The sequence below is a fragment of the Tasmannia lanceolata genome, unplaced genomic scaffold, assembly GCF_043159265.1.
Source record: "Tasmannia lanceolata isolate RefF3 unplaced genomic scaffold, GAP_Taslan_0.1 ptg000019l, whole genome shotgun sequence".
NCBI lineage: Eukaryota > Viridiplantae > Streptophyta > Magnoliopsida > Canellales > Winteraceae > Tasmannia > Tasmannia lanceolata.
The window spans coordinates 26,730,783-26,802,871 of NW_027518696.1; the positions used below are offsets into that span (position 1 = coordinate 26,730,783).

At 37.7% G+C, this 72,089-nt stretch overlaps 1 protein-coding gene across 1 annotated transcript; it reads right to left on the bottom strand.

The window, feature by feature from the left end:
* Positions 1-10,273: 10,273 nt before the first annotated feature.
* On the bottom strand, positions 10,274-56,207 carry LOC143852615 (uncharacterized). Its single transcript, XM_077362090.1, has 8 exons — positions 56,035-56,207; positions 51,710-51,949; positions 49,116-49,221; positions 36,447-36,629; positions 26,414-26,881; positions 26,246-26,332; positions 26,039-26,104; positions 10,274-10,734 (listed from the first exon to the last, which is right to left on the bottom strand). Exons 1-7 carry the CDS (start codon positions 56,062-56,064, stop codon positions 26,043-26,045), a joined length of 1,176 nt encoding a protein of 391 aa, XP_077218205.1. The 5' UTR covers positions 56,065-56,207; the 3' UTR covers positions 10,274-10,734; positions 26,039-26,042.
* Between the last annotated feature and the right edge of the window lie 15,882 nt (positions 56,208-72,089).

The following is a 72,089-nucleotide window of genomic DNA, read 5'->3' on the forward strand; positions in this document are numbered from 1 at the left end:
ATTTATGCAGTATAACATCCGATGAGTTTAAACCATGTACTCCCCCACCATATAATTTTTAAATTTACTCTCATTCTAGAAATTAAGATGTAATGACACTGAATCCAAACCAAAGATTATCACGTAAAAAAAATCATTAGCAAAGCCATGAAAATGAATTTAAATATTCAAAAGAGAAGCCAAATTAAAAACGACATATAGTGACTCTATCTTGACCACAGTAATCAGTAAGATTACCCATTTTTTTTTATGAAAAGCAAAGCAATAAAGTACTATGGCTGTCATTACCAATTTTCTACAAATTATACATGCTTTAACCATCATTTTGACCATGATTGAACTATAAGAACTTTAAGCATGCAGGAAAGACCTTTATCACAAAGTTCTTAAAGATAAGCAGTATCACCAATATCATCTCACTTTGTAATCCCATCACTAATTCCAATCATAAACTCCTGACTCCAAGCTGTAACATGTTTTTAGATAAAGTTCTAAAAATCACTCTTCCATGACTAGCAAAACACAGTCATGCTAATATCACTTCTAATTTGAAAACACTACTGCATATTATCAAATGAACGTCAACAAAATAACGGCTATAGATAAGCACTCCATATCATGAATAGCATTTCATAGATCTTCCAAAATTCTAAACAACTCTGTAATCACACATCATCAAACAACTATCTAGTGAAGATTGCCATGAATTACAAAGGATTTACTACTTATTCGAAACAAGATATATCTATTCATCCTCAAACGAAAACAAAAAAGAAATCAACAGATCATGAAGAATTACCAAAGTCCTACACAATACCATAACTATAAATCCTCAAATGAATGTCCGGTAAGAGTATTTCTATAGATCACGAAAGCTGTTGCACTGATTCTAGACTGGCCATAGCTAAATTTCATCAAATGCTTCATCAAGTGCCAAAATAACCATAGAGCATGGAAGAATTAACATAAACTCAAAGGAAAATTTCAATCACACAGTATTGAGTAAATCCATAAAAGAAAATAACTACATACCATGAAAATTGTAAAGTCCAGTAGGATTTAAATGCCATTACCTTCTTCTTTTAGAGGATTAAACCAAGATCCACTTGCAATTTTCAGAGGAGTGATTCTTGCTTTGATTTACCTTCTTCTTCCTTAAAATTTGCTCCCTGATAGATGATCAACAGTGATGAAAGATCACTCCATATTCGGTTTTATAACAAGGTTAAGGTTTGGATCTAGAGGTTAAGAGTCTAAAAAAAATGAGTTAGAGCTTCAGATAGATCAGATATGTAGGGGAGAGAATGTCAAGGATGAAATAGTAGCAAGGAATGGAGATTGCCGGCCGGAATTTGAAGTTGCCGAAGAAAATGAAGTTGCCAGAGAACGGCCGGAGAAATTGACCGGAGCTCAAGTAAGGTTTCAAAAACCTATGTAAAGCTTAAAAACAATGGCAGATAGAGGTAATCAATAGAGATTTTGAGCTTCAGATGTTATGGATAAGAAAATGGCAGAAAATAGCTGGCAGAAATGGCTGGAATCTGGCCGGAATCCGGTGAAAATCGACCAGAGACGATGAGAATTGAACTAGGGTTTGAAGAATTTGGGGATTTTCCTCTTCTCAGATCTCTCTCTCCCTCTGTTGGACGAAAAAAAAAATGAATCTCTCCCCATTTTTCTTCATTCGCTGGTTTTTATATACAAATAGGGTTACCAGTATTGGCACTCCCGCTTGATTGGCACACGGTTGCACTGAGAAAGTGATGGGCACACGAACAAATCGTGTCCCATCTGCCCCCTAATTTGTCTCTCACAGTATAAGTTCACTCCCCTTTCAGGATAAATCCATCCCCTTCTGCAATTGCACTACGGTCATTGTCTCGATTCGTTCGCTAGCAAATGCGCTCGAATTTTGACGAAATTTTATGGGGATCTTGGTGAGACCCTAACCTAGCTTAGGGTAGAATTTGGGACTCAAAAACCTTAATTCACTATGGTTTCAACCTAAACCAAATTATTAGGGCTTGGTCAAAATGGGGTGTCTACAGTATTTGATTACAATCAACCGGGTGCTACACCCCAAGACAGACCAAGATGTTTAGCCTCTAGCCACATTACTTTATCACCAATTAAGCCTCCTCCAAATCTACTTCCAAAAACATGGAGAGCACAGGATCACTGTGACTATCATCAAGGTCCAGGGCATGTAACTGATAGATGTTTAAGTCTAAAGTATGTAATCCAAAAGCTCCTTGATAATAAACTGCATGTCTTTCCACCAAAGCCAAATGTCGTAAACAATCCCCTGCCAAACCATGTTGTTCCACCTCCACCCAACGTCAATGCCATATTTTTGGACACCTCTGAGTTTGATCCTTCTACCTTAATTCATACTCTTGATTCCCATCATCAACCTCACATCCGTAACTGGGAAGGAGTAGAAGAGGAGGAGAAGCGTAGAAAGGCAGAGCCAGGAATATATTGTGTTGACAAAGCACAGGTTCATTCAGATATTGTTTCTATTGTTGATGACGCGCCAAAAGTTGAAGTTCCAGTTACTGTAGCTATCTAGGACAAAGGAAGCTCCGCCGAATCTCAAATCCAGGCAGTTGCAACCGAAGAAAGTCTCTCTGATTAAAGTTCTGTGTTTAGTCCAATCATTATTTTGAGTCCAGTTATTATATTCATTGGGAATAAGCGCCTAATCCGGGCCAGTCATTATTTCCTGCATTTATTTCGAGTCCAGAATTGTGAATCCTGAGCCTGTTTAGGAAGAGTCAGCAAATGTAATTTCTTCTCATTCAATAAAATTTCTTTCTCCGTATATTCCAGTGTATGCTTCTGACTTAAATAATGAAAAAATCCCTTGAGTTATGGAAATGCTTAAACAAGAGGAGGGACGTCAAATTCGGCCTTTCAAAGAAGAAATTGCAATTATAAACTGAAATTCCAAGGGTAGGCCCGAATACTATTCTAATGGCAACTAATGAGGAGGTAAAATTAGGTTACAAACAAGTTTTAAGCTTCTGAAAACTCCAACCCAATTTAGAAGAATTAAGAGATTAAAATGGCAATTTAGCACACAAGTTAAATCCTAAGTGCAATGCAAATATAAAGCAAGAGATAAGAGAGAGTACACCCGAGATTTAAAGTGGTTCGGTCCTCAAAACGCGAGGCCTACTCTACTCCAGCAACCAAACCCGTTGATGGCTTCACTATGTTGATCTTCTTAACTTCGGCGAAGATCGGTGCCGATTACAATTCCAATTGCCTTTAACCTTGGTGGCAATCCTCACCACGGAGAGTGGGCTCCGCTTCTCCGAACACTCGCCCGAATACAATCGTCTTGAGTAAGAAAGAACTAAAAATTCCCTCACAAGGTTTTACAAGGTTTGTAGAAGATGTACAAATTTGAGCCTAATGATCCAAATCCTAATTCTAGAGGATGAGAGGCATAAACAAGCTTGATTCACTCTTAGGATGTTCAAATAGAGTTTTTGAGTGTTAGGATTGATGGTTGGAAAGTTTAGAATACCCATATATATAGAAAACCCAAAATATGACCGTTTGGGGGCATAGTGGTAATTCTGGCCAAAACCCCAACGGCTATAATTTTTCCCGTTATAGTGTTCTCGGAGTTCCGAGAATTTCTCTCGGAGTTTCGGGAATTGAAACAGAAGATGAAAAAATGTTACTCCGAGAATTCTCTCGGAGTTCCGAGAAGCCTATTTCCAACAGATTTTCAATTCTTGTTTCTTATTCATCTGGGCTTCCAACTCTATACAAAGTTGGGATTGTATATGAATGTTCCAAAGTGTTGGAACACCACAAGGACAATCTCTTAAACATTTAGGGTGTGTGAGAATTACTTTATTTATGCCTCTAAACACCTAAATTAGGATTGAATCTTTACATTTTAAAACGACTTCGATCTTCAATTGCGATGATTCAAGTCTTCATGCGTCTTGGATCTCCGATGTCTTTGGCCTTCCTAATGTGGTCCAATGAGAGCTTTTGGCCTTAATCCAAGCAATCTTGTCTTAATACAATCATGATCTACAACTTAGACATTCAAACACATTAGTGATATAAAATCACTTGTGTATTGGAATCATCAAAAGAAGATGGGAATGCCAAGGTGGGAACCATTGGGCTTACAATCTCCCCCTTTTTTATGATGAAGCACAAGAGATTTTCCAATAAAAGCATACATATATTTTCTTACACTAGATTTTTCTCCCCCTTTGGCATCAATCAAAAAGATGGGGTAAAAGAAAATCAAAGGGATAAAATTTTCAATTTTAAGCTCCCCCTTTTTCAAGGAAAAAGACAAACATAGAACTCCCACTATTTAAAGTTTTTATTCAACACAAGAGAGGATATTTTAAACAACCATACAAAGATATTCAATTTTAAGTGCAAGCCCCTAATCTAAATGCATATGAAGAGAATCATATGGGGGCTTTGGGAACCCAAGCTTTCTTGGTTCCACCACAATCCCTAATCTTATATGCACATTAGAATTGGTAGTGACCATTGATTCCACAATAATGGCATCTAACATGAGGGTTAGATAGACTACTCCTATCATAAAATACATGATTAGGTCTATGACTAGCCTTCTTCAAGATTATGTCAATAATTTTATCACCATTTAAGAATCCATGGAGACATAATCTTAACCTTTCATTTTCATTTTGAAGATGGGTTATTTGATATAGAAAACTATTAGTGTCATCTTCATAAGATTTGGAAGAGCTTGCCATACCTTGGAGTTTAATAATTTGGCAAGTTTTCTCATCCAAACTACCCTTAAGAGTTTTAATCTCAAGTTTAAAATTTTCAATTTGTGCTTTAGCTTGAGATTTGGAAGAAGAAGATCTATTTTTCAAAACATCAAGTTCATTTTCTAATTTTGAAATAGATTTTTTAAGAACTTTATTTTTTAAAATTTGAGAATGCAAGGTAATGCACAATTCATCATAATATATGTTTCCACTATCACTACTTGATGAATTACACGAGGGGTTAGAATTTACCTCATCTTCATGGGTGAGTGCCATGAAGCAAAGATCATCTTTATTAGCTTCCCCTTCACTTGAGCTTTTTCCCGAGGTGCTAGAAGATCCCAAGCGGCTACAAGACCCTTGTTCTTCTTCCAATCCTTCTTCTTTCCCTTGTACTTTGAGGAAGATGAATTGAGAAGAGGGCACTCCGGTCTTTTGTGTCATGTCTTTTTACAATTATAGCATCTTATTCCTCCTTCTACTTCACTTTCTTCTTTCTTCTTCTTTTTGTCCTTTTTGTGCTTCTTTCTCCATAAGCTTTTGAATTTTCTCATAGCTTCTTCTTCATCACTATCCGCCTCATTTGAGGAAGATGAGTCCGCTTTCACCTTGAGTGCTAAGGATCTACTATCTTTTTCTTTCTCTTTTGGCTTCTTCTCCTCTTGTCGGCTAGTGAGGAGCATCTCATGAGTGATAAGAGAACCTACAAGCTCCTCTATAGTTAGCGTCTTGAGATCCTTTGATTCTTGTATGGCGGTGATCTTTGGATCCCAATGTGGAGGAAGTGACCTAAGCAACTTACCCACAAGCTCATCAGTAGGATAAGATTTACCAAGATTAGCTAATTCATTTGATATTTTAGAAAATCGGGTATACATTTCGGAAATACTTTCATTTTGACCCATTCTAAACATTTCATATTTGCTCTTTAACAAGTTTATATTGGAATCCTTGACTTGTGATGTTCCCTCATGGGTAACGGCAAGAGTATCCCAAATAACCTTGGCGGAATAAAAAAGAGCTACTCTATTAAACTCCTTCGTAGATAAGGCGCAAAACAAAGAGTTTATAGCTTTATAATTTAAATTTGCATCCCTTTTCTCTACAACATTCCATTCTTCAAATGGCTTGGAAGGCAAAGTGGATCAATTTTCAACAATATGCCAAAGCTTCACATCTATCGAAAGAAGATAGATGCGCATCCTTGTCTTCCAATGTCCATAGTTAGACACATCAAAGAAAGGAGGTCTAGTTGTGGAATGGCCCTCCGGAAGTCCGGTTCCATTTATGTTTGCCATTTCACAATTAGAAAGTTGTCAATGATCTTATGATCTTTCCCTTGTTAAAATTTAAAAAAAATTTACCAAAAATTTTAAGAAAAGAAAATCTTTTAAGAGCCAAGGCTCTGATACCAAGTGAAATTCCAAGGGTAGGCCCGAATACTATTCTAATGGCAACTAATGAGGAGGTAAAATTAGGTTACTAACAAGTTTTAAGCTTTTGAAAACTCTAACCCAATTTAGAAGATTTAAGAGATCAAAATGGCAATTTAGCACACAAGTTAAATCCTAAGTGCAATGCAAATATAAAACAAGAGATAAGAGAGAGTGCACCTGAGATTTAAAGTGGTTCGGTCCTCAAAATGCGAGGCCTACTCCACTCCACCAACCAAACCCGTTGATGGCTTCACTATGTTGATCTTCTTAACTTCGGCGAAGATCGGTGCCGATTACAATTCCAATTGCCTTTAACCTTGGTGGCAATCCTCACCACGGAGAGTGGGCTCCGCTTCTCCGAACACTCGCCCGAATACAATCGTCTTGAATAAGAAAGAAAAATCTAAAAAATCCCTCACAAGGGTTTACAAGGTTTGTAGAAGATGTACAAATTTGAGCCAATGATCCAAATCCTAATTCTAGAGGATGAGAGGCATAAACAAGCTTGATTCACTCTTAGGATGTTCAAATAGAGTTTTTGAGTGTTTGGATTGATGGTTGGGAAGTTTAGAATACCCATATATATAGAAAACTCAAAATATGACCGTTTGGGGGCATAGTGGTAATTCTGGCTAAAACCCCAACGGCTATAATTTTTCCTGTTATAGTGTTCTCAGAGTTCCGAGAGATTTTCTCTGAGTTCCGAGAATTTCTCTCGGAGTTCCGGGAATTGAAACAGAAGATGAAAAAATGTTACTGGACCAAATCTCGGAGTTCCGAGAAGCCTATTTCTAGCAGATTTTCAATTCTTGTTTCTTATTCATCTGGGCTTCCAACTCTACACAAAGTTGGGATTATATATGAGGGTTCCAAAGTGTTGGAACACCACAAGGACAATCTCTTAAACATTTAGGGTGTGTGAGATTTACTTTATTTATGCCTCTAAACACCTAAATTAGGATTGGATCTTTACATTCTAAAACGACTTCGATCTTTAATTGCGATGCTTCAAGTCTTCATGCGTCTTGGATCTCCGATGTCTTTGGGCTTCCTAATGCGGTCCAATGAGAGCTTTTTGGCCTTAATCCAAGCAATCTTGCCTTAATACAATCATGATCTACAACTTAGACATTCAAATACATTAGTAATATAAAATCACTTGTGTATTAGAATCATCAAAAGAAGATGGGAATGCCAAGGTGGGAATCATTGGGCTTACATAAACATTTGAACTTAAACTTTAATCCAGAAAATATGAATTGGGAACAAATTACCCTCTAATGAATTCAAGGAATCAATAAACCTACTACAAGAATACAGGGAAAGCTTCGCTTGGTCTTACAAGGATACGTTTCGGCTAAGTGAAGAAATGAAGAATGAAGACACGTAAACAAGGGGCATCGGTTAGGGCATCAAGTCTATCAGAACTAATGTGCAGACACAAAATTCATTACAAAAGAGTTCAAGAATCCAGTTATCAATACAAATAGTTGTTGGGCCACTTCCCATATAAAATCTAGACATCTTTGAAGATGAAGAATCAATGTTCGAATTCAAACAGAATGAGTCAAGAACCAGATAAAACCTTCAATAAGATAAGCCTTCAACAAGATCCTTACCTGGAAATGCCGTCAAACTCTAAAAATAATAATAATAATAGATAGAAATTATTATAATGCCAACGAACCTTAATCAATTTCTATCACTAAACACCGGAAGGTCTTCTTTGGCCGAATAAATCCCAGAAAGTTGAAACCCAAAAATAAAAAATTCAAATCCCCTTACAAACTCCTTTGAGCTTGAATAAAATTTTCTTTCAAAACCCATCATACATGTATGTCTTATTTATTTAATTCATATGAGGTGGGTGGTCTCTCTTGCAAAAGTTAGCCTGAGCTGGTGTTCTCTCTTGCACAAGTTAGCTGCGAAATAGCTTTCTGCGCCTAGCGAAAGCCATTTCGCAGCTGACTTTTGCATAAGAGACAAGACTCATAAGCTCACTTTTCAGCAGATATTGTGTTATTCATTTAATCAGAGGTAGCCATTCTCTTGTGCAAAAGTTAGCCTAACAAATCCCTTCCCTGTCATTTCCTTATTTTTTATGTTTATGCTTTTTTGTTAAGGTTGAGTTTCAATTCAGAGGAGAATAGGGAGGGAGAAAGTAATCGAAAATGTGCTAAAAACGAGTGGTTAAACTTACCATTTTACTAATTTTCGACTATGAGATTATCATTAGAATTTTTTCTGAAAATTTTGGAAGGAAAAGGATTATACATTAAGGGGCCGCTTGGATACGAGGATTTTAGAATTTGGGATTTCTTCAAAATTGTAGATAAGAGACGAGAAGAAGCTGACCAGCCGTCGTTTTTTACTTTTCGCCCTTCTTTCCGTCAGCAAAAGAGTAGCAGATCCTCCCATATTTCCAGGTTTTAGAAATCTCAGGATGTAGGAGAGATTTTTAAAATGTGAATTTTTCACTTAAAATCCAAGAAACGTTGTCAGGAGAGCATGCAACAACTTGATCATGAACCCTCTTTTACACTGCTTTCAAACTAAAAACCTGGATTCTAAAATCCGCGTATCCAAACGGCCTCTCAGTCTGTGTTAAAAACGAGTTAACAGTTGGGAGGGTAAATTGGCATTTTGAAAAAAAAATTCTGATTGTTAGGGACTATTTACCATTTATTTTGAAAAGTAGGTACTAATCGGCAAAAATCTGGCAGCCCTTTATTTTCCAATTATAGACATGCTATCAAGAACCACTTTCCACGTTCGGATTAGTTACCAGTTCCAACATGGTACAAATTCTTCTTTTTTTTCTGGGGGAATAGTAAGTTTAAAATAACGAGAGGCTACCAACAGTCAGCTATATATTTCTTATTTCCTCAATGAAATGGCAATAACTAAACAGTTTGGGGGGGAGAGTAAGTTTAAAATAACGAGAGGCTACCAACAGTGCTATATATTTCTTATTTCCTCAATGAAGTGAAGTGGTTTTGGAAGTTGAGATCAGTCACACTTGTTGTAATTAATCTCAGTTCTTCAAGTGAATGGCTGATTCTGGTGCAACCGAGCCGATGCACCTCTCTACTCCATTTCTGTCGACATAAAATGGGTGTTAAACAAATTTTATTGGGTGTTAAATTTGTTTTATGCCAATTTTACATCGAAAGAAACAGAGCCAAAATGAAACCTATAATCATGGTTTAAAATTTTGGTTTCGGTAACCGTTTCGGACCCCACCGAAAACCGAAATTTCGTAATTTGGTTCGAAATTCCGAAATTTCAGGCCAAAATTTTGTGACACTTTTTTAAAAAAATAAATAATGGCATTTTTACGAAATTTCGGACCGAAATTTAGTAAATGGCGAAAAAAGAAATTTCAGAAAATTTCGGTTTCGGTCCCCACCAAAATCTGAAATTTCGGTTTCGGTCCCCACCGAAATCCGAAATTTAAGACCATGCCTATAATTTGAAAATTGATAATAATTATACCTTAGAAAATTGGATTTTAGTGACATTCGAGATTATTCTATGAATACCTAACATTTTTAGATTATAGTTTGTCGAAAACTACTTGTAACACTTCAAATCCACGATAAGAAACTGATTATTAACAAGTAATAAAAATGAAAAGGTATTTGAATGCCATGATCTGTTTTGAAGTGGAGATCATCTTTGTTTTTCTAAGAGGGAGTTCACTGGTTCTCTGTGTGAATTCTATCTATGGCTGAAGGAACTCCGCAAGAAATGATTATGTATATTACCCACTATTTGATGCAGACAAACATCCTTGTTTCAAAAGGGTCTATGGAGGACATAGGCCCTTGTTTCCAAAGGGTCTATAGAGGGCATAGGCCCACTTCTGTAGCAGCAAAAAGGCAGTTGATTACTTGATTCTATGGAAGTTTTCCTTCTTCCTGGAAATTTCTCCAAGAGCCAAATTACAAAAAGATAGGTGTCCTAGTAGAGAGAACAAATTCAGAACATGCAATCTTGCATGCTGCAAATATTAACAATTTATCACAAACTTATCATGGAAGTACGGTATAAATTCAGAAATTACATAAGGATTATATTGACAAAACAATGTTAGCAAACAACCAAACTAAACAAGTAATAACATGCTTGGAGATATAAGCAAAGATTACTATTTTGCTGGATACAAGCTGATCGGTACAATGTATAAAACTTACAGAAGAAGCATTGGTCTTCACTCACACACAGATGACTTACCTCCTGCACGCAACCCTAGTGACAGTACATATTGTCCAATCTTAACATTATCTTTGCATCAAAATCAGGCTATTTAATACACATGTCCAGATAAGACACCTTCCCAATTCCATGGTTAACACAATAACAGTTTCTATTCAAATGTTAAGCCTTCTTTTGAAGGACTTCCAAAGTATCATCATGGCTCCCAATAACAGTTTCTTGCTTTAGGGATGCACTCTGCCCATTTCAGAATGCTATGTACAACAGCTTTTTTCCTATGTTTATCTATCACCCTGCAACAATGTAAACACAAAAAGTAAAGAAACTGCATCATTCTAAGAATGACTTGCATGAAGTTTTTAATTTCAGAATTATTTTTCATTAATCACTGAGATCAGTATATCTGAGAGCAAAATTAAGGTGGTTATTGCTGGCATTTACTAAAGCTATGGTATCATCTGGACATGGGTACGCAGAGGGTGTCTTATATGGACTCCATAAAATGGGGAATATCAATATAATCGAAGGTGTTAGTGGCATAGTGCCTCAACCATTTAAGGGGGGTGGGGTTCATGTTCTCCAATCACTAGATCAGGCTTCCCGAGAAGGATTTAAGAGTCTTTCTTTCATGAGGTTGACATCAAGGAAACCAAAGATGAAGGAACAATATTAATGCGGATGACTCTCATGATGGCATCAATGTACCAAAGACAATGGAATATGGAATGATGGTCATAAGGAGCATGAGTGAATTGTGTGGAACATAGAAGACTTATATACAACATTATTGGGTGTTCATAAATCACATTGAAATTTCCTTGTAAACAAAGTGTATACACACATCTCATGTCTATATAATTAAATATGATTCTATCTTTGTATACCCATACCTAATGTACCATACAAAGAAGGCATTATTGTAATTGAATTCAAGTGATTATTATAAATACAAGGAGGGATAGATTGTGGGGAGGGGCTTTATATGCTTTTTCTTCCATTTCTTGATATAATATGACTTCTTTTTAGGCCATGAAGAACGAGAGAGGAGGGTGGTCAAAGTGACGAGACACCGGGATTGCGTCGCCTAACGACACCACTAACAGTCATTTCTGATGAGGAGGAGGAAACTCAAATAAAAGGGATGGAAATTGACCAGCTCCGAAAACGTAAGTGCGCTCCTGCGTAGGCTTTCACGTTTGCTACTGGCGCACTACAGCTTTTCAGCCTACTCCTTTATAGTGGAGTGTAGTCAGGGCATAGGGCGCATGCGTGGAACAGAGCAGCAGACCCCATGCTCTTCCACAAACTCTGCTAGGAATGCTATCGCCTCAAGGACAAATGCCCTTCAAAATGCATTACTTTTGCTGCATGGCTTAACTTTTTCATGGGTCACAGGGACCCTGTGATAGAACATCGTAGATTCCTTGTCTACTGGCTTGCTCGTTACATTGTTCCGTCACAGTTCGAGGATCCATTTTTACCCAATAGCTCCGTCCCACGTTGGAGTGGCTGACTAACCGGGGCAAATGCGGCGGGTGCAATCCGCCAGTATAACTTCATCAGGAAACGAGGCACCTCGACTTATTTCATAAACTTTATCACGGGCATCTATCAGTGGTCCTAAAGCGAAAGATCGGGGTTAAGGGGGGGAAAGAGGAGATAATGGGGGATTTCACTTTTTGAGCCAGATCGATAGCTGCTTTTAGATCCATTGTTGATGGCCAGAGGAAGAGATTGGGGAGAGTAAGCTGGATTAGAGGATTATTAGCTGATGTTTAGACCCTAGAACCCATTCATAGTAGATACAGATGGGTCAGAGGGAGGGTTTAGCTGGATTCTTGGGATTCTTTGGTTAGGGGCCTGAAGCAAGAAGCATTTTGTTACGTGGGTTCACGAGCATGAGTAGAGGCACCACAGGTAGCATGGGCAGCAGCAGGGCACCAACAGCATCAGTAGCCATTGCTTTATATGAAGCATAAGCAGATCCAGAGGTATATGGAGCAGTGGAACCAACGACTTATCTAGTAGCGTGTTGGGGATCGAGGTCGAGAACCAGTCCCATTCAAGCCCAGCTAGCCCGCTGCTATAGTGCCACAACTACCCACGACCTCATCAGACAGAGCCATCCAAAGTGCTATCTGTTTCCAAAAAAACAAGCTGCTGAATAGGCTGTTTGTTCGTAAGTGACCCAGTGCATGTACGTGGACAAAGAAGAAGCGGCCCTTATTGCAATCCCTAAAGCGGATTGGCAGGATGGGAATAGTAGGCAAATGAAAGACTCCAAAAAAGGAGAAGAGAACTATTCGGTAATATTCGAGAGCAAGCCAAATAAAGCCCCAGGCCCGGACGGCTTTCAAGTGAACCTATTCCGGGACTACTTTCAACGAGATCTAGTGGAATTTAGGAGAAATGGGGCCCTTACGTAATAGGGTTAGTAAACTCAAAATTGATCTCCCTGATCCCAAAGGAAACCAGACCTGAGTTGTTAGAGAGATTCAGACCTTCCACAGCGACAAAGGTCATAGCAAACAGATTGGGGAGAAAGAACTTCATTCACAGCCAGGAAGGCGCAAGGGAGCTTTCATCAAGGATAGAAGCATCATGGAGAACATATGTTGTGTCCAAGAAGCCATCTATGAAGCCAAACGAGGGAAAAGAAGACACGGATGATAGTCAAACTGGACATGGACAGCTTTATGCCTTAAAAAGTTAGCTTTATAGTTAGACCGGATGTTTTCTTCAAAGGAAGCTTCTCCCATTATTTTTTTCTTTAGAAAATTGACAATTTCATTGATACTATGAAGATTACATTGGGGACCAGAGGTCCCTACTTGCATTACATAGAATCAATTAAGGGTGGCAAGGAGCATAATCCTAGGCCAGTAAAAACCAAAAGAAGTGATCTTGTGGGTCAACTGCTACAGTGAGGTCCACACTTCCATGCGTTCTCACCATGCCGAATAACTATTTCACTTCCCTTTCGAATTCTTCACCTATTACGACAGCCGAGAGTGCCTTCACCATTCCCCCCTTTCCTTTCCTTTACACTGCCCAATGCTTTCAATTGAATCGAATCCAACAAAAAATGCCATATTTGTGGGCCCCATCAAGTCATATGTGTGACCTGTCACGTCACACAGACTTCTCTACCACTTTCGCGCTGGCGAATTCGATTTTCAAAAATCCTGCTCAAAGGCCTGAAGCTATTGTGCGCCCCTAACCGTGCACGATAGCCAACCCCTCGAATCCGATCTTCGGCGGCCTCCAACTTGCGCCACCGCCTGTCCCGGGGGATCCCCATTAAACCACAAATCCAAAAAACCCTAGTCTAACCCTAGAGACCATCATTGTTCACCCTAACTTCTTCCTCTTCACCTCCACCAGAACTTAAGTCCCTAACCCTACCCTTCCTTCCACCTAACCCTAAAGACCACCATTGTTCACCCTAACATTCTTCCTCTTCACTTCCACCAAACCCTAAAACCCTAACCCTACCCTACCTTCCAACTAACCCTAATCTTACGCCCACCTAACCCTAATCTTACCTCCTTCCTCAACCACTACCACTCCAGCCATCCCCTTCCACCACTCCAGCTAACTACCTGCAACCCAAAACACATATCCTAACATAACACCCAGGTCCTTCTAGCCCCAACCTTGCTCCTCGATCAAACCCATCTTTTACCCTCCAATCTCCATACGGCAACCCCAACGCTATCTCCGGCTACCCATTGCCTCCGCCACACAACACGACCTCCAGATCCGGCGATCCACAGCTTCCCAAACCCCTTTGTCGGTCATCCACCGCACTATTTCTGACATCCCACGTGCCTTCCGCATTTCACGAGGAAGATGAGGGTTTGAAATAACCAGCCGTCTCAATACCGTCGTCCGCATCCTTCAACATACTTTTTCTCCACCACCACCACCATCACCTTCACATCCAACCTCCTTTTGCCCCCGAATCCGGCCACCCTTTTTCATACTCTTGCCACATCCACCACTTTCGACGACCCACCATCCCAATTTCTCCCTCCACCCTACCCAGTTACGATCCTTTCCCCATTAAATGCGGCCCAGTCGGACCTAGATCCAGTCATTCCGCACCTCCATCCACCATTGCTGCATCCATTGCGAGATCTGCCCAACTCCGGGCATCATCCGGCCCCCAACACCTCCCTTGCCCATCAAGGGAGAGGAGGAGAGATCAGAAAGTAGGAGAGATAGATCTAAGAGAAAGAGAGACCAAAGAACAGAAAAAGCAAAAGGAGAGAGACCAGGGAGAGATCTGAAAAATGAAAGAAAAAGAGATAGGGGGAGAAAGAGAGAAATCAGGAAAGGAGAGAGGGAGAGAGAGAGAGACCAGTGAGAGAGGGGGGAGAATAAATGCTAAACGGAGAGAGAGAGAGAGAGAGAGAGAGAGAGAGAGAGAGAGAGGATCAAGCGGAGAGAGAGACAAGCGAGAGAGGGGGGAGAAAAAACACTAAAAGGAGATGGAGAGAGAGAGAGAGGGGGGGGAGAAAAAAACTAAAAAGGAGAGAGAGAGTCCCTCCCTAGGGTTTCCATCGACCTAGGGAGGGGGGAGATGAAATCGCCTTCTGGACCTCAAAATTTTAGCGAGAGCCCTTCTCTCCGATTATAATTCGGCTTCTCCCATTCTTTTATTTTCGTCTGCATGCCCTAGGGCTTATCTTCTACTTTCTTCTTTAACAGAATTTGGCTAGATTTGTCATGGTATTATAGCCAGGGGAGATCCAACCAAGGTTACCTGGAACGCGATTCGTTCCGGTACGCGTTACGGGAACGGGTACGGGGTACGATGGTAATCCAGTACGCGGTACGTTGAAGGTATACATATATATATATATATATATATATATATATATATATATATATTATTTCATATATTTTTACAAGAATGTCATTCCATAGTACACACTACACACTACACACATTTAATACACAAAATATAAAAACCTCGTGTATGTCATACATATTTTTTCAAAAAGAAAGTTCCCATTGGAATATATGAATATCCTTCCATAATCCATACTACATCCATTTAATAAAAAAATAAAAAAACTTCATGTATGCCCTACATATTTTTTTTCAAAATAAAGCTCTAGTTCCAATTCAACCCAAAATATATAAAATTAGTAGCTCTCTCCATCTCTCTTCTAGTCTATATGCATCTCTCTCTCTCTTTCTCTCCCGTGGGTCGCCGCGGTTCGTCATTTTTGGCGATCCGGGTCGTTAGTGAACCACGTTTTGGATCGTGGGACCCTGGATTGCGGATCGGAGGGCAGATGATGAATCCGGTAACTATGGATCCAACACATGAAGCACTTTGGACATTATCAAATGATGCAAGCAAGATTTCTTACCGTCTCTTACCTCTTCTCAACTTCTTTCTCCTTTTTTTCTGTTCTTTTTCTCCCTTTGAAACTTCAAATCTGACCTCATCCCATTCGCAAACCCAGATCTACCCCACCTTTGAAAATCTAGATCTACAAACCTATGTTGATCGAAACCATATATCTACCACCCTAACCCATTCAAACCACTATTTATTCCTCTTCAAATCCCTAGATCTACCCCACCTAACCCACTTGAAACTCCAGATCTGCCAACCAACCTCCTTGGAACACTTCGGTCTACCCCTTTTCTTTTTTCTCGAAAACCTAAATGTAGCCCTCAAACACTTAGATTGAAATTCCTAAGTACTAGATCTAGCCATAGAACCTAGATAGCTGATGTATAACACCCCTAGGTCTAAACCCCAACCTTCTAGATCTACCCCAAAATACTCTAGATCTAACTAGTTGCACCTGCAATTTAACTCTTGCTTTCCTAAGTACTCCTAACCTCATTCGAAGCTTCAGATCCCTTTTTTATTTTTTCTTCTTGCTTTCACTTATTTTTGTAGCCACATGCAATACTTAAGCTTTCAGCCACTTGTGGTTGTCTGCAACACTTTTGCTTTTAGTCACTTTTTTGCCAAGCAATTTCTAGCTAGTAATAGTAGTTCTAACAACTCCAAGAAAGGATCGAAGGCTGAACTCTCAGGAAGGAAGGTACCACCTCGGGGAGACTTAGCAATGACTCTCCTGCTAGCTCACCATGGATGTAGTGATAGACTGCTTCAAGAGAAGGAAGACAGTCCTTTCTTAGCACTTGGAACTCTCTACAACAAGATTAGAATACAGCCCTGTAAGAAACTCAAAATTTGTTGTTGTTCGGTCTAATTTCTCATATCTTCAACACAAGGAGAGAGAGTGAGACTAATAGTGATCTACCTCTTCCCGCTTCCTCATAATAATACCATAGTATTCTTTCACCGACATCTCGCCCTGAGAAGATTTGTTGTGCCCTAATGCAACTAGTAAACCCTATCAATGCATCTTTTTTTCATTATTTTTTTCAAGGTAACCAGTAAAATTTTATTAACAAGAAGAATGACTACAAATATGGGAAAAGGTGTCCTCACAACTCAACTCAACAAAGCCTTTGACCCAAACTAGTTGGGGTCTGCTAAATGAATTCTTTAGCAAAATTTCATGAAGAAGGTGAAAGGAATCTACCCGGCTCTAATCCTGGCTCTAGTTGGGTTCTTCTATGTAACAACCGAAAATTTTAAGTAGGTTTTAGTAATTTAAAATGTTAATAATTACACCCTAATTTTTAATAAAATGAGCGAAACTAAATTACCCTCGTTAGTATATTTCTTTAAGTATTGACTTAAGGGTATTTTTGGCACTTGCAAAGTTAAGTGGAGAATTTACTTTTCGTATTCTCAACCCCTAAAGTTCGTGGTGCATTTCCATATCCCTAAAATATAGGTGCATTCCCATATTTCTCAAAATTTTAACTGACTCCCAATTTTCCTAAAAATATTGGTCGTATCCCCATCCTGCCCAAAAATATAGCCGCCCACTCCAAATTGGAGTGGGTACGACAATTGTTTCTTCCCCTTTTTTTGGGCGCCACTTGTGGACCCACAAATCCCCTATATGTCTGTGTGTGTGTGTGTGTGTGTGTATATATATATATATATATATATATATATATATATATATATATATATATATATATATATATATATATGAGATTAGAAAAAGATCTAATTCTACAAACAAAGAAAGAAAATAGGAGAAAATATAGGAAGATGCTAAATTTAAGGAGATTTACATATCTCCAAAAAATATGGGGCGTGCACGACTTCCCATAAAGGGACGTGCGAACGTTTTTGCTTCCCCACCTTTTATTAATTGTTGTGTGGGCAACTTTCAAACCTTACAATTAGAGTTTTATAAACTTTCTATTCTCTTTGGATTTACACAATTAGAAATAAAGTAGGAAAAATAGAGTCAGAAAAAAATAAGAAATTGTTTGGGAAAGAATCCCGCCAAAATTGTCTCACACACACACACACACACCATAAAATTGTGGGACGCCCCTCTCTTTCTCTCTAATAACATCCAAGAGAGAGAGAGGCATCGGCCATTGAGAAATAGAGAAATAAAAGAGAAAAAAAAAAAAAGAAAGAAAGAAAGAGAGGAAGAGAGAAGAAGAAGAAGAAGAAGAAGAAATGAAGAACCAAGGGCTCTTCGTAACTCGTCGGGTAACTGCCGAAATTCGTCTTTTGTGCGTTTTTCTTTTCAACAAGTATAGGGATTGATCAAGGATCAATATGGTCGTATTAATAATGATGAAAATTCGGATTTAGGATCTGTTTTGTACCCTTGTAGGTTAAAAAAGGAATTTGTTAACCGCACTTCTTAATCTTGTCTTATTCAAAATTTAAAGCAGTTAGGTGAAGAAATTACTACCAAGTAACGTGGAATAAGGTATAATTACTGGAAAAAAAAAGAAAACTATAAATTTAGAAAAAGAAAACCTGAAATTGATAATCGCACAAACTTTGTTCCTCCTACTAGAAAATTAAGGATGTTAACTTTAAAACCTTATTAGAAATACAAAGACCTCTTATATATGATGGAGTTTCAGATTTTAAAGAAGAAAAAAAAACAGATTCAATGAGTTTCATATTCTGATAACGACACCAATTTTCTTCATCTTATTTGGAATTTTAAAGAGTTACATGTTGATTTTCAGCAGTAAAATATCTTATTTATTATACATTTTAGTTTCAAATTTTCAGACTTATCGGGGTTTATTTATACTGATTTTCAGATTTCGTCCGTTCTTATTAAAGAGACGAAACTAATTCGTCTTATTAAAAATTGTAAAGATTTGGGACTGATTTTTATACAAATTGTTTATATAAATAGATTTTTTAATTCTGATATTTTTAATGATTTTCAACGATTTTCAGTGAAAAACAGTTTTAATAATTGCACAAAATCGATTCGTCTTATTTGAAAATTTTGACAAATTCGCTATCAAATTGAGTAGATATGTAATTATGGTAAAAAGGATTCTAAAGTATGTAGATAACAATAAGTTAGTTGTTTAAGGTAGTAAAGTAAAACAAAAGATAAAATATCTAGTTTAGGGTTAACTTAGGAAAATATTTAAAATAAGAGTGCCATATATAAAGTATGTTGAAACTTGGATCGTCTTTATGGCCTTATTGCAGGCAGTACTTGCTCTTAAATTTGAAGATCTTTGAATTCGTTCGGTAGTAGGTTAATAAGGCAAGCATCGGTTTACTCGCTTAATAATGATTATGCAGATAATGTGATTTTGTTACTCTAGTTCTCATAATGATGAAATGTTTAATTGATCATGAGTAGTTTGAAATATTTATTTTTGATATGCTATATAAGTTCAAGTAGAATAACGTATGAAATTTGGATAGTAATTTCTTGAAATAAATGCAAGGGTAGAATATTCAGAGTAGTAGTAAAAGAAAAGTCTCGTAAAAAGACAATATGCATACATACCTAGGATTTGGGAATAATGGGAGGGAGGACTAAGGAGAACCCTTGGATCCAACCTTGGGCTAAAAGCCAAAAGCCGACCAGTCCGAGAGTGTACGACAGCTGGTAGGCGATGCATTTGGGAGGAACCCTTGTGGTGAACCGTTAGAAATCCTAAAGTGGATCATGTCCATTAGGGAACGGAGGGTCCTTGATGGTCAATGATCACCTGCCAGGCTAAAAAGCCACCGCTGTATATGAGAAGAAAATCGATGGGGATTGCCGCATGATCTTTGGGGAAAAAGGAGAGAACATTCTACTTGTGAGCCATGCATTTGCATTTTTAATTTCATTGTTAATTATTTTGTTGTTGAATAATAAGAAAAATGCCAAAGTTCCATGTTCTATTATTATTCCATTATGGTAGGAATTATTGTGGTAAAATTCATGTTACTCATTTTTATTATTTTGGTAGTTGCCTTTACTTTGCTCTAACCCACCCACCTTACAGGAAATGTAGGTGAAGGAGCTTTCGCCAACGAGAACATTCGTTGAAACCAATGCGGGAACGGGAAGAGTCGGTGTTGAGTGTTCGGAATGACATAGTTTGTCATGACCGAGAGTCATTCTTAGAAGAATTTAGTTTCTTTTTATCCATTTGGTTCAACGATTTTATTATAGTTTAGTTGGTTTTTAATTCGTATGGTTTGAATTATTTTAGTCTCATTGTTTAGGGAACAAGGTTATTTTAGTCCCATTACCTTCATATCTCACCAAAATTTTATGAGACCACTTTCATTTTCCGCTTACAAATAAACAATGATATGCCCTTTGATTTGCTTCAAAAAAAAAAAAAAAAACTTTACAGAGCAATCAGATTTAAAAAAATCCAGATCTTAACCCTTTTGATTTTGGAGTTCTGAAAAACTCAAATCTTCATAACCCTCTCTCAAAATCAATCGAAAAAATAACTAAAATCAATACAAAACACCACTGTGATAGGACCTATTCAGATCTCCACATTTTCTTTGGATCTGATGGGAAATGAGCCATACAACTGATGACATCAGCGATAGGGTCTGATGGGGGAACGATCTAACACATCTTCACGATGAATTTTCTTGAAGTTCTCTTGCTGTTGAACTATCATAGGATTGAGAGATCTGGTTCCCTTGGATCAAGATCTCCTCTGATGCCATGTAGATTTGTAGAATATAAAAAAGGGAAGTAAGAAGAAGAGAAGTAGGAGGAGAGAAAAGATTTTGTGGGGATGAGACTTAATTCGAGTGGACTCCCACCTTTATTTATGTTGTCTTCTACATTGGAGATTGGAGAGAAGAGAGAGAACGAGAAGAGAAGAGACGGAGAAAGTGAGAGAATGAGTGCATGAGAGAGAGAGAGAGAGTCTAACAGTCTCTTTAGCACGCCGTAATGTCTTACGATGGTTGAAGCCATAGAATCTATGATACGCATCAAGGCTGTCGACCCAATACAAGCACTCGGTCTCCACATCACCATAGCCATAGATGTGAGGAATAAATGGTGGCTCCATAGATGCAAAAGGGTATGCAACTTAGCTCGCCGGTGTCGGTCATGTAGAAGACTTTCTGCTAATTTGAGGGAATGATACTCTTACTCCCTGTTCAAAGTCAGCTAACAAAATATAAACAATGGCAAGGGAAATAAAGTGATCTGTTTTAGCTAGCTTGTTGGAACAACGGCTATGAATGGATGCTCAAACTGAAGCAGAAGATAGCCTGGACTGAATATGGGCTTTAAATCAGAAGTAAATTCCTTCTTTCAGCAGCTCGCTCTAGAAGAGTCCACTAATTCAAGACCGAAATGGATCTAAAGGAATTTTTCCAGTAATATTAATAAAGAACAAGCAACCTGTATAGTGAACAAATCTTTTGCAATGGCAGCAACCAAAATGCGTTCACTAGCACGCATAAATCTGTTGTACCTGAGTTGAATAAAAAGCTGAAGTGGTGTTAACTGTGACAATGGGTGTCATCCAAGACCAACTTCTGTAGCACCTTTGGATTTGGACCCAAAGCTAAATTTGCAAGGACAGATTACAGTGAAATGGCTTTGATTTGTGAATAGAACTTCTCTTGTATCTCAAACAGAGAGTTGGAACTCATTCTTAGCTGATTACAAGGTGTTATCTCATATGACTCAACTACACATTCAGAATTGGCAGGAATTCAATAAAGGAATACTGTCATTTTATCACTAGTCCTCCAAGACATAATCTGCCCCAAGATAGAACGTGTGCCTTAGCAAACATATGAACTAACAGTCAACGAGAGAATTACTAACATGTTAAGAAGTTGCAGCAACTGTTCAACAGTCTTATGGAATGGAGAATAGCTTCAGAAGTGCCGCAGTAAGTTCTAGGTGATCCCAACTTAGTAGGATTCCGTGTGGGGACTGAGGCCCTCACTCAAATGTCAACTTAAGTATTGGATAAACCAGAGTGAGAGGGGTCCAATGGGAACCTGCCCGAGGCCTACAATTCAAACACCTTGAGAATGAACAAAACCTTGCTGAAACTAGTATTCCAAGGGAGTTTCAATCCTCATTGAGGTATGAATATTGGCAGCCAAGAAACCCTCATGGACATTCACTCAAACATGCACTGAGCAAGTGAGGAGGTCCCTTTTCCCTAGTTCAACCAAATTGGAAGACCTTGCTATTACAAGAGGATGTGAACTCCACTCAAATCAGCACCCGTTAATTCTTGCTGTGGTTCTAATACTAAAATACTGACTCCCTCTCAATTCTAAAAGAAATGGCTAATAGTTAGAATCATGACCCAGTGATGGCAGTTCTGCTATATGTTTGGATTCTCGAAGCACAGGAACTAGCTCTAATTGAAACCTGTGTATAGTTGGTGTCCAATTTTATTCAACACGCACCATACAATTGATGCCAAGATGGTTTGCACATTCAAATGACCACTGTTCACAGTAACTTCTTCAAATGACAAAGTTGTTATGTGAAGCACTAGCAGTCAAATGACATCATCGGTTTCATGAATAAAATGCTGAGCAACTTCACAATATTCAGGCCTCTATGCTGTCCATTAACCCCAAATCGAATGAATGAGCTCAACTAATTGTAAATGTTTCAACCGAGACACTTTAAATTTTCAAACCAAAAGCAACTAGGATGCCCACATTAACTTGCTGCCTTTTAGATCCATAAACCCATAGGTCTCTGTAGGGGAGTTTTGTCAAACATTTCAAATGCATAAGTGGCTCCCTGAATAGTTCCAAGAATCAGAACAGATAAAGAATGCGAACACCCTTGCTAACCAAGTAGTTTTCCACAACACTACAGTCCAAGTTCCAAATGAGTCAATGGCAACTAGTCACAAGGTAGAACATGCACTTGTGGATCTGGAGCTCAGGAAATCACAATATGCCAACAACAACCGACTTTGAAACAGTATTCCGTGGAAAACAAAAATGCAGCTCACAGAGGAATACAAGTTGCATGCAGATTCTCATGGATCTGAAACATTCAATTTCTCTCTTCATTGCAAGAGGTGCTTTAACTACAATTCGATTGATTTCGTAGCTGAAACCCACAATCTCTTGTTGGATCCAAACTCCGACCAGATGAATTCAACTCGATGTTAACATATCACAAGCTTGGGCAGCCAAATTCACACAAAATTTCAAGAAAAGATAAAATGCAACAGGAGATAAGGGAAATGGCACTTGCAGAACAACTTGGGAGAGAAATTCACTTACCTTTGTAATTTGAAGGAAAAGTATTCTGAAAATTCTGTGAAACCTTGAATTTCAGCAACCCTAGAATAGATTTGCAATTTCTATTCTTCACGATTCTACTCGAAATTCCCAGAGATCTAGCACTGAGTTGCAAGATACCGTGAATAATTGCAAAGGACCTTGCATTAACATTCCAGATCTAATGAAAACCAATGACTTTCTAGAGTCTTTGCAATGGTTTCAATTCAGATCTTTGAGGAAAACCAATAATTCCAGCAACATTTTGACACTGAAATCAAGCCTTTCAACAAGATCCTCTGCAGAATTTTCCAGGATCTGCAAAAGCTGAGGAGTTTTGCAAAATCAGCTTTGATACCAAATTGAAGCAGAGCGATTCGGAAGCGTTCTTCGACGATCTTCGGATCGGATCAGATCTGGAATATTTTGTATTTTTTGGTATAAGATAGGGATCTTATCTTTACTACAAGCGTGGGGACACAAGAGGTCAGATCAAGCACGGGATCATCCGAAACGGATCCTTGCATACAACAAGGAGTAAAAAGATGGGAGAAATGGAATAAAGACTAGAATCCCTAGCCTACAATTCACATTTCACAAGAAAAGGTGGAGATACAAGAGACTCTCTCAAAAGAGAAGAAATTCTCTACAAATTTCTATTCATCCAAAAAAACTAAGTAAAATGAGAGACCATGGGGCTTTATACACTAGCCCATTACAATATAAAAGGACTAAACTACCCATAGTAAGAACAATGATCATTAAGGACATATGAAACTGCAAACTAATCAAAAGGCTATCACTAAAGGGAAAAATGAGAAATAAGGACCCACGAAAGACAAAATGCACTACACTACCCCTAAGCTAATGCAGTCCAATGAAAAGCTGATGCACTAGGGGATGCTCTGCATCACCAATCTTCATTAGTAAACCCCTCTACTCTCTCACAACCATTTTTTCTTGAAACATAAGCCTTTCCCTTGTAGACCTCCTGTCTGCTGGAGACCCTACCCAATCTGCATCAATAAACCCCTCTACTCTCTCATGACCATTTTTCTTGAAACATAAGCCTTTCCTTGGTGTACCCTCCAAGTACCTGATAATCTGAATCACTGATGCCCAATGAGATGTACGAGGAGAACTCATAAATTGACTAACCACACCTACGGCAAATGAGATATCAAGACAAGTGACTGCCAAATAAATCAAATTTCCAACCAACCTCCGGTATTGACCAGGATCATCCAACAGGTCTCCTTGATCTGGAAGGAGTTTTCCATTCGGACCCATAGGTGTAGAGGCTGGTTTTATCCCCATAGAACCTGTCTCCTCTAATATATCAAATGTATGCTTTCTTTGTGACAAAGAAAGTCAATAATGAGTGCTACCTTGATTCCAAGGAAGTATCTAAGAAGACACAAGTCTTTGGTGGAAAACTCTCCTTGGAGGAAAGTCTTTAATCTCTGTATGCCACCTTTGTGATTTCCCGTGATCACAACATCATCCACGTATACTATCAGGAAGATATATCCAGCATTGGACTGGTAACTAAAAACAAAGTGATAAAAAACACACTGCTTTATGACTACACTGAACCTTCCAAACCATGCCCTCGGAGATTGTTTCAGCTCATAAATTGCTTTCCGAAGGCGACAAACTGAGGAGCACATCTCCCATTGAGCAACATACCCTGGAGGTTACTCCTTATATACCTCCTCAGTAAGATCACCACGAAGGAACGCATTCTTAACATCCAGTTGATACAGTGGCCAACTACGGTTAACAACTATGGAGATCAGAACACGAACGGAAGGTATTTTGGCCACAAGTGACTCCTGAGTATATCCTTTGACCACAAGGTGCACTTTGAGAAGTTCAATGGTCCCATCAGGGAGGTATTTAATAGTAAAAACCCATTGACACCCAACAAGATATGCTCCAGATAGAAGTGAAACAAGTTGCCACGTGTTATTAGAATGAAGGGTAGCCATCCATGGCAGCCCGCCAACCAGGATGAGCAAGAGCATCTAAAACTATCTTAGGCACAAAAATAGAACACGCTAGAAACAAATGATCGAAACGAAGGTGAAAGATGCTCATAAGAGCCAAACTGTGAAATAGGATGGGCAGTAATGCGAGAGCCGATGCGGGAAGCAATAGGAAAATCAGCTACGGGAAAAGAAGTACCGATGGAGAATCATCCGACTGAGGAAGAAATTGATGAAAACCATTACAGTTAGAGAAATATTCTTTGGCATTATCAGTACGCAAACAAAAAAATAGAGCATTTAAATTGATTCGCAATTTCAAAATAAAAGGTACGAAATGCATTAAAGACTTCAGAATGATCTTTGAGCAGAAATAACCATGTAGCCCGTAAAGATAGTTAATTCTGTAGAGCATCCTGAGACGACCCACATGGGCTTGTGGGTACCCTGCTGAACGACATCACATGCATGAGATAAAGAGCTACAAAAATTAGTTTTTGGCTGTGAAACCCTAAAAGAGGCTTGATAGATCAAGGACATGGAAATATATGACAAAGGAGTTCTCAAAGGGATTTGGCCAGACTTGTGGTCACTAGCCGGACCAAAGGGTTGATCGTATAGACGTGGCACAAATGGGCCTCAGTGAATTTCAATTAGGAATGAGTCTAGCAGCCATCGTCTCTTTATCATGGTATGGGATACCTGTACCAATATCCCTGTCCCAGATTTACGGAAAATTTGAGTCGGATCTCTATTCCCTGTCCATGACCATATCCGTATCTGGCTATCATAGAATTTGCCCCTCATGGAAATTATAATTTAGTCTCTTTATCAGTAAAACTGTTGCTTATAATAAATAATAATAATAACAATAACAACAACAGCGCCAACAACAACAAAAATAATAATGCTGAACACATTTTGACTTCAAAAATGTCATAGTAAAACAGAATTTAACACATGGCGTACCTGATCAATCACTTCCAAATTCTTCGTAACTTAAACCTTCCGATATGGTGTCAAGCTGCCTATCGTCTGCTAGGCACCAAGAGACAGGAGGGTATCAACTACAAACACTAACAAATAATATCTGAAAAAATAGAAGCACCAAGAGACAGGAGGGTATCAACTACCAACACTAACAAATAATATCTGAAAAAATAGAAGAAATCTTACCATGGCAGCAGTCCCTCCCAGGGGAATCCAGGAAATCATCTGTGTCTGTTGGTAGGAAAGGGGACCTAGAGTAACTCTCCAATATATCTTCAAACAACATTAAAGCTCAATGCTTAGTCATAAGAAATAAAAAGGAATAAATACAACAGAGAGAGGCAGAGTGCCCACCAGAACTCTGAGAGAAGTCTGCTGTCAAATCAGAAAGACTGAAATTCCGTGGAATCTGGCCCAAAAAACCAAACAAAGATGTATCAGCATCGAGCAGCGGGACTGGTTCATTCAACGTTTGTGGGTTAGACTCAGTGCTACTAAAAGATGCCTCTCCGATCATCGGGACATTGCCATCAGTGGCAAATGTAAAGGGAGAACTGTTTGGATAGCCAGGTTCTGATTTGATTGTGATTCCATTCATTCCTTGTATCATTCCCATGTGTGAATTCTGGGACGGAAGCACGTTAGCTGAGACATTCATCCTTCCAGAATGAGCAGAAGTGGCGTCAGTAGTTTGTATGCTTCGATGCATTGATGTTGCTTCATTTACAAGACCATTTGATGGACCTAGAGGGGGTGGCATGCTGTCCGGTCTCGAAGGAGTTACCGTATGTTCCACAGCATAGCATGATGGACCTTGGTGCGCTACACCGAGTGGGATCACATGAGATGTGTGAGTATTTAATTTACAAAGAAAATATATTTAGGATGGATGATATCTACTTGATTCATTATTTCACACACTGGACAATTAAGGCACCATTCTTTTTTTCTTTTTCTTTTTCTTTTTTTGAATGGCAGCAAATTTCATAAAAAAATGGACAAAGATGGTCAGATACAAAGAGATAAAGACAATGAAAAAACACCAGAATAATGAATAGGCATCCAAATTTTTTTAGCAATGCAGATCATTCCAAGGTCCATTACCAGAGTCAAACCAGTCCAGGAAGTCTGACAATCGGTCAACAATGTCACGCAGAATCCAAACATATAAAAGATGGATTTTGAAAATTTAAGCCTCTCAGTTTTAATAGTAAAAAATAAGGACCAGAAGTAAGAGAGTGTGTGTGTGGGTGTGTGTGTGGGTGTGTGTGTGTGTGCGCGCGCGCGCGTGTGTGTGTGTGTGTTTTAATACTCAAAAATAAGGACCAGAAGTAAGTGTGTGTGTGTGTGTCACATGAAGCATAGGGGGAATCCACATCATATGATAAACCCTACAAATAAAAAAACTATCTAAATTTCTGAACATTGTTGAGTTAAAAAGAGTTTACCCTGTACATTTTGGAGGAGTCTCTGTGCAGGAATAAGGCACCACTGTCTAGTTTCATAGATGCCTAGATGATTGTAAACTCTATATTTGGTTATGTTTTAGAATAACCAGAAGTACAATTAGTTGGAAGCCAGAAATTGGTCTCTGATTGAAAAGAGAATTTAAAGGAGAAAACAGAATTCAGGTGTAACAGACATGAGCACTTCCAATTATCAGCAGCAATATGGATAAGTCAATATTTCACAGCAAGATCTTATGCACAATCATTAACAAATCACGATCATTAATACGAAAGGAACAAAGATCAAAGCAAAGCATGCACAATGTGGGAAAGGAATTTATAGAATCTTTTAAAATGCTCATAAGGTTTTCCCCTTTCGAGACCAATTTCATTCTGTCATTATTATTTCTTATTTCACTAGCATTTAATCATATACCTTGGATATTTTGCAAATGTATCATTTAATGCCAATCAAAACTAAGTTGGATCAAATTGTTAGTTGGCAGTAGAGTACGATTTGAGCTCAGAAGAAACTGTAACCCCCAAACATTGAAGATCACTTAGGAACTAGAAATTCTTCCCAGCATAAAGACAATAGATTTTCATTTTTGTCAGAGTCCAAGGTAAGCATAGATTGTTCTTAACAAATAAAAAAAGAAAGACAAAAGATGTTATCGTTGTCTAAGACCTACTTTTTCTTCTCCATTCCCCTTTTTGTGCGGATTTGCAGTGTAATTGTTCTTGTGCAACCTTTGATCCAGTGTTTCTGCAAATCCCATCTGGAAAATTCTAATTTATATTCTTGCACAGGTCATAATCTTTTTATTCCCACAGATTTTGAAGTTGTCTCCATGAAAAAAAGACGTAATTTCTCATAAAATTTATGCTCTTGAAGTAGACCCAATTCTTGTATACAAACCATATTTAGGTCCAGATGCTGGTCTGAATCCATATCAGAATTTCATCCCAATTGATAAGCGCTTGTTTATTGAACCTCTTTGAGGGCGGATCTTTTCGAGACACCTGCACATTATGAGGTAAGTGGGGGTATTCATCGAACTGCAATCCCATTTTTCACACAAAAGGTCTCAAGCCAGCTCTTTCATACATATTCTATTCACAGACCTGACCGTTCATACAAGTTGGAGGCTTGGAGCATAGTTTTAAATTTCGGCCGTAATCTGAACTTTTGGCTGAAATTCACAGTAAATTGGAACTTTACAAGATTTCGGGGCCAAAATTTAGGTTAAATTTTCGAAATTTACCTATTTTACAAAATTTCAACCGAAATTTATGATTTCCACCAAAATCGTCGAAAATTTAACCGAAATGGAAATTTTATAAAAACCGAAATTTTATCTTTTTTGTTTTTTACATGATTTCGGCCGAAATCAAAATATTTCGGTTTCGGTGGTGGCCGAAATCGACACCGAAACCGACATTTAAGACTTTGGCTTGGAGCAAAGATCCAAACTATTTCAGTTTTTTTTCCTTTCAAGCTTTCTACGAGCAATCTTACCAAAGAGGAAAACATTATCTGATATTTATTGGATTAGCATGTGGCATTAGGAGTGCTTGTTTTGCAGAGGGGCCCATCATCAAGATCAGGACAATTTTAAAACTCTTACATATACTTGGATGATCTGATGTGATGTTTAGATGGCTCCATCATTAGTTCTCTGAAATACATTTACTGTTGAAGATCTACTGCTAAGGGAAAGAAATTCCATGACATAACTGTAGTAAACATGCTTACTTATGCATAGATTTGTAATTTTATCTTGTACTTTTTCGACTTCTTCCTCTCCCATACGGTGTTCTTAATCTCATATATTACTATTAACTTATTGGGCGATTAACATACTAATCACCGTCTTTCTATGAATCCACTTTTTACGTATTTTGAACTCTACATTGTAGCAGACAAAATATCCTGATTTGATTATGTTCCTAAATAATCATCACCATAAAAGAGAAGAAATCAAGAGCAACTTCTTAGCAAAATCAGATTCAAATTAGCCAACTTAATGAAAAACCTCCCTCAAACATTGGCTCGCCAGAGTCAACTCCATTTTCTATTTGGCAAGGTTTGTGTCCAAGTACAAATCTTTTAAACAACGCTAATTTGGATAGCAGCAATAACGCCAATCTAAGTCAAGCTGGCATTGGTGGCACTCTGGGTTGATTAGAATCATTGCTATAATTAAATGGTGATTACAATATGGACAGATATTGAAATTTTCAAAGGGGACTGATTTTCGGCCTCTTTGGATTGAAGGTGGCATGTAATTTTATAAGGGAATTTAAGATTACTTGGCTGATCATGCCAAAATTCGAAGAGAACAGGTTTTTTCATCTTTTCAGAATCATACAAGGGTTGTCAAAGTGAATAAGTTAGCAAATTGCTGGATGTTTTTTATTCCATGTCCTCTCCTATAATCAATGGCAGTGCTTCCCTCTCGGTTAATAGTCCAATTTTTGTCCCTACAACATTTTCATAGTCTCGTTCATGTTTGTCCTCTGTTCGAAATTTGTGGCATTCAAAAGCACTTTTTACTATTTTTCCCCAGATTTAACTATCAGCCATATATGCCATGATAGGCTAGATACTTATCGTTTTGTAACTATTGATTAATAATACAATGAAAAGTTAGCCCCTATTTTCTCATCCGAATGTAATGCACATTTTCAGTTTACCATCTATCATCTGCCCTTTACTATTATTCTATCCCAATCATAGTCATAGTTAACATTGGCACTTGCATTGTGTGGATCCGTGGCCCGGGTCGGGTCCACAAGGAACCCCCCCTCCCCCGGGCCGCCCCACGCAGTCTTCTCATTGCGGCTTGGTATGTGTCGGACGCTCTATGTCGCTTTTGGGCTTGCGAGATTCGCAGGTGTGTGTGAATGAAATATGGACTCGAGTACAATTCTCTTCCAACCTGTTTGGGCCGATAAGCAAATTGTACGCGTTTCCCATACTCGAAACGACAAGTGGAAATGTGCTTGCCCTTCCTGTCAACTTGGGGTAAGACTCCAAATTCCACAGGATATCAAATTTCAGAGTCGCCACCTAGGTTAGGGCCTAGGACCCATAATTAACTCTATTTTAAGCATGGTCTTGACAGAAATCTGAGTAAGGGATATGGTTACATTCGGGGAAGGTGTTAGGCAACCCTCCGGCTAGTGTAAACCTGATCTCTTGACATGACTTGGCGGATATAGGAAAACTTTAGCAAAGTTGGTTTTAAAGCACTTGTCACGATAGGGCTTATTCTCAGGTTAGGGTTGTAAACAGAAAGTGAAAAGAGAGTTAAGAGGAAGGAAAATATTTTTTTGCTGCAAATGGGTAGAGGATTTCTGCTATATGACCCAGGGCTATTGGATACCCGAATCCTATAACTACTGTCGCTCAGAAAGTAAACATAATACGGAAAGTAATAAAGAAATCAGCAAATACCTAACAATTGAGAGCTTCACTATATGATTCGGGACCACTGGCCCTCCAAACCTTATAGCTATCTTCAATCTAGATATTACGTGTAATACCCGGTAAAAATAACAGTTTTTTTTTTTTTTTTTGAATGGTTAAAAATAACAGTTATTATGCATAAAAACTATTCACATGTTACTATTTCCCTCATTTTTTTCCCTGGTCGTTTTTATCTTCAAGGTCAAGCATCTTCAAATTCCCACTTCTCCCTGATCGTTGTCATCTTCAAGGTCAAGCATCTTCAATTTCCCACTTCTCAGGTTTGATAAGGCAGGTGATAGCTAAACTCGACTTGTATCTTTTCCCAATGAAAGTGATGGGGATATGATTATATGTTGTTTTGATATTTCTTATCTGTTTTATTGTTTGATTTTGGTAAAATCATGTTTGATTCAAAAAGATGAAATGTTCTTGAAAATGAAACGAAATGTTGGATTTCATATGCACGAAAAGTTTGAACGAAAATGAGAAATGGAAGAAGTAAATGTGCGACATATATCTCTCGTGTGACATGTTTGTACCTCTGAGCCGTCGACTTACCCAAAAGCGGAAGCGGGCCAAGGCCAAAGCGGACAATATGTGGAGGAGGCTAATCGTTACAGGAAACTTCGAAAATGGAAACTATTGGAAACTATTGGCTTTTAATTGGTTTGTTTTTCAACTATCTGGTTTGATTGTTTCTACCAAAAATACTATTAGTATTAGTTTTGACTCATTATGTTCTAGACAAAATACTGCATATTTTTATAGAACTGTCTCTTATTATTGATTTCAGCCACTTGTCGAAGCTTCTATATACCTGCTCTCCTAACCTACTTTTTCCCACCAGGATTTGAAAATTTGGATGCGGGAGTATTTGTCAATGAGGAACCTTAGTTATGATAAGTGTGAAAGCCACTTGAGGAAATACGGAAATGATGAACCTAGTCAATCTCCTCAGATGTAAAAAGGTTTTAAATATGTCATACTTGGGATTTTTGTAAATTCATGATGTACTTTAACCTTCTGCTGCGTAATTACAGGAATAAATATGTTTTGTTGCCCGTAGCGATCCATGCAGTAAAAATTCGGGTCGTTACATTACGGCATGTAAGTGACGGAATACAAAATGACAGAAAGTAAAGAAATAGATTCAGTTCTCTCCATTTGTCCAACAACGTAAGAGAATAAACTCGCTTCTCTACATCTATTGGCCTATGGTGGGGTCCGAGATAGAGTAGTGGGATAAGGAGAGAGAAAAGAAACATGTTTGTGAAAAAGGAAGGGATTTAGGCTGTAGGTTTGGGGCCAGAAGGATCCCTAAATCCCGGCAACCTGTTTTCGATTTTGTAATTGAAAGACAGAAAGCTGTAAAACATCTAAAAATTGAGAGCTTCACTATGTGATTCGGGACCACCGGCTCTCCAAACCTTATAGCTATGCTCAATCTAGATGGAATGTAAATGACTGAAAGCTGTAAAAAATCTAAAAATTGAGAGCTTCACTATATGATTCGGGACCACCGGCCCTCCAAACCTTATAGCTATCCTCAATCTAGATGACTGAAATGTAAAAGAAAGAGGTTCCATTCTCTCTTTTTTTCCATCACCGTAGGAGCACGAGGATCACTTCTCTAGCTATCACAACCTTTGGTGGGGCCTGATATTGAGTGGAGGGACCAACAGACATAAAAGAAACATTTTTTGATGACATTTTTTTTTTTATGACAAACAGAGAAGAAACATTTTTGTAGAAAAGGTGGGGATTAGGCTAAAAGGATCCCGAAAATCTGTAGCTACCCGCTACCGGTATTGTAATTGAAAGACAGAAAGCTTGTAAATACACATGTAAATCTAACCTAGCTCTTCAAAAATCGTGATTAGGGGTCGCTCTGATTCCTCAGATATTAGGCAGAGTGCCGATGTCCCGCGGTTTTGGAAGAGATTTCGGAAGAAACCGAATAGTCAAGGGTTTGACCATTTACGATTCCGGCAGAACCTCGAGTAGTTTCTCTAGTTTCCCTCCACTTTCTCCCTTTATTTCTCCAGGGTTTCCACTAGAACCTAGGGAATTTAAACAAAAACAAGTAAAGGGGGGTGAGATAGCTTAAAGGGGGTTATAGAGCAAAAGGGGGGCGAAATAGCCTAAAAGGGAGGAGAGAGAGGGAGAGAAAGCTTAGAAATGAAGGGGGGCTCGACCCCTTTTTATAGGGGTTTCGCCCAAAATCGCAGGGCACGATCTTGGGGCCCCCAAAATCGTGTCCTGCGAATTTGGGTGGCTCCCCCTGTGGGTGAGGGTAGAGCACCCGAAAAGTGATTTCAGGTCCTCGTTTTGGGCCTCCAGTTCAGAGTCTGGGTTCCCGGGTGTGGGTTTTAAGTTCTGGAAGTGGTTCTGGGTTACTGATTATGGTTACAAGTCCCCGACTGTGGTTTTCGGTTCCCAATTTGTGGTTTCTGGTTCCCAAAAAGTGGTTTTTGGTAGCCAAAGTGGTTTCTTGTGGAGTTCTTCTGAGTTTGGGGGTTGGATCTTCGGGATCTGGGAGTGTTGTAAGAGGCGGGGTGCCGTGTGCTAATAGGCTAAGGGGTTGGATAACTCGGGACTCGGTCGAAAGGTTTTGGTGAATTCGGGTGGTTTTGAATGAGGAATTGGTTGTTGGGGTTACTGGTTTTCGATAGTTGTGTAAACCTAGAGAGATATAGAGAACTATCGAGAGAGACCAGAGAAACTACGGGACTCGTCAAAGGAATCATCATCAGGACTACCTATCATTAGTCCGGTCCTGACAATAAGGACCGGAAGAATATTTCGATTTCAAGCGGAACAGACATGAAACCCACATGGATTCGCGCTACTTCCAGATTTCCTCCAATATTTCAGTTTCAGTCAAGCATTTCGGCCATGTTTTGGCCGAAATCGCCAAACATGCTAGCATTCAGTAACAAAATCCAAAGTTTCCATCAAAATTTATGATTTGTCGACACTTGAGTTTTTTTGCCGTTGACCCGTCCCGACATGGGTCAACACGGACATGTGCCTAGACACGTGTCGACACAGTTTTAGACACGTCTGGGTGAAAGGTTCTCATACTTTCTTCTCCTCTCATGTCGACACGGACACGTGTCGACACAGTTTTAGACACGTCTGGGTGAAAGGTTCTCATACTTTCTTATCCTCCTAAAACTATGGGTAAAAGACTGCAACAACTATGTAACGTTTTTTACCTCTGTTGCATATTGGGTAAAAGAAAGTCTTGCGGAATGGATAAAAGAAACTGTGGAAAGAAACTGTTGGATAGAATAAATTGTTTCAGCTGCAAACTGTTGCATCCAAGATAAAAGAAACTAAGAAAAGTTGTCAGATGCAGTGCCAACATGGCAGCCATGTCATGCAATTGATTTTATATCAATTGGGTTGAGCATTGCTCCCATTCTCTTCTTCTCTTAGTTGTGTATTTTATATCAATTGGGTTGAGCATTTTATATCTAATTTCTCTTATTCTTCCCTCTTAAGCACCTGCATTATTGTCACGGACTGTGTATAGGAAGCTTTTGCAGGCACTGCAAACTGTTGCATCCTCGATAAAAGAAACTACAAAAAGCAGTCTGCGACTGAATAAGAAACTTCTGCAGGTCAAAAGATATAAACTTTTAATGAGAGAGAAAGACATAGTGTGTGAGTGAGAGTTTCTAGGAAGGTAACAACTGGAAAAGTTACTTTTGGACAAGCAAACTGTTGCCTCTTTACATTACACTGGAAAAAGGTTTTTTTTTTAATTTCACCAGAAATGCAACTTTAGTGATTTCTGGGCAGACTACCGGTCAGCACTGCTCAAAGGAATACGTCTGTATCTAGCCCTATTTGTTCACTCTTTCTTATATTCTTTCATTTAGTTTCCAAAAAAGGCTACTGATATTTTCACTGCCATGTTTTGATAATGACAAAAACTCATGTTGTCTCTTATCATTTACCAGCTGTCAAAACCTATTACAATTACCAAAAAGCTCTCAGCAACCAATTAAAAAGTAAAAGACAAGGTGAGTTTTGAGTGATTATCAAAAGATGGCAGTGCAAATATTAGTAGCCTTTAAAATACTAACAAAAAGTAAAGTTTCCATTTTCCTTACGGTTCAACATGATCTTTGATCTTGACCCTCTAATTTGTGGCTTGAGTACTTTGTTTCCTTACTGTCCATTTAATGGACATAAATTAGAGCGCAAGAATCATCCCATGCTAATGAATTTTGATCCAAACGGAGAAATTGGAGAGTTAGCATCATCCCATAAATTGTGTCTATGTGGTTAGTATTCCCTTTATACTCGTGTCCCCGTTTCTGGATTTTGGGGGATTGCCGTGTCCGACACTCCATGTCTGTGTCGACACACGACACTCGTGTCCGTGTCCATAGATCACAGATCGAAATTCATATCGAAATGCACATTAAATGAATACCGTATTTATATTGTTGCAAATTATGTTAGTAATCAATAATTTTATTTGTATGTGTGTATGGGCGTGTCACGGGTTGCCATGTCAAACACTTTGTATCCTTGTTGAAACTTGACACATGGATCTGTATCGACAGATCATGACTATATATATACTTTCTGTTTTAGTCACGTCTTCATTTCTAAATTTTGGGAGTTTTCCGTGTCCGACACTTCGTGTCTATGTCGACACGTGACACTCGTGTCCGTGTCCACAAAACATAGGTCTTAAGAAATTAATACTTTGACATTAGGATACCCATAGTTATACCAATGGGAATCTTCAACTATAATCAAGCAGCGTCCACATTTCCTCTAATTCAGTATTTCATGAACGAACAAAAGCATAGACATAGAGACTTACGATAGAAAAAAAGGTGACAAGAATAAAAATATCTACTCATGTCAATTCAAAATTTCAGTTAGTTGATATGTGCAAGGCAATTGGGTAGAAAAGAATGACCATTAATAAGTGTGGCATTGTGGTCCTTAATTTTTCTCCTCCTTTGCTTCTTGTACTGTACCATTTAAGAATTGTACACTTTGAACTTTTTTCCCATGTGCAAGCCAAGGGCATTTCTATAGATTTATCAAATCAATGACGAAAATGTAGTAATCAACTAGTACTTTTAATGCCTAAATCGAGCATATTCAATAGCATCAATTATATTTCAATTATTATAACATAAGAAAACCTTACAATTTGCTACATCTAACTCTATCATGTTTCTCCATGGAAAAATATAGCTTCCACAACATGGATCACAAAACAATATTTAAAGCTCTAATATGTGCGTATTCAATACATGGCATGCTTCTAACCAGAGAAAGCAAATAATAGACTTGCAGTCAAATCTGTTAAATAAACTAAAAGATTCAATTTTCAAGCGGATAAATAAGTAATTGTAACAAAGAAAAGCAGTAAGCACTAAAAGGGAAGATAGCGGATCAAGTGTTGGAAAATATATGCAAGTAGTCATACTTGATGAGGAATGAGATCCGTTGGAAATGGGATGAGATGAAACTCCCCCATGGCGTATCTTATTCATGAGCTCAACCTGTTGCTCAAGCAACTTATTGAAAATCGATATCTGGTGCTTCACCATCAACCGAACATGGTATGCCTTGAAAAATTCTCGATTTTCTTCTTCAAGTTTTTGCCAAACTAAAAACAAGGAAGAAGTTTCACCAATGAAGAGAGTAAGTTAATAACGACAAAGCTATTCAATACAAAACTAAAAATCTCCTATATAACTACAGAATTTATTGGTTAAATCCATGATCTTGGCAGAAATTACTTTGGAAAAAAAACTTGTCAATAAATTTTCATAACAATAAATATTATTCACAGATTACTTGTTCCATCGAGGATATGTGATCAATCATTAGTCCATTCAAAACTGTAATATATTTAGAACAGTCAACTTTATTGCAACAATTTGAAAAGGATATTATTCCTAGCTCAAAAATACAAAGGTCGCAACAGATCTCGCATGCTAATATGCTATAGATACCAAGATGAAAGGGATAGTCGTAGTGCACTAGAGTTTTTGTTTGCCACATGGCAAGTATAATTAATTTTACTTTTTTCTGATTTTATAATTTTTCTAATTGGCTATTTGTTGGCGTCATATTTAATGCAGGAGGATGATCTAGCTCTAATATCAAAGTACTAATACTTCGCTCTAATACCAAATTGGAGGTGTGCATATGTATGCCGGGAAGCTGCAGCCAAGGGTATTGAGCAAGATTAAGAGACGCAGGGTTTAGGTTGAGATGAATGGGTAAAAAAACAGAGAAAATTAGAGTTTTAAGGTTTCAGACAAAGGGAAAGAATATTTTTTAGGACGAAACAAATTGAATTAGATTGTAAACAGACGTTTTTGCATATATTCTACTCCTAAGGGAGTTTTGAGGTTTCAGACAAAGGGAAAGAATATTTTGTGGGATGAAACATATTGAATTAGATTGTCAACCAAGGTTTTTGCAAATATTCTACTCCTAAGGGTTTTCATTCAATTTAAAAAGTGGGAGACATTTTGAAATAATGATGGCTATTTTAAGATATTTTAAAAATAAAAATAATTTCAGAAGTTTAAAGTGAAAAGTAATACTTCTCTAGAAGCGAAAACTTAGAATTGTCGCAGGATAACATAGGGGGAGGGAGAGATTGGAGAAGCAGAGGGAATGTGAGTTGTTTAAGGACCATATTTAGGGTTCCAAACTGTTTAGGAATCACTATCAAGGTTGTTGAAACTAGAATGGCTGAAATTAATCCAAAATTATGGTTTCAACCCCACAAATTCAAGAAAGAAGAACATTGGGTTTGGAAAGAAAAGTAGAAGGGAGAAAATAGATTAAAGAGAGATAACAAGGAGAAAAATATGATCTTACTTAGGATGGGAGTAGATACTAGGGAATCACACCATTAGTTGCCAAGGAATCACTCCAAGTTTGGATCTAGGGCATCACATCCACGATCAAGAGGGGAGGGAATCACTTTCACATGCACAAGGCTTCAATTCTTGTATTCATTTCAATATTTATTTCCAAAATAATGTACAAAGAACCCTCTTTTAAGAGAAGGGCAGAGATGGGTATAATTACCTTAACGAGACATTGATGGGGACATCAACAATGGCCATGTATTCAAGGTTTAAAAGAGCAGACGTGGACGAGACTGATAGTGGAGACTCTAGCATGGGCCACACAGATGGGTGTCTTTTTTTATTATTTATTTGCCATTTTCATTATTTTATTTGTAGCCTACTTTTTAAGCATTCATCCTTTTGGAGTGTTTTTGGTATTATTAGAAAGGTTTCCAATTACCTATCAAATGAGCCCAAGATCACATGATTTTGGATGTGATTTGAGCAAGTTATGGGTGTTTTAAGAAGTGGTACAGATCTATTACGGGATTACTATTTTAGCAGGATTATTATTTTACGAAAGTTTTTAACTTTATTTAGTTTACTTTGGATTAGATGAATGGTTGAGATTGGTTTTTAACTTCAAGTTATCTTCTGGGATTTCTTTTCTTATAAGTACATATTATGAAAGCTATGTAAGGGACTTTTTGAATATTGAATAGAATTGATGTTTTACTTGAAGACGGAAATTTGGGTTTTCTTCTTCTCTCTTATACTTGTGGTTTGGAACAATCTTCTCTTATCTCCTCTCATCTCATCTCATCTATTCTATTCTATTTCTTCAATCAAATCAGCATAAACAAGGTTAGTAAATCAGATTTTCTATTTTCTTTGTTCTTGAACCTTGAAACTAGAAATCCATAGATCTCCCTTGTTCTTCAAGATCTTGTTTTGAGATTTTGAGGGATTGTTTTAGTGATTAAATATCACCTAAAACTCACAAGAATCTCAACTTTTAAATCTTTTTGAACCCTATTGCAAGTTCTTACCCTTTTTAAGTCCGGAAACTCTTTTAAAGATTCATAGCCTAAACCTATCATCAAATCAGAACCTAAACCCTAGAATTACCTTTCTACCCTTACCTAAGTCTGGACAACAGTTTCTTTCAATTTCCAAATCTGCAGAAATTACCAAAATACCCCTATAGCCTAAATCTTGACTCAATTCCTGTTGCTGGACATTTTTTTTGTTTTTCTTCATTGATTATTATTAATTTCTCATGCTTTTGTTACATCTAATTGATAGGTCTTACATTATCTTTTAGTTCTTTTAATTGGTTGCATGCGTAGGCTTAGTTTCGGACTAATCTTTCAATTATCAATTCATCTAACGAATCTTTATTGCTTTGATTGATTTGTATAAGGTTTAGTTCATGCATAATTACGATCTTTACAATTATTTATGCTATTTAAGTCTCATTATTGTTGTTGTCCATAGATTAATTAGGCATTAATTCAGTCCTAGGTTAGTTGTTAAGCGTTCTTTTAGTTTTCCACGTAAGCCCTAAATTGACCTAAAGTCTTAATCCCATTAGGAGTGTAGGATTTCCCCTAAATTAGGTATTGTCCTACATCAACTTGGTATCAAAGCACAAAGTTATCTTTTTTTAGGAAACCTTTTAGGGTTTTAGAGTAAAAAAAGAGTCCAATTTGTGTTTAGTTACCCTTTGCATGCCCACAAGGAGTAATCAAGGAGTAATAAAGATTACCACACGATGACATCCAACAATTAGGTGTCTAATGATGACTTGGCCCAACTCATTAGAGACACTAGGGCAGATCAGAATCTTATCCGCGAGGAGATCCAGCTTATTAGAGCAGACCGTGAAGCCCACAGTCGAGAGTAATAAGCCGTTAGTAACGAGATTTAAGCCATAACACTTGTTGATGATATTATTTCTCAATAAGGGGAGACGGAAGTTGCTAACACTATTGAAGAGCCATATGCTAGTGTTGACAAGACTGTTATTGACGTTGAGCCCGAGCTTATGTCAGATACGGAGTCCATGATGGCAGATACAGAATCAGAGATGGAAGATATAAAGCCAGAGAATCTAGTGACTGATGAGACATTACTAGAGCATGCAGACTTTTCTAAGGTATTTGAGGTTGCATGTGATGCATCAATAGTCGGAATTGGTGGTGTTCTAGGTCAAGAAGGACACCCAATTGCCTATTTCAGTTGAAAACTTAATGAGGCTAGGCAAAAGTATACCACTTACGAAAAGGAATTTTATGCAGTAGTCCAAGCAATGCGCCAGTGGAGGCATTATCTGCTCCCACAAGAGTTTGTGTTATACTCCAACCATCAAGCTCTCAGATATCTTAACTCCCAGAAAAAATTGAAACCAATACATGCGAGATGGGTAGAGTATCTGCAAGAGTACACTTTAGTCCTCAAACATCGTCCAAGTGTTGAGAATACAGCTGCAGATGCCCTCAGTCGTGTCACACTTCTCATGACTTCTAAGGCTTTCCAGAAGATCAATGTCTCATGTGAATTTCAAGCATGGAGTCATGTTAAGAACATATTGAATTCCATGAGTGTAGAAGTCATTGGGTTTGACAAGATAAAAGATGAATATGTCAAATGCCCAGACTTTGAAGTTGTGTATGCTAGCTTGAACGTTGGGCATTCCGATTTACGTTCTGATTATTTAATGGGGGATGATTATTTGTTCAAGGGAACTAAGTTATGCCTGCCTATTACCTCGTTACGAGATTTTATGATATGGGAATTACATGCTGGAGGAACTGTAGGGGACTTTGGTCGAGATAAGACCATATCATTGGTTGAAGATAGGATCTGTTTGCCTAGATTAAAGAGAGATGTTGCTAGGATTGTTAGCCATTGTCGAACTTGTCAGACAACCAAGATGCATAAAAAGAACACAGGATTGTATACTCCATTGCCAGTTCCATATGCCCCATGGAGGATGTGAGTGTGTATTTTGTTTTAGGTCTTCCGAGGACCCAAAGAGGACATTATTTTATATTTGTAGTGCTATATATGTTCTCGAAGTTGGGTCATTTTATCCCTTGTTCTAAAACATCTGATGCTTCGTCTATTGCTCGGATATTTTTTTTCTGAGGTTGTGAAACACCATGGTCTCTCAAAAACAATTGTCTGATCGTGTTCACCCGTAATTTCTGGAGATCTTTGTGGAACATGATGGGAACCAAGTTAAAATTCTCTATTGCATATCATCCCCAAACAGATGGTCAAACAGAGGTCATTAATAGGAGTCTAGGAAACCTCCTTAGGTGTCTTATTGGTGATAATATTTCCAGTTGGGATAGAGTCCTTCCCGAAGCTGAGTTTGCCTACAATAGTTCTGTGAACCGTAGCACAGGTCTTTCTCCTTTTCAGAGTATCACAGGCTATACCCCTAGGAAGCCAATAGATCTTATTCCTGCTGGTTCCAGTTCTAGGGTATCTGAGTCTGCCAAGTCCTTTGCGCAGCATATTCTAGACTAACATGCAGAAATAAGAATGATAATATAATTAGCAATGAATCATATAAATCTTATGCAAATATACATCGAAGGCTACAAGAATTCAAAAAAGGTGATATGTTAATGGTAAGAATTAGGCTTGAACATTATGGTAAACGTGTAGTTAGCAAACTATATGCTCGTGCCGCAAGAGCATTTAAAATAATTAAAAAGATTAGTGATAATGCCTATGTTTTAAATTTACCACCTGGGAATTAGTAATACTTTCAATGTTGAAGATCTTTCACAATATCATGAATCCTTTTATGCATTTGATAATCCCAAATATGCCCAATCTCTACCCATCCCAGTACTACCTTCTACCCCACCATTACCCAGATTTGAGAAAAGAAAAGTAGTAGAAGACATCTTAGATGAGAAGATTGTCTCCAATCACACTAGAGGAATTAGAAAGTTCTTAGTTAGATGGCGAGGACGACCAGATAGCCACGATTCTTGGATTACAGCAGTACGAGCGGTTTAATTCACAGGAGGTGAATTTTTCCAAGCCGGGAAGAAATGATAGGGGCAACAATAATGGGCGTGGATTCAAGGTTTACAAGCGCAGACGTGGACGAGACTGATGGTGGAGACTCTAGCATGGGCCACAGATGGGTGTCTTTCTTTTTATTATTTATTTTCTATTTTCGTAATTTTATTTATAGCCTACTTTTTACGCATCAAATCTCATCCGTTTGGTGTGTTTTTGGTATTATTAGAAAAAAATTTCAATTACCTATCTAATGAAGCCCAAGATCACATGATTTGGATGTAATTTGAAAGTTATGGGTATTTTTAGGAAGTGGTATAGGTCTATTACGGCATTAAAATTTTAGGTAAGTTTTTAACTTTATTTGGTTTACTTTGGATTAGATGAATGGTTGAGATTAGTTTTTAACTTTATCTTCTAGGGTTTCTTTTCTTATAAATACATCTTATGAAAGCAATGTAAGGGACCTTTTGAATATTGAATAGAATTGACGTTTTACTTGAAGCCGGAAATTTGATTTTTCTTCTTCTCTCTTCTTATTGTGGTTTGGAACCATCTTCTCTCATCTCCTCTCATCTATTCTGTTCTATTTCTTCAATCAAATCAGCATAAACAAGCTTAGTAAATCAGATTTTTTAGTTTCTTTTTTCTTGAACCCAAAAACTAGAAATCCATAGATCTCCCTTGTTCTTCAAGTTCTTGTTTTGAGATTTTGAGGGATTGTTTTAGTGATTAAATATCACCTAAAACTCACAAGAATCTCAACTTTAAAACCTTTTTGAACCCTATTGCAAGTTCTTACCCTTTTCAAGCCCGAAAACCCTTTTAAAGATCCATAGCCTAAACCTACCATCAAATCAGAACCTAAACCCCAGAATTTTCTTTCTTTTACGTACCTAAACCCTCACCTAGGATCTGGACAGCAGTTTCCTTCAATTTCCAGATTTGCAGAAATTACCAAAATACCGTTCGGCCGGTCTGGACTGTTTTGACTCAATTCTTGCTGCTGGACATTTTTTTTGTTTTTCTTTACTGATTATTATTAATTTCTCATGCTTTTGTCACATCTAATTGATAGGTTTTACATTATCTTTTAGTTCTTTTAATTGGTTGCATGCGTAGGCCTAATTTCGGACTAACCTTTCTATTATAAATTCATCTAACGAATCCTTATCGCTTTGATTGATTGGCATAAGGTAGTTCATGCATAATTAAGATCTTTACAATTATTTATGCTATTAAAGTCTCATTATTCCTGCAGTCCATAAATTAATTAGGCGTCTATTCAGCCCTAGGTTAGTTGTTAAGTGTTATTTTAGTTTTCCGTGTAAGCCCTAAACTCTCCTAAAGTCTTAATCCCATTAGGAGTGTAGGATTTTTCCTAAATTAGGTATTGTCCTGCATCACACATGGCAAGAGAAGAGGAGAGAGAGCTATAACTACTTGGGTGACACATGGCAAGAGGAGGAGAGGTGGGTATAACTACATGGCTGAGACATGACAAGAAAAGATGAGAGATGTGTATAACTATCTGGGTGACACAAGACAAGAGAAAAGGAGAGATGTGTATAACTACTTGGGTGACACATGGCAAGAGAAGAGCAGAGATGGTATAACTACCTTGCAGACACATAGCAAAAGAAGTGGAGAGGGAAGTATAACTACTAAGGTAACACATGACAAGAAAAGATGGGAGATGGGTATAACTACCTGGGTGACACATGACAAGAGAAGGGGAGATGAGTATAACTACTTGGGAGATGCATGGCAAGAAAAGAGGAGAGATGAGTATAGCTACCTAGGTGACACCAAAAAATGAGACACAAGTATAACTACTTGGGTGACACATGACAAGAGAAAAGGGATGAGTATAACTACCTAGGTTCTCTTCTTTAACGAGAGATAGACATATGGTACCTTCTAATTGCTACACATTAATATAAGCTTATGAAGACATAATTAAAGTACACAAGATAAAGCCTTACAAGGAATCACTCCAGGTTGGATATGGGCAGCACACCATTAGTTTCCAAGGAACCACTTCAATGAATCTCAGTAAATATTTGAATTCCCATATGCTATTCAAAATAATATTAATTAATCTTTTCCTTTCCAGTTAATCATTCTGACGTTTGGTGTCTAGCATACATTGCGTCTAGGTTTGATTCTTTCATGTTATTTCTATGGATGATTACTTCTATTTGACATGGATTTATTTCTTCAAAAATAAACCCAATGTTCAACATGCATTAATTAGTTTCCATACTCTTGTTATCGAACATCGCAATGCATGTACTTCTTTTCTTTGAAGTGGTGGAGGATACAACTACACCTTTCAAGCATTCTAAACCTTTCAAGCATTCTGAACTTTCAGCCACATGCGTGATATCCATCAGCAGTTTTCTCATTCACACACTCCATCCTAGATTCATGGTTTTAAATTTCGGCCAAAATATCAAAATTTTTACCGAAATTTCGGATTTCAGCCGGGACCGAAATTTAAAACTGAAACTGAAATTTAAAATTTTTGGCTGAAATTATACGATTTTCACCGAAACTGAAATTGCCACCAAAATTTCCACCGAAATTTCATTTTCAGCTGAGGCCGAGGCCGAAACCGAAACCCAAACCGAAATTTCAATCCTTGCCTAGAATGGAGTAGCAAAAAGAAGCACAAACATACAACATAAGTTGACCTTTTGATGATAAATCATGGGAAATTATTTCAGCGCTCCAATGTTTTGATAAACATGCACTCCCATGTTTGTTGTGTAGTATTTAAAGGGAGGAATATTACGGTTCTCAAAAAGCTCTTAAAGCCCTTTAATACTACACGAAAAACATGGGAGCGCACGTTTATCAAACATTGGAGTGCTGAAATCATTTCCCTAAATCATTACAGAGTACCGAAGCACATATGGATAGAGGTGTTCCCTATAACTATCCAGATCATCATGTAGGCCACTCTTAACCCTCAAACCTTCGCTCTTGGGACTGCATATGTTATATTCATGTTTCTTCCAAGCACTCGTTAGAAGTTCTCCTCGAAGGTTGTGACCTGTATTTTCGTAAGCAACCGTGATCACCAAAAGAGATGTAAGCCCAATGGTTCCCACCTTGGCATTCCCATCTTCTTTTGATGATTCCAATACACAAGTGATTTTATATCACTAATGTGTTTGAATGTCTAAGTTGTAGATCATGATTGTATTAAGACAAGATTGCTTAGATTAAGGCCAAGAAGCTCTCATTGGACCGCATTAGGAAGGCCAAAGACATCGGAGATCCAAGAAGCATGAAGACTTGAAGCATCGCAATTGAAGATCGAAGTCGTTTTAGTATGTAAAGATCCAATCCTAGTTTAGGTGTTTAGAGCAAGGTTGCCAAGGCGGGAATCGAAAGCGGGATTCGATTCAGGATTCGAAAGCGGGAATCGAAGGCTCCTGGGATGGTTGGAAGCGGGAATCGTGGGTTTGCCAGAGAGTTGACGGAAATTCGCCGGGGATTCGTCGGGGATTCGCCGGGGAATCGCTGAGAGTCGCTGGGGAGTTGGGATTCGCTGGGGATTCGCAGGGAATCGCCTGGGAATCGGGGTTCCTATAAAGTGGGAATCGGGGTTTTCATAAATTAGGAATCGAGGTTCCCAAAATTGGGAATCGGGGTTCCGACGGAATCGATTCGGGATTCCCCAGAATCAGGGAATCGAATCAAATCACGATTCCGATTCACGATTCGTGGAATCGCGAATCCCCACCCTCAGGTACGAATCCTGCTTCCCTGGTTTAGAGGCATAAATAAAGTAAATCACACACACCCTAAATGTTTAAGAGATTGTCCTTGTGGTGTTCCAACACTTTGGAACCCTCATAACAATCCCAACTTGGTGTAGAGTTGGAAGCCCAAATAAATAAGAAACAAGAATTGAAAACCTGCTGGAAATAGGCTTCTCGGAACTCCGAGAGAATTCTCGGAGCCTTGAGCTCGGAACTCCGAGAGATTCCTCGGAGCTCCGAGATATGGTCCAGTAACTTTTTCCATCTTCTGTTTCAATTCCCAGAACTCCGAGAGAAATTCTCGGAACTCCAAGAAAATCTCTCGGAACTCCGAGACCACTAATTCGGGAACAAATTATAGCCGTTGGGGATGTTGCCAGATTTACCGCTATGCCCCTCAAACGGTCATATTTGATTTTTCTATATATATGGGTATTCTAAACTTCCCAATTATCAATCCTAACACTCAAAAACTCTATTTGAACATCCTAAGAGTGAATCAAGCTTGTTTATGCCTCTCATCTTCTAGAATTAGGATTTGGATCATTAGGCTCAAATTTGTACATCTTCTACAAACCTTGTAAACCCTTGTGAGGGATTTTTTGTTCTTTCTTTCTTATTCAAACGATTGTATTCGTGCGAGTGTTCGGAGAAGCGGAGCCCACTCTCCGTGGTGAGAATTGCCACCAAAGTTAAAGGCAATTGGAATTGTAATCGGCACCGATCTTCGCCGAAGTTAAGAAGATCAACATAGTGAAGCCATCAACGGGTTTGGTTGGTGGAGTGGAGTAGGCCTCACGTTTTGAGGACCGAACCACTTTAAATCTCGGGTGCATTCTCTCTTATCTCTTGCTTTATATTTGCATTGCACTTAGGATTTAACTTGTGTGCTTAATTGCCTTTTTGATCTCTTAAATCTTCAAAATTGGGTTAGAGTTTTCAAAAGCTTAAAACTTGTTAGTAACCTAATTTTACCTCCTCATTACTTGCCATTAGAATAGTACTCGGGCCTACTCTTGGAATTTCACTTGGTATCAAAGCCTTGGCTCTTAAAAGATTTTCTTTTCTTAAATCTTTGGTAAATTTGTTTTAAATTTTAACAAGGGAAAGATCATAAGATCATTGGCAACTTTCTAATTGTGAAATGGCAAACATAAATGGAACCGGACTTCCGGAGGGCCATTCCACAACTAGACCTCCTTTCTTTGATGGGTCTAACTATGGACATTGGAAGACAAGGATGCGCATCTATCATCTTTCGATAGATGTGGAGCTTTGGCATATTGTTGAAAATGGATACAATTTACCTTCCAAGCCATTTGAAGAATGGAATGTTGTAGAGAAAAGTCATGCAAATTTAAATTACAAAGCTATAAACTCTTTGTTTTGCGCCTTCTCTACGGAGGAGTTTAATAGAGTAGCTCTTTTTAATTCTGCCAAGGTTATTTGGGATACTCTTGCCGTTACCCATGAGGGAACATCACAAGTCAAGGATTCCAAAATAAACTTGTTAAAGAGCAAATATGAAATGTTTAGAATGGGTCAAAACGAAAGTATTTCCGAAATGTATACCCGATTTTCTAAAATATCAAATGAATTAGCTAATCTTGGTAAATCTTATCCTACTGATGAGCTTGTGGGTAAGTTGCTTAAGTCACTTCCTCCACATTGGGATCCAAAGATCACCGCCATACAAGAATCAAAGGATCTCAAGACGCTAACTATAGAGGAGCTTGTAGGTTCTCTTATCACTCATGAGATGTTCCTCACTAGCCGACAAGAGGAGAAGAAGCCAAAAGAGAAAGAAAAAGAGAGTAGATCCTTAGCACTCAAGGTGAAAGCGGACTCATCTTCCTCAAATGAGGCGGATAGTGATGAAGAAGAAGCTTTGAGAAAATTCAAAAGCTTATGGAGAAAGAAGCACAAAAAGGATAAAAAGAAAAAGAAAGAAGAAAGTGAAGTTGAGGGTGGTATAAGATGCTATAATTGTAAAAAGACGGGACACAAAAGACCAGAGTGCCCTCTTCTCAACTCATCTTCCTCGAAGTACAAGGGAAAGAAGAAGGATTGGAAGAAGAACAAGGGTCTCGTCGCCGCTTGGGATGCGTCAAGCACGTCGGGCAAAAGCTCAAGTGAAGGGGAAGCTAATAAGGATGATCTTTGCTTCATGGCACTCACCCATGAAGATGAGGAAAAGGACTTTTTTCCCATTTTTACATACAGTCATTTCTAGAGTTATCATCAGAGAGCTCATATCATGGTTGCCAATTCTGACTTAAGCATCGAAGAGCCTCCCCGGAGTCCAAAACTCCGGGTGGCACTCTGACCGTTTGTTCGTGACTGCGGGTCATCTCTTCAAGTGCGCTACTAGCTTGAACCCATTCAACCTTAGGTCAGATTTCAGCAGCAACAAGGGGTATGTTTGAAGTGGTTGTATTTTAGACGTTGGAAGTGGTTTTATTTTAGTACTAGGGATATTTTGGTTATTTAAACTATAAATGTAACTTGACTTTGACAGGATGAGGGAGTTATGACTCCCATACAAAATCTCTCCTTTCCTACTTCCTATCTTCATTAATTCATGAAATTGTAACTCGGACTTAAAATAAAGTGCAACTAAATTTTTCTTGAATCTAATTTTGTATTCACACAGGAACAAAACACATTGAAATGGATCATTTGTACATGAAAAGAAAGAGGATGTTGAATTGGTTCCAAACCACTCTTGAACCCGGTCGCTAATATTTACAAGAAGAGTCATACTAGCTACTGATGTTCCAAGAAAACATATTACCTAGAGGACGTGTTGAATGTGAAAATATAGGATGAGTTAGCAGAATACTGAGGGCCAGATCCCTAAGGGTGCAACTTGGGTCGGGTCGGGTTGAGCTTTTCCTAAAAAATGAATTGGAATCAACCAGAACCCAACCCTAATTTATGGTAAAATCTCAACCCGAATTCCCAAAAATCGACCCAAGTTGCACCCCTACACGTCCCCGAGGCTGCCACACCCTGAATGCCCTACATGTGGGCTAGAATAACATAGGTTGTCCGGCTCTCGTGCAAGGTGAACCGGGAGTGGCAGTCCCAGGGCATCCTCAAATCATTTTCTAAATATTTGAGCATTTAAGTGTAGTTCAGACATTTCATATATGCAAGTGAAGTCTAGACATTTCATATCTGTGATGTTATAATCTCCTTTAAGGCCATTTGACCTATTTTTGAGTTAATGAAGATTTTTTCCAAGTTAAATCCATATTTTCTCTCCTCTCTTGCTCACTTTCTTTCTTCATTCTTATTTAATATTTCATAGAACCCAAAGAACAAATTCCAACATTTTCAGAGGTTAAAATCTGATTTAAGTAAAAGGTATGACATTTAAAAGTTTCAACCATATTCATAGAATAAGCCATGATATTAATCTTGACATAAAAAAGATAGACATAATAATAACGGATAAATTACCGAGTTCAGTAAAACCAGGCTCTATATCTGCCTGAACCAAAAGAGTTTCCACCACTTCCTCTTGGTTCATGTATAGTTGAAGACATCGTTCTATAAGATTTTGCACCTGCAATCAGCAAAAAATAAAAAAAAATACATAAGGATAATCTCCATGTGGGACGGTAAGAGAATATAATTTTCTACATGGCAGCAAAAAAGGAAACTTCATCTGCATGTTTACAATAAGCCTTACCTAGTAAAAGACCTCTAAAAATATATTAAAACTTCATCTGCTTTTCCACTAGAAATATCAACGAAAACAACACCACAAACAATAAAGCCGACGAGAAACTTTAAAGTACGACCACTCCACTATTAAAGAACTCAGATAGTTATATTGAGATACAGTTTGTAGCTTTAACAAAACAAGTAATCATAGCAATTATCATGTAAAGAACCCAACATTCATAGACACTACGCTAACATTAAGTGGGGCATAGGTAGCTTAGGTAATCAATTCACAGCTGACAATGAAGAACTGTCTTAGAATAGGAAATGCAAAATAAATTCATATAATAATTTAATCGAACAAATAGTGCCACCATTACTACATCTTAACTTAAACGACATTCATGAATATTTACTTCCCAACAATACACATATTCAACTAAGTTAATATGAAAGTACAGCAATTTTGTAACCATGTTTCAAATTACATACAATGGAAGAAAAATGTTTACACAGATGAGAATCGCTTTCCTTCAATTATGTTCATCCTATCCTAGGACTGATCCATGAAGCATCTACCTGAGGTACCCTTCCCATGTACCTCTTACACGATTTTTTATATGGTGACCACTTGTGTAGGTACACATGCAACCAAAAGTACAGTTGGGCCCACATGATTGGATGATCTAAACCACTTATTTGTTAGGTGCCTCTATAGATAGACTGTATCCCAAAAATATTTTCCATAGGATGACCCTAACCCTCCAATATATTTAGTATAAAAAGAACAGTGTGGTATAGAAACCTCCACAATCGGACGGTTAGGATCATCCTATGAACAATAATTTGCCAGCATGGCTTATGTACATTGGGGACCTACAAATGAATGGTTTAGAATTTAGATCATTCAATTATGTGGGACTTTTTGGCTGCACGTATACCTACATGCACGGCCACAATATAAAAACTCTGTATGACACAACCTGTATTTTGTTTGGTAGGTAAACTGGGATTGAAAGTCCGACCTCTAGATTGAAGATTGAAAGTCCGACCTCTAGATTGAAGAACAAAGCCTTGACGATTGAGCTAGAGGCTCAATCCCTAGGACATGGAAGTGAAAGTTTCTCTACAGATCCATCACCAAAAGAGAATATTGGGCAATTTTGGCCTTCAATAATCTTTTCTAGTTTTTAATAGTCTTCTAGATCTGGAGGATCCTCCTAGGCAGAGTGGTGGTAGTCATAAGCTTGTTGATGGAAGATAATACATTAAAATATAAGCCACAAAACTGCATAAGTGAGACAAAAATTTTCCCCAAAAAAAAAATTTCCTCATAATGTGGAAGACAAGAGATATTAAATCAGGTCAGACATTGATTAATTGTTCACAGAGGACAAGTCCTAAAAACTGTTCTTGATGAAAGAGGGAGTTCTGGGTTCTATGTAAGACATATAAAAACAACATATCAGAATGTTCAAACTATACAGATGGAAGCCGGTTCGGATTCTTGGTTGTCCAGTAGAGTCTAACATGAAGCGTAACACTCACTTTAAGATGTCTTCGGGACTCTATTGGAATCATGGTTTTAAATTTCAGCAGGTTGGGACCGAAATTTCAAATTTTCGGATTTCAGCATAGATTTCGGACAAAATTGGGTCATATCAGCCGAAATTTTAAAAATTTCAGACAAAATGACAGCAGTTTTTTAAAAAATATGGTTTCGGTAGGGTCTGAAACCGAAACCGAAACCAAAACGAAAACCGAATTTTGAATCCATGATTGGAACACCATAATGATGCTTCTATATTTTACGCCTTTTTGAACTGTGGTTGCATATGATCTAGGAATCGGTAGAACACTTTTAGCAAGTGACACTGTAGTCTGCAAATAGATATGGTCAACTCAAATGTACTAAATTATTTGGACCAAAAAAAGTAAGATGGTAATATATCACCCAACTGATGGAGAATGTCGTAGTTGGAAGTTTTTAAGTATATTTCACCCGAGCAAAGAACAATAATAACAGACAAATTTTAAAAAAAACAAACTAAAAGACTCTTCGATGACAAACAATCGGATAGGCGAGTAGCTGATCCAGAGAGTGCCCATTCTAATTATTTGATACAAGTTGGACCAACATAAATTTCACCATAAAAACTTCAGTTTAAAAATTAAAAAAAAAAAAAAAAACTGGGCCGCAATTTTTTTTTTTAAAAAAAAACCCCAATCAAGTAGCATGCATGTGTCGAGACATCACTATAAAAAAGGGCATATGGAAATGAGTACAAGGTATGATCACGAGCATAGGGGAGGATGAAAGATAGAGATCAAATCCAGATATCAGAATGAAAGATAAAATAACAGGAAAAATTCAGCAACAACCTTACCAGCTGGATATCTCGTCGCGACACCCTTCTGACCGCTCCACTAGACATTTTTTGAGGCTCCACAACTGAACCAGGATTGGCATGAGAATCTATAATAGCCGTTTGATCATTCCTGGAAATATGATGTAGAGGGACTACAAAACCCTGGTCATCTTGACTAACAAAGTGATGAAAATACTCAGCTAATCGCTTTTCTCTTTGATGATGATTTAGTGAAGATGGCAGCAGATAATCTGGTACCTGTGTAAATCAGAAGAAATATCATCACATTAGGTGATATAAGGCCAAAAAAAGCTTCTAATCATAGGCAAAACGGTAAAAGCATAACATGTTTGTAGACTACCAAATAGAACACAATCCACTTAGGCAAAGGGATCCATTGAGATCGACTTAAATTGGACGTAAGTACAAAAATCATCATTTTCTTTACAGCCGTATCTCCAACATAACATGTTTGTAGACTAACAAATAGAGAACCCAATTCACTTAGGCAAAAAGCCAATGAAGTAATGGAGATTTTCTAGGTGATTAGACTCAGCTCCATCTTAAGATCGAGTGGCTACTATCATTCTGATTGTAGGCAATCACCCAATGTTTTAGTCGATTGCCTAGTGACAACCCAAAGTCCAGGAAATCCCTCATGACCTGGGATAGAAATAACAGCCCCAAGACCATAGAAAGCTCACTTTCTCATCTCAAAGAGCCATAAGGCTTCACCCCCTCACCCCTCTATAGCCCCAAAAGACACTATCTTTGCAAGGTTCTACAAATCAGTCAGATGACTATGCTTTGTGGACACGGACACGAGTGTCGCGTGTCGACACGGACACAGAGTGTCGGACACGGCAAACCTCCAAGCTTTAGAAACGGGGACACGGATAATATAGAAAGTATATGTAGTCATGATTTGTGGATATGGATTTGTGTGTCCAGTTTTGTCATGGATACAAGTTGTCTAAATGAGGTAAATACAATATTCAATAAAAAACAGAATGTCACACTCGACACGGTACAAAAACATGTCCACACACCCAGATTAAGTCTAACAGTTCCAGCCATACAAATAAAAGTGTCCAAAGGAGTGTCGACACGTGTGGACACGCATGTCGTGTCAGACACGACAAGACACGCGAGTCGGCAATAAATTTGAAGTGTCGGCCAAATCATGATCAAAATTCCCATGATTTCTTTCAAATGATTTTTTGTAGGGAAGTTGAACTAAATTCCTCCTCATTTTGATCCACTAATTCTACCCAAATTATAGCGAAAGATTGACATGCACATACTATGATGGGAGGAGGCAAATTTTGACAATAAGGAAACAACTTGGGAAGGTTCAAGCTTAGGTTAGGTTAGCTCCCATATTTAGTTTCTATTAGTTTATAGGCTGTTCATCATGAAGAAAATTCTACTCCCTGCACCTATCAAGCCACTCATTATGAAGGAAAATTCTCTTAACGTCATCAAACAATGGAGTATATAATGTGGAGGGTGACAAGCACAAGGAAAGACTTTGGACTTATGTGGGGCTCTGAAGATTTTTTTCCATCATGGGCATGAAAGGCGAGTGAGGAGGCAGATGCTCTTGACAAACACAAGGAAAGAGATTGGACTTTTTTTTTTTGATCGGTAGAGATTGGACTTATGTGGGGCTCTGAAGATTTTTTTTTTTCCATCAGGGGAATGTGACAATAGTGAGGAGACAGATGCTCTTGCCAAAGGAAGGTGGGTTTAGATGTTAGAATACTCAAACCCCTTTATTTGTCTTGTGATTTTTCCTTTTTTCTAAGTTTTCTTCAACCACAAACGATACAAGATATCAAGAAACTCACTACAAATATAGGTAATCATCTTTTTCACCTACAGTTTCTTAAATTGCTCGACCCAGCAAACTAGTGATGCCCTACTCAAGCACCACTGATCACTCTCTCCTAAAGAACTAGCTAGAATGTGATACCCTGTCAAGCCTCAGCAACAAAGAACCACAGAAATCATAATGAAGGAGTCTAATAGGTTGAAAAAAAAAAACACAAGAAGACACGACTAGTAGATACGAGGGAAGCATCTCTTGAAATTTTGACTATATAAAGTGAATGCTCCGACTGACTATATGGGGAAAGAGTAGTCTCGGTTACAAAAAACCTAACCATAATTTCCTACAACACATCTAATTCAGCTTAAAGAAACTAACCATAATTTCCTACAATACATCTAATTCAGCTAGAGTGAATGCTCCAAGTGACTATACGGAGAAAGAGTTGTCACGGTTACATCCTGTCTATACAGAAACAACTATATACATGCAAAAAACTAACCATAATATCCGACAAAACATCTAAATCAGCTTAAAATAGGTTATCCTAAAGAAAAATATAGTAAGAATTAACTTGCAATGATACCAGATATAATGAACATAGCAAGTATGCTAATAAGCACCATTTTGGTTCTAATAACCTCAACCCCACAAAGCCATGGCAACTAGAAGCAAGTCTTAAGCTCAAACTTTCTCTAATACTAATTAATACAAGAATTAACCTACTACAATAGAGTCAAAGCCAGCTTACCTATCGTAACTAAGAGTATGTCGAACCTAACATTTTATGTGAATAAAATCAAACCAAAAAAAAAAAAAAAAAAAACAATTGCATGAAAGAGAAAGGTTAATATGATAGAAAGAACAGTAGAGTAGAGAGTGTTGGTTTCCAATGAGAAAACACAGCAAAAAGGAGCTCAACTCTAAAGTTCTTAATTCATCAAAAACAAAACTAAAACAATGTCTACATCATATGAAATCTTCTTTAAAACAAACTTTATATCTTAATTGTATCCAACTATAAATCAGTACTAACTCAGCTTTCCCACTCAACTTAAACCTGCTCACTTCATAATAGCAACACCAGAAGCTTCAAATAGTCCACCTACTTCCAAATTTGAGACTTTACGTATTTCCATGACTTCCAATGACCTCAAAAAAAAAATTCCAAAAATTCAAATAAAAATTGCCATAATTGATGAAAAGTGTCTTTTTTCAACAGTTATCCTTCAATTTCTTGTTTGAAGGACTTGTGGATCTGTGCTACAGTCACATATACCAAGCCAGATTGGAGAACTTGTGCCGGTATTGTTCCAACTTCCAATTTCAAATGTTTTGTGCCTACTTGATAATTTGGTCGACATGTTCTGTGAAAATTATATTTATTTCATGTTTTCCAATTACTTATTTTAATAAGCCCTATATCTAAGTTGAAACGTGGGATGATTTGAGTCCCAACTCTAAAGCAAGCCAAACAAATAAAAATAAAAGTGGGATTTCAGTCCCAACTCTTCATCACGCATGAATTAGTAGTTTGGAGTTTCAGCATAGATGAGTACAATTTTAAATTTCGGTGATCAGTCAAACGGAAACATTTCAATTACAGTACGGAATTTCAGTTGAAATCTTGCAAAATCACGGCCGAAATCCAGGTAAGATTGATTGTTCACCATTTGTTTTCCTTGTTATATTTTTCCTTTTCTTTCTAAATAACCAGGAATCTCGTTGTTCATCTCTTTTCTGAGGGTATAGTTGATTTTTATCACGGTTTCTATCAAACCGTTGACATTTTGAAAGAAAGTTTGCTTTTTCGTCAGAAAAGTTACATGTTTCGGATGAAATCTCAAAATTTCAGGCGAAATCTTGTATTTTTTCAGAAAGCAAGTGAATTTCGTTTCGATACCAGCCAAAATTGAAATATTTCAATTCGTTTCGACCGAAATTTAAAACCATGCATATATGAGTACGCAGCTAAGCAATTGAATTTAATTCCTATCCAACAACAATTTCCATTTCCTAGACGAAACAGCTCTCCAACTATACCGATAACAGACGGATTTTACAGGATTCGCCTCACATCTAAAATACCCTAATTGATAGCCCTAAAATATGAATCACCAGAAGGTTCAAGGTTCGCTAAAAAAACACTCCAAACAACGTAGGAAAACAGAGAAATTCAAATTCTAACACTATCACAACGACAACATATCATGAAAATTACATTGCCCAAACAGTCTCCTCTAATCGACCTTCAACAGATAATATTCTCGATCTCGATCAAAACCCGAATCAACACATAGGATAATAACCAAACGTACACAAACCATTCAATAATGATAAGAACTAAAGAAGAAGAACGTGCAAACCCTAGGTGATCAAACAGAAACACAGAAGAGAAAACATCAAAAAATGGAAAAAAGATGAGCGATCAGGTAAGAAAAAGTAATAGAATTTTTTTAAGCATATGAGAAATTATCGAACCATCAAATGATGATAATGATCGAGAAAGAACCTGATGAAAGGCGGTTGAGGGATCCTTCATAAAACAAGAGATTGAGAGTTATTTGTACGGAAAAAACGAGAATCGAACGTGGAGATGAAGCGAACGAGTCAGATTTCCACCTCTACTCTTTCTCTTTTTTTTCTTCTTTTTCTCTCTCCCTTCACCACTTGTCGTTGCTGAGTAATCCACACCAGAAACTGTTAAAAGGGGATTCTCTCTCTCCCGGTGAAATGGTGGACCCCACCCCATACGAAGTGTAAATGGTAGGCTCCACTCATGCATGGGTTTTGGTGGAAATGGTGGGCCCTACCCCATTAATATATAAGTTATTAATGGTAGGCTACATAAATGCAAGGATTTTGGTTGAGAAGGTGGGCCCCACCCCATCAAAACTTGTGGTGGGAAATAGCAAGCCCCACTCACGCTATGGATGTGTGTAAAATAGTAGGCCGTGGTTCCCACCTGTTGCTATGCATAAAGTATAGAAAAATTTCATGGAAAAAAAATTAAAGCTATTGGAGGTTTGCCATTTCCCTCTAAAATATATTTTCAATGGAAAATTTTAAAACACTTTTATAGAAAAGTGTTTTAATAAAATCTTCCTTGGAAAAAACAAAGGACAACTGGGCGTTTATTAAAAAAACTAGCATTCCTTGCCCGTGCTATGTGTTGTGTAAATTGGTGGGCCCGATCCCATCAAAACACGAGGTGCAGAATCATGGGCTCATGCTGGGTTTGGGTGGAGATGCTGTGGGTCTGTGACACGCCCATCAAAACATGAGCTATAAAATGGCGGGCCGATATTCAGGAGGTGTAAAAAATTCCATGAAAAATAATATTCTATGGGGCAGGTCAAATAGGTTTGCAAGTTTCCTTGAAAAGGGTGAAAAATATTTTGCAAAATAATTTCCATGGAAAATGGGTTTATAAAATCTTGGAAATTTTATTTCTGTGGAAAAAATTTTCCAATAAAAATTTCCCATGAAAATAACTGATGAAAATTTTGCACCGAAAAAACAAAGGATACAAAGGAAAAAGTCATGTTTAGTATATCTCATCATGAGTTTTGGATCTTTATATGGTTGGGATCATCCTGTGGAAATGAAAATGGTTGGGATCTTTTTATGGTTGGGACCATCCTATAGGCTCTGTTTGGTTAGATGAGATTTTAGTGGAAGTAGTAGTCAACAAGGAGATGACAAGGGTGGGATATGTGTAGACTTGTCTGAGAAGATTAGAGGGAATTTTAGGGAATTTTGGTAGTGTGTTTGGTTAGATGTCAAAGCATGTGGGAGAATGGAAGGGTGTCATTAACAAAATAAATAGTAGAAGAGAGAGAAAGAGGAGAGAGAAAGAGAGAAAAAAGTAATGATTACACATGGCATTTCATATTCTACTCTTCTCCCCTCTAAAATTTACCAAAAACAAGGTTTGGCATTGGAAAAGTAGGGGAGGGGATAATCCCGCCACATAGGCGCCACCTAAGCCAAAAGCTAATAATTATGTCTCTTCCATGTCTAGAAGTCCAATGGGATTTGAGCTAAAAAATGACAACCAAACAACATTTGGTATTTCATATTCCTAGAAATGCTCAGCCGTCTTCCTTACTTTTTGCAACCAAACAGAGCCATAAAGATCCAAAAAAATCATCCTATAAAGATTTTTTTGAGTCGTACAGCCTGTTTTGAAAAATACTGGACTATCTATACTGGCTTACAAATCTCACCTTATAGATATGGAGAGATTTGAAAACTACTTAACTATATCAATTTTTGTTAAGGTGTGGTTAGTCGGGTTGAACTCTGCGCGAAACTTTTTGCTACCGCCATTAAATCCCTAATTAGTCGGGTGATGAGGTATGCACTCCTCGTCCCCTCCTTAGCTGAAACTCTCGTTTTAGACACCCCAGTTTGCTTTTCCTAGCTGATGAGTGCTAGGGATGGCGAACGCAATGATGAAGGCGTACTTTCGGTAAGATTAAAGCTCTTTATGCACCCTGGGCACCATAACCTAATATGAACATCGTCTCAAAACTCATGTACGAGGATCTTGTCGATGATGGAACGAAACCTCATTCCCACAAACAGCCCCCTTTTCAAACAACTTGAGCATCAAGGCTTACCTAGGTTTTAACAACAATCAAAACAACTCTCACACACGTGCATGCCCTCGTATGAGCAATCGTACGATGACGAGTACAAGATTTTTCCTTCTCCGAATTTGGAATGGTTGCACATCGACAAAAACTGAGATCAAAGTGTTGGAAAGCTAGTACTGGCTAAGGGAACACCGCCAACCACACTCCATGGGTAATCCCTTCACCCCATCTAATAATCATTAGTTACGTCTAAAAATGAACTAAATAAAACTTAATTCAGTTAATAAAGATTCAAGGGTCCATTTCAAGGGTCCTTAATATGGTCTATTTCAAAAATACGGTTAATAAAGATTAGGGTCATAAGGTCAAATTGCGATAAGAGGCTGGATTAACCAATTGACCCCGAATTACTAGGACAAATGGGGAAGGAAGGTGGGAGGACTGCTGGGAAAGACGAGCCCACGTACAAGCCACCGTATGAGGGTGCGTATGAGCCCTTCCAATAGTTAGTCTGCTCAACCCTCCATCCTCTCTATCTCTCTATGCTGGATTCGCAAGGCCTAATGAATCAAATGAGAATTCTCAAAGCCCGTGCTCACATTCCCCCTTTTTCAAGTACATACCAACATTAGTTGGGCGAAATTGATGCCTAGCCCCATCTAATTCCGTAACTGGAATATGGACCCAATTATGGGAATGTTGGATGCTGTCGATAAAGTCAGAATGGCCGAATGGGTCCTGGTCCTCCTCCCAGGTGGTGACTCTATCCATTGTCAGAGGGATCCAGTTTGCCCAATTCCAAGGGAAAACAAAAGCAAATGTCAAGACCCATCCTTAGTGTTAAAATAAACAAGAACTTAGAGTACTTGACGATCATCACTCGTGTGAGCAATTCGTGCGAGCGCGAGCAACGTTGTCGTCTCCGTTGGCAGCGCCAGCCGCGACGAATTGCGTAGCATATCCATAGCTTCAACTTCGAACGAAATGGGGATGGTGTGAAAAATAGGACTATTAGACACCCCATTTTGTACACTCGTGATTGTGCACAATCGATGATGAGCAGGGCTCCTTAATTGAAACACACTGGTTTCTCATAGAAACACAATGCCCTAGACCCCAACATCCAACCCAAACCCACAAACTTCCCTAATGCAGTAGGCCTGACCTACACCCTATCGTCCACGCGGCCACCGCCATGGCCGACCGGATTGCATCCCCAGAACCAACAGGTAGTATTTTTTTTTATTTTTTTTTGATGACGTAGGATGTCCAAGAACCAACAGGTAGTTGACATCTTAGTTCACTCCCAACCGATACCGACTTCTGAGAGGCCACTGCCCTGAGGTCGGTGACGTCCGACAGGACACCCCGACAAATGGGTGGTTCTGTCAAGAATATTCTTTTTTCACACTCGCGGCGGGTGCGTGATAGACTTCGTGGTCAATTAACCACTGCCCATGCCAGAGAGCATGCGTGTCCAGCTAGCCACTGCCTAATGACCGGGGTTTCAAATGTCCCTAAAATCAGGATCATTAATGCACTAATGTAAGATCATTTAGATAATTCTTCTATAGACTATAATTTTAATGAAACTTCATTAAATGATGCTAATAACCATGTCTCATAACTATAAAAACAACATAAGTCTCCAATCTTATCCTTTATGGGATTTACATGACAAATGTACCAATATACATCAAAATTTTCCTCTAAACTTTACAAAAGTGACGCTAACTAAACACTCTTAAAGATCATCACCTCTCTCACTGTACTCTCATATCCTCGAAATCCTTATTCTTTAAAATTATGTCATCACCTGCCATCGAGATATTGAGGGTAAGTACATCTCTAGCCGAGTAAGAATCATATGCATCATTTAAGATTCAATAGATTTATACTACCTTATAATAGTCTAAAATATTAAATGAAAACCTTTAACATAAAGATCTTAATCATTTAATCATCTGAAAAATAAATTGTAATCGTAATATTAAGTTAATTAACACTGTAAACGATTATTATAAATTTAAGTGAAATTATTTACATAAAGGGCTCACACCTGAAAACATAGTCACGTGAACTCACACATGAATTTTAAATGCACATGAACCAATGTACCTTTCTTTACCAATTTCATCCAAATATGAAAATGCAATTAATCATTCCAAATTTTTTATACAACTCGCTCCCCATCCGGGCCGAGAGCTTCCAGTACCAATTCAGCATATGGAATTCCATTATCAATTTGGTTTATGTAAAAGTTGTTTCTCTGAGTCCCTCCCCAAAGGCCTAATATCGGAGCGGATCATTGTGCAAGTCCTATACTACCAGGGTCTCTGTTAGCCCAAGGGTTCCCATGGGTTCAACTAATCATCTTATTTTGAACAAACCCAAATTGATTAGTCTTTTATGGGCTAATGAGTTGCCTTGAGTGTTGTGATATAGACAGGTCATTCACAGGTTGATTCATTCTAGCACAATCACAATACCTTGGCTAAAGCTTAAGGATGAATCAAACACTTGTCAAAAGAGCTATAACACACTTGGACCAATCATGCCTTGGAGGCACAACCAAGGAGGTGCTCAATCTTATGCATCTCAAAGCAACTAAACAAGCAAAGGAAGATCTTTGGAGGCCAAAAGCTTGGTGATCAACATGCACAATGGTCAAAGGAGCTCCAGACATTCAATTTTGTCAAGGTGGAACTAATGATAGGTTGTCGCGGGTAAGAGTCTCATGACGAGTCCCATAGCACCTATTCTCTCTCTCTCTCTCTAGGTTATGAAACTAGGAAAATTTCTCAAAAATGAACTTTACCCCAGAGGTGTGACAAAAACCCGTCTTTACACGGCCTCCTGCCTTTTACGGCACAGCCAAAAAGCTAGTTTTCACACGGCATTTCAACCAAGAAGTTAACTTTGAGTCGAAAACATCCTTTTTTATCCAAAAATACTTCACGTCCCGAAAGCTAGCGATATTAGACTCATTATAATCTCCTCTCAACGAGGAATCCAACGGATCTGACCCCACGCTATTCGGAGTCCAAACGGATGAGTTATGGTCCGCCGAAACTCCTCGAAAACCTGTCAAAAGAGACGAAAAAATCTCATTTTTAGAGACAAAAAAAGACAAAAAATCATATTTTCCGAAATGTTACCGACTTGACACTGACCTAACACTGACATGTCAGGTCCAATTTTGCACTCTACGAAATTGGAATAGTCCAATTTTGCAGAGTGCGAAAATTTTTGCACTCTTCGAAATTTTTACCCGAACCCCTATAAATAGGGGGTAAGTATAAAATCAGATTTTAATTATTCCAAGTCTGATTTTTTAACTTTCAGAAGTTATTTTCAAAGGTTTTTATTGTGGTTTTTAGTTCAAGAATCCCTTCTGGTCTTCAGATAATCCTAGTTTCTTTACTTTAGAAGAGAGAAAGTAGAGAAATTCTTAGGTAACTCACACTGGACGTCGGCATTCTACCAAATTTTCGAAGACTCGGAGCGACATCTTCCTAATAGAGCCGTTGTTCTGCCAAATTTTGGAGAACTATTGGGCTATTTTTCAATAATAGTGCCATTTTTCTGTCGAAATCCTAGCAAACCCGAAGCCCCTTTGTCCAATAGCGTTGTTGTTCTGGTGAATTCCAGATAACGCGAGGCCCTATTGTCCAAATAGTGTCGTTACTAAAGCCCTCGTCATCCAAAAAGCGTCGTTATTCTGCCAAATTTTTGGAGAATCCAAGGCTCTATTGTTCAACTAGCGCCGTTACGCTGCCGGTTTCTCAGCAAGCGTACTCGCTCCTCTGGTAAATTTACATTTATTTTCCAGCTTTCTGCACTTCTATTACAAAACTCGGTGCAGGATTGTTATGGGGTTTAGGGCTCCTTTTGCCCTAGATCCTGTAATGTAAACTCATTTCATCTCTTTAAATAGGGCTACATTCCCTCTCCTTATCCCACCACTCTGTTTCCGGTCCTACCATAGACAAAAGAGATAGAGACGAGAGCCCTGGTGCTCCACAGTGTTGGACAAACGGAGGGAATCATAAACCCAAAGTTTCTTTTCCCTTCTATATTGTCTTTTCCGTTTGATTTAGTTAACCAGATTGTGGTCAGCTGCGAGATCTTTCAGGACTCATATTACAGCAAACGACTTCAATCAGGATAACAATCACTTATTTTCTTTCTTTTGTAAATTTATTTAATTTACATTCTAGAATTAAACCTAATCGAAATAAAGGATAAAAAAATGAGTTATTCTGATTAATTTCTTTAAAAATGCCAAATCAAGTTAAGAGACTGGGTTTATCCGGGCAAGAGGGCTGCCTAACACCTTCCCCGATTGTAACCATAACCCTTACCCAGATATCTGTAAGGACTATGCGATAACAAACAGAGCAAAATTATGGGTTCTAGGCCCAGAGTAAAAGAACCCCTTTCGTTACTGCTCCTTCAATGAAATTGGGATCTTTATCCATGTTTCATCGGAAGAGCAAGCACGGGTCCTAGGCCTTAACTTAGATGGCGACTCTGAGTCTATCTTTCTTGTGAAATCTGGACTACGATACCGAGTTCACAAGAAAAGCATATCAACAAACACTCCTGTGGGACCCGATCCCACGAGAGGGGAATGGTCCGCGAGCCGCCTCCCTCTCTCTTGGTCTCTCGTACCCACACGAATGGTGTGTACCTTTTTTTTATTATTGATTACCCAACCAAGTTGGCAACAACCAAGCCATAGGGTGCAAATAAACGTGCAACCCAGTATCCATAAGGGCAGGGGTAAGCCGCCGAGCCTAGCAAGGTGTGATTTAATTCATCCTTTCCGTAAACTTGGGATCACTAAATGAATTCAAATTTCACACAAAGGAGAATGATAGAGTTGCCACCTAGATAAGGGATCTAGGACCCATAAATAACAAGAAATCTAGACTCGTTACCTGGTTACGAGAATGGAAGTTATGGAGAGTTGCCACCACATGCACCATCCTCGCCCGATAATCCGGTCTTCGATTCCAAAAGTTAACTCTCTTGAATTTCTTTTAAATGGCTCATTTAACTCTATTGAAGTGCGAGCTACGTAACATGCATCCTAAAATCTAATTTTAATGTAATTCCTAAATATGTATCTTGACTTTCTTAATTTGTTTGAATTCAATCTAAGTGAAAATTCTCCTAAAATTCTAATTTGGAAAAAAGTTCTAAGCGATTTAATCAATTTTAATTTAAGGTTTTAAATGATGAAAGAAAATAAAAACTACCCTAAAAAAACCCCACTGATTGTGTGTGGGGCCGACTCGTGATTAGTATGCCATCAAGCATCCAAGCTGCCTACGTACCCAAGCCTCACTGGATTAGAGTCGACGTAGTTCGGTGTACCTAAACTAAGCTACTTATGCCTAACTCATCTAGGACACCGATCTAGACTGGAATGACTGTTTTAACAGTTTAAGAGAAATTATTTAGTTCAAGTTGAAGATTTTATTATCCTAGGACTTCATCTAAGATGCTATATGGTCCTATCTAAGTGCAAGACACCCATTAGACTAATGCAGGTGAACCTACATCCTAGGCAATTAGGCTTGTCCTATGGAAAAAAGGGTAACTAGTGTAACTAGATCTATAACTCAATTGCTAATAATAGCAATCGGTTGTGATGAGGCTGAACTCTTTAACTCTAGGACACCCTAAAACCTAGGACACAACGCGAGGTAAGTGTTCCTAATTGGTTCTAAAGGTCCTTACGAAGAAATACCGTTATCCAACGGTTCCAAAAGCATTGATCAAATGATCTTAATTTACTAAGTAAATGATCTTCAATTTTTCAAAGATTTTCGATTCCTAACATCTAAGGAATACCAAAGGTTTTATGGTTGGTAAATTTCAGCCTTGAGTTGCATCTATGGAAGGGCATCGTGCTCTCAATCCTTGTATAATTTAACACATAAGTTATAGTATATTATTGCCTGGTATATTTCTCAGGATTTTCGTGGACAGTGGACCTCGGAGCCAATAACAAACTATAATTTACATGCTCAAATTATGCAGGATAGATCGCAATTAGTATACGATTATGGTTACGATCTCGGCAGTTAAATTGCCACAGCATAGCCAATTTACAAAGGCAATCTATGAACCCTAAGGTTTCTATTTCGACCAAGTCAGTGATTAAATTTATGATGAAAAGTTAAGGTCTTTTGGAGATTTTTACTGACTTTTGTGTTGGTTTGCTATTAAGTTGTGATTTATTATCATTTAGACCAGATTGCTAGGATTAAACAGTATCCCTAAGAAATCGAACTCCAAATTTATTAAAACTTTTCCAGAAACAAGATATGAATGAGTTTAGACTAATCGAAGAGGTTCACAAATTTTGAACAAGTTTTCTATCAATTTCTGAATTTTCAAAATTTGGGTAAGATTACAAATTAACAAATCAACTCATACCATACGAATCTCAAATCAAGTAAAACGTTTACAATATCGATAGAATCATGCTATTAGAGTACTGTAAAAATTTTAAAGGTTTTTATCAAGATTTGATGCCAATCAAAGTTCACATAAAATTCGGATAAAATCAATGAATCAATTAAAAAGTAGATTAAATGGTATCCTAAAATCATGTACAAATTCCAGTAGATATAAAATATATCATACGATTTACTGTCAAAATTTCGAGACCTAAAAATCAATGCTCCTCTATAAAATCAATTTTTGAATAAAAGGGGAATCCGTTTCCTAGGAATTAAAACCCGTTTTTTAAAAGAAAATTGTGAAATCATATTAAACATTTGTAAAATATTTTTAAAATTCTTCACTAACCTTATAATGGCTTAAACTATTGGTTTGTAGGAAAAAGATTTGAAATTTCATTAATTTAATATAAAAAAGAATTACGACACTTAAAAAGAAGAAGCGATTACAAAACAAATAAAAAAACAATTTTTTAGAAATATTGTTTTCATGAGAAATTCAATTTATTATTGAACATTAATTCTGGAGAGTTTCATCAATTTTTAAAACCTTTTGATATTTATTGAAAATGTCTGAAATTTAAAATAATTAGAAATCCAACTAAAAACATTCAAAAACTTTCAAATTTTTTTGGGTAAACTGGAAATTTGAAAATCAATTTTGGGTCAAAATTTTATCAAGTTTGGACTTGATTTGATCTCTTTTCCATTTTATTCTTCAAAAAATAACACTTTGTTGGGTTACCTTTCGAAAAATCGAACGGAAATCGAGATGGTCAAACCATGGTCCAAGATCATGATTTCCAGTAGTTTTGGAATTTTTAAAACCCTAAAAAAATATTGGTTATTGAAAATGATCCTATTTTCAAACACTTGCTTTGTAAATGTTGTTTAAAATCATACTGAAAAGAAAAGAAAGAAAATCGATCTTTGAATGCAGCAAAACTAATTTTTGGGCGAAATTTTTGATTTTAAAAACTTATGTTCTATGTTATATCATACTGGAATTTTAAAAGAAAATTCATAGATTTGATGCTCCAAAAATATAAAACCCTAGCATGTATTTCTAATTCGCAAAGAAGAGAATTCTTACCGTTGATCGCGATCCTTGTCTCTAGGGTTGGTGATCCTAGATATACGCTTTGTCCAACCCTTTTATACGCTAAAAAAGATCCAAAGAACACTCCAATAATCCTTGATTGTGTGATGCCTTGGAGAAGAAGAAGGAATTTAAGAATCCCTTTTGTGAAGAACACTTGAGAGAGAGATGAACACTAAAACAACAAAAGAGATGAATGAATTCCAAGGAGGAAGAGAGAAAGAGATGAATTTTTTAGAGAGAAGCCAAAGGTTGTGCTTGCTTTGTTTTTATAGAAAAAGTTAGGGTTATATTGGATTTAGAAGTTTCCAACGTGAGGACTCCTACCTTTAGTTAGTTTCCAATTCTCACCTATGACTTACTTTTTTCTTACCTTCTAAATTGGATTTACTTCTAATATTGAATTCTTGCAAGCTAAGCAATGCTAAATTACACTATGGAGATCCTTCAAGATCAATCTAGAAGCCTTCTCACATAGGAAACTAGCTTTTATGAATGATTTTTGTCCAAAAAGGGCTACCCAACGTTTGACCTCATGATTTACCTATTTAGAGGCTCATTTAGGAAAAATCACAAACTAAATAGTTGTAGATCTTTTCAAAACGTTCAAAACAAGTATAATTATGAATTGTTTGGACGAGAAGATAAAACGTTATGGCCATTTTACTAACCTGACCTTACAAGCCCTTTCTAATTATAACTCTTCATTTCTTTATTATTTTTTCAAAACAAATATGATGTCACCAACCACCCTATCCCATGTTGGACGTTTTTTAATGTGTCTTCCTCATGTGGGGTACCCACTTATGTGGCCGACCCACATGGGCGGGTCCACATGGACCCTGACCTTGTGGACTTTAGCCCAATGGGCCTTCTCACATGAGTTTTAAGTTTTTTTCATAAAAAATTAATAAAACTCTTTTAAATTCAATATTTTATGGATGGACCTAACCCATGTGACCTTTATAGTGCACCCCTAACATATGGTTGAACCATCCCCTTTAAAGAAACAAATTTTTTGGACCAAAACACCCCTATTTGACCATTACCCACAAAATGCGACCAAAATACCCTCAAATTGGTTATTTTTTAAAGGGGAAAGTTAAAAATGAAAAGTTTTCTTAGTCAAACCTCAAAAATAGAAAGTTTTTAAGTTTGCTTCTTTTGGTGGGTAATATCAAACAGGATCATTTGGCATTCCCTCAAAATGCCCAAAATGCCCTCAACACTCAAAATTTCCAAACCGAGCGAAACCCCTAAGAGGTCTAAATTTAGCAAGCTTTTCAAAATTCATGGAATCACTCAAGATTTTTCAGACACAATCCGGGAGTCAAATGAAACACATTGAAAATTACCAAATTACCCTGTGGTGCAAAAATTGATGAAATTAGGGAAAACCTTGAGAAATTCCAAAAATAGCAGGTTTTCTTACTTGTTGTAAACTTGAATTCTAATCTTCCGGAGACTAATGGAATTCCCAAGAGACTTTCAGGATCGTGAATCAACTTCAAAACTCCTATAATAAGACGAAACTTATCCTAAAAATGCAAAAATGCAGAAGACCGACTCAAGACTCGATGACACTACCAAATCTTTTGCTTTTTAAAGTGTAGCAAAATGGGGGTGTCTACAACTCCCAGAAAATTCGACGTGGTGATCGCCTGCCGCCTCGCGCGCTCGGAAAAAAACTGACCCCCACAGACTGGCGACTCTGCTGGGGATATGTGATTCTTAAAAATTAAAAGGTTATAGCTCTAGGTTGACTTGTATAAACCCAAGGGTTCCCATGGGTTCAACTAATCACCTTGTTTTGATGATCAACAAACTCAAATTGATTAGTCTTTTATGGACTGATATGTTGCCTTGAGTGTTGTGCTACAGACAGGTAATTCATAGGTCAATCCATGCTAGCACACACCATTGATGGCCTATGCTTGAAGATGAACCAAACACATGTCAAAAGAGCTAGAGCATACTTGGATCAATCATGCCTTGGAGGGTCAACCAAGGAGAAGCTCAACATCAACCATCTCAAAGCATTGAACAAACAAAGGAAGATTAATGAAGGCCAAAACTTGTGGATCAACAACTTGCAAATGAGCTTGAACCAAATGGGGGCATCATCTTTGGAAGTTGCCAAGCAAAGAAGCTCAACCTTAAAGATCCTAAAGCAAGCCATGCACTCAAAGAGAAGATCAAGCAATGGCTACCTCAAGAGTTCATTCAAGAGAGTGGTCAAAATGGTAGAATGTATTCCTCTATCTTTTGTGTTTTCTCTTGATGAAGGCACACTTAAAAACTCCTTAAAAATATGTTCTTCTAAGAGACCAACAAGCTTAAAAATGACTTAAATGGATAAGTGAATGGCCATGGTAGTGTACCAACATATTGGGCCCTATATGGCATTCCATTACATAGTATAAAAACAAGTTATAAGGGACAAACCTGGATTAGCGACTAAAAACTATCATTACTGGTCCAAAATATTTTTAAATATTTTTAACAGAAAATTCCCATCGTTTCCATTCAAATCGAGTATAAGAATGTTGAAATCCGACGAGAAATGAAGAAGATATGAATTTTACAAGATTGCGCTGAAATTTGAAATTCAGGTACGGAACTCCATGGAACCTCACGGAGCTCCGTCGAGTAACTTGTTAAAAATTAAAAAAGGCCCAACGGTCACTACAGAGCTCCGTGGCATGCCTCCGTACTAGCCGTTAGAGACTCCCAAACAGTCATATTTGAGTTTCTTCTATATAAATGATGGTCTAGAGCTCATTTAAGCTCTCTAACACATTGCCTAACCTTCTTGGATCATAAGACACACACCTTAGCATCATTAAAGATCCTTATTCACTCTCACATCCTGTCTTTGTGCCTTGATCTAGAGTAAAACCTTTTGAGATTGGATTAGGCTTTATTTGTAATAATTTTTATGAGAATTTTGTGAGCTTTACATTATATCAAGCCTACAAAGATGCCAAGTGTTATACTACATCTTCTTCATCTTTTTCATTGTATTTTGGCGAAAGGAAGGCCGTATTTAAGTTCCTTGGAGCAGTTGTGCTCGGATTGAGCGGTGGAGCTCGGATTATATTTGGCGAAAAGAATGTCGTATTTAAGTTCCTTGGAAGATCATTAGTGGATTCCTCAAGAGATAAACTTGGGAAGAGTGGAGTAGGCTTGGGTCTAAGACCGAACCACTATAAAATCCTTGTGTTTATTTCTTTGACTCTCTACCTCCTTCTCTTGATTGATGATTGGTACACATCTCTCTTACTCTCTCTTGTATGTGCGTTCATATTCATATCCTTGCTTGAGTGAGTAATTAGCACTTAAGTTGAAATTACATATTCATCTCTTGCTAATTAGGTCTCTCATCATTTTAATCAAGTTATAAAATCAACTAGGGAATAAAGTTCACATCAATGCTATTAAGCTTAATTAATCAAACTAACTTGATTAAGAAAAGTTAAAACTAGGGTGAAACGAAAAGTTTCAAAAAGGGTAAAATCTTTAAAAGACAACCAATTCACCCCTCTCTTGGGTTGCCTATTAGGATTTCACTTGGTATCAGAGCTAAAGGCTCTTATATAGATTTTTGAACCTTCAAATTTCATCAAGAGAAAAGATTTATCAACCTAATGGCTTCTAAAATTCCATATTTTGATGGAACCGACTATGGATCTTGGTCGATCCATATGAGGTCTTATCTTAAGAGTCTAAGTAGTGAATTATTGAAAGTAATTGAAAATGGTTTTGTACTAAACTCTAAATCTAGAAAAATTAGTGATCATATAAGAAGTTGTTTTCATTGAATTCAAAAGCTATGATTACACTTTATTGTTCTTTACCGTATGATATGTTTGAAAACATTTCATCTTACAAAAATGCCAAAGAAATTTGGACTACACTTGAAAAGAACTATAAAGAAAATATTTATCTTATGGCATTAGAAAATAATTTTGATGATGATTTACATGAATTCACTAATGATGAATTGTTAATTGCATGTGAAAAACTTCATGAAAACTTGGATTTTCAAATATCAAAAAATAAGACTGAAAAATTCTTTGCAAAACATAACTAAAGATTTTGACATTTTAAAGAAAAAATATGATTAAGTTGCATCTACTAATGAAAACGTAATCTTGAAAAATAAATCTCTTAGTGATAAAGTAAAAAAACTTTTGTTGGAACACAAGAAATTTAAACAAGAAAAAGAACTAAAGACAAGTTCATCTCTTGAAGTTAGCACATTGAAAGAGGGGTAAGAAATAAGGCTTTTAACAAAGAAATCCAAACACTGCTTGGGTTTTTAGAGGGGCGCGAGTGGGTTTGAGGGGGGCAAAACACCGGACTGATTGGGTTTTCAGGGGGCGCGAGTGGGTTTGAGGGGGCAAAACGCGGAACGTGCTTGGGTTTCCAGGGGCGCGCGAGTGGGTTTGGGGGGGGGGGCAAAAAGATGAAATCTGTTTTGGACATGGGGAATGTTAGGGTTAGGGTTAGGTATATGGCGTGGGAGAGATGAAGATGAGAATGAGGAAGGGGTTAGGGAGAGATAAAGATGAGAATGAGGAAATGTGTTAGGGTTAGGGTTGAGGAATGGAGAAGACAGAGGCTAAGGGGTTTTCCTAGGGATAAAAAAACCGTAGGGCTCTGATACCATGTTGAGAGAAAGAATTAGAGAAGAGAAAGTGAGTTAGAGAGATGATATCACCCTCACTAATATATTTATTAATAATGGAGAAGCATAATTACATCTATGCCCTCAGACTTATTACATATATCCAACTATATCCAACAATATGCATGTGCATGGGAAATCCAACAAGGGTTTTTCTTTTATAGAAGTTTGACTTTTATTGCAACAAGCCATATTTAACAAGTGGGTGACGGAAAAGTATAGGAAAATGGTATTTTCTAATTGCATGTAATGCATATATATGCAAATATGTGGGCCCCACTTGCTATCATTAGTCCTCATATATATATATATATGAGAATAGAGTTCCTAAGGTGTCACCTTATATAGCTTATATGAGGTGGCGCTTAAAAACATAAGGGGCCCACTTTGTTTGGGGTAATCCAAACCACTCATTTGAAAGGCTCTTAGATGGATATGGTGCTTACAAAAAATCAGGTCCATAGGATCATCCTAACCCTTCCATTTATGGAGGTAAAAAATTGGCATATTTATGGAGGTTTATACCCATCCATTTCAACCTCCACAAATGGAAGGTTTAGGATGATCCAATGAAGTTGATTTTTTGGGCACACCTTATCTATGTGAGGGCCTATCAAATGAATGGTTTGGATCATCCAAACAAAGTGGGCCCCTTATGTTTTTAAGCGCCACCTCATATAAGCTATATGAGGTGACACCTTAGGAACTCTATTCTCTATATATATATATGTATGGCAATATATGCATGTACTTGTTTTTGTCTTGTTGCTTACAAGACCACTCATTCCCACGTCAAAAAGTCAAGAAAGAGGAGAAAAAGTTACTTAAATTACAAAGCAATGTCAAAAAGTTGCTGAAATTACAAGAGAAAAAAGGAGAAGTTGAGGAAATTACCACCAAATGGTAAAGTTACCAAAATTACCAAAGACAAGTGGTATTTGCCAAAAATACACAAAAGATGACAAGTTTGTGCCTTTCCTTGATAGATGAAAATAGAAGTGCATGTCTTCTATATATTGGAATCAAGAACACTCTCTATTCTCTCTTGCACTCTCTCTAGGTTTTTGTTTACTCTTTTGCTCTCTTATTCTCTTCCTCTCTCTCTCTCTCTCTGTCTCTCAACTCTCAATTTCTCTCATTCTTTTTCATCCCTTTCAAGAGCTAACCATCCAAGCTCCAACTAAAAGTGACATCAAAGCTTGAAGGAGGAAGATTCAACCAAAAAATGGAGGAGAAAAAAGACTAGGTCCTTTTATTTTTTTTGTTATTTATTTTCAAGTTCAAGTTGATGTACTTTTGTTTCAATTCAAATTAGTGGAGTATTTTGCTTTTGTTTCTTTTCTTTCCAAGTTCTATATGGCACTCTTTCTCTCATCTATCTCTTTTATGCAAGCACCACCTAATACATGTGTAGATTACAAAACATGATCTACACCATCCATTTTGTTGATGCTGCAAATTGCAAAACTTACACTGCTAGATGATCCTAACCTTTCTATTTAAAGCTTGCAAATCATTGATCAGATGGTCCATATGTCAAACTAATGGTGGGACCCACTTGGACATGTCATGTTAGAATCATTTTTTTTGGGTCCACAATGGAGAGCACAGGTATGGATAGAAACCACAAATTTTGGCATTTTGTAAAGCCGACACCTCACTTTAGCTCACGTTTTGGTTTCCTTGACTTGAATTTCCAAA

Bases quoted from the DNA above. Each gene is read 5' to 3' on its own strand.
- LOC143852615 (XM_077362090.1), bottom strand. From the start codon at position 56,064: ATGAAGGATCCCTCAACCGCCTTTCATCAG. The intron at 36,630-49,115 runs GTAATTTATCCG...CCTTGTTTTTAG, and splicing joins GCCTGGTTTTACTGAACTCG to TTTGGCAAAAACTTGAAGAA. The intron at 26,882-36,446 runs GTATGACTACTT...CACTCGGTGTAG, and splicing joins CGGATCTCATTCCTCATCAA to CGCACCAAGGTCCATCATGC.